The sequence below is a fragment of the Hordeum vulgare genome, chromosome 5H (assembly GCF_904849725.1).
Source record: "Hordeum vulgare subsp. vulgare chromosome 5H, MorexV3_pseudomolecules_assembly, whole genome shotgun sequence".
NCBI lineage: Eukaryota > Viridiplantae > Streptophyta > Magnoliopsida > Poales > Poaceae > Hordeum > Hordeum vulgare.
The window spans coordinates 535,943,131-536,015,219 of NC_058522.1; the positions used below are offsets into that span (position 1 = coordinate 535,943,131).

General features: G+C 42.4%; 1 protein-coding gene, 3 non-coding genes and 1 pseudogene across 4 annotated transcripts; 2 read left to right on the forward strand and 3 right to left on the reverse strand.

Moving 5' to 3' along the window:
* Window positions 1-16,504: 16,504 nt before the first annotated feature.
* On the forward strand, window positions 16,505-16,702 carry LOC123400460. Its single transcript, XR_006610731.1, has one exon. It is a non-coding gene; the product is annotated as a U2 spliceosomal RNA (small nuclear RNA).
* A 14,012-nt stretch (window positions 16,703-30,714) lies between these two features.
* On the forward strand, window positions 30,715-36,387 carry LOC123397177 (annotated as a pseudogene).
* A 19-nt stretch (window positions 36,388-36,406) lies between these two features.
* Window positions 36,407-36,480, reverse strand: TRNAT-AGU. The gene has a single exon. It is a non-coding gene; the product is annotated as a tRNA-Thr (tRNA).
* Window positions 36,481-41,796: 5,316 nt separating this feature from the next.
* Window positions 41,797-41,870, reverse strand: TRNAT-AGU. Its single transcript has one exon. It is a non-coding gene; the product is annotated as a tRNA-Thr (tRNA).
* Window positions 41,871-42,216: 346 nt separating this feature from the next.
* LOC123452451 (NADH-ubiquinone oxidoreductase subunit 8-like) lies at window positions 42,217-45,495 on the reverse strand. Its single transcript, XM_045129099.1, has 8 exons — window positions 45,368-45,495; window positions 45,131-45,212; window positions 44,584-44,637; window positions 44,380-44,471; window positions 44,182-44,295; window positions 42,874-42,941; window positions 42,638-42,749; window positions 42,217-42,555 (listed from the first exon to the last, which is right to left on the reverse strand). The coding sequence occupies exons 1-8, from the start codon at window positions 45,419-45,421 to the stop codon at window positions 42,460-42,462; spliced, it is 672 nt and encodes a 223-aa protein (XP_044985034.1). The 5' UTR covers window positions 45,422-45,495; the 3' UTR covers window positions 42,217-42,459.
* Window positions 45,496-72,089: the final 26,594 nt, after the last annotated feature.

The following is a 72,089-nucleotide window of genomic DNA, read 5'->3' on the forward strand; positions in this document are numbered from 1 at the left end:
GTGAGGTGTTGAATCTTTCACGTAGAGCTTTATATCGTCTTTCGTTGATTCCCGTTGATCCGTAGCTCCGTTTGCAAAGTTCTTTATATGGTTTTGCACCGTTATTACGAGATGCATCTGTTCATATCATTCCTATGCATGTCCAGATAAGTTAGTGCAAAGTTCTGCCCAGGAACTTGTTGTAGTTTATTGTGCTTGTGCTAGCGATGGAATTAGTAGTGCATGCTCAACTTTCATCTCATGCATCATGTGATTGTTGCATTTTGAGGTGCTGCTGCTCATTGGCTGTTATTATTGTGTTGGGTAGCACCGGGAGCGGAGAACGAATACGTGGAGTCAGGAGAGTACGTGCAGGACAATCCAGAACCATTCCAAGCTGAGGATATCACACGCAAGATGACATGACCTTGATCCCATATCTAGACTTGTTATGTTAGTTTCGATTCCACGTCATTTTGCTCGCTGCCTACCACTGAAAATATATTGCCTCTTCATATGCCATGAGCCTAAACACCTTACTCTTTCCTAGCAAACTTGCATGGCTAGGTAGGCTTGCTCAGCTACTAATGTTAGCGTTGTTAGTTGCAGGTGATTTAAACTCATGTGATGACATGAGATTGATATCATTATATTAATTTCTGTTATTTAATTAATGTATCCATACACTTGGTAAATGACGGGAGGCCTAGCCTTTTGCCGGGTGTCTTGTTCCGTTATTGCCGCCTTAGTTACCGGTTACCAGTGTTTGATTCCATAATGATCGCTCCTAACACGTTCGGGGTTGTTATGGGGACCCCCTTGATAAATCGCGTAGTGTTAAGGCTTGTCCGGCAGGACCCAACATTGGTGTTAATTTGCTAATCACTTAATAATAAACTGCATAGGGAATAGCTACCCCGAGGATTCTAATCAACAACCCGGGCCAGTGCTCCTCATGAGTGTTGGTCCAAACTGGTCTGCCTGCGGGGCCACCACAAGGAAACTTGAGGTTTGGCACCTGTAGCTAGTTCCATCCGGCGTGTCCTGAGACTGAGATACGCGGCTCTTATCGGGGTCGTCGACACATCGGGAGGTCCTGCTAGTCTTGTCTTGCCTTAGCGGTATATCTTGCGTATAGGAATCCCGGTGAAGCTTTGGTTCCCCCCAGAGTCGAGGTTTTCCTCTAAGGAATCCGACGAGATCACGAGATTCGTGATAGAGGATGCCTTTGCGGCCTGTGTTCGTTTGTGATGGACTAGTTGGAGCACCCCTGCAGGGTTTAATCTTTCGGAAAGCCGTGCCCGCGGTTATGTGGCAACTTGGAATATTTTGTTAACATCCGCTATTAGAGAACTTAAACATAAACTAATAAAAATGCCAACTGTGTGCGTAACCGTGACTGTCCCTTCGAAGACCTCTCTTTGACCGGGGACACGGTGGGGTTATGAATGCCGTAGGTAGGTGTTCAGGATCACTTTCTGATCAAGCATTCTCGATCGTTAGCGTAGACCACTATCACTTCCTTCTCGCGTAAGCTAGCCACTTATTCAATCTTAGGATGCAGCAGCCTGAAACACTTCACCCCTTCCTTACCCAATAACATGACTAGTTCTGGCACCAAGGTCTTAGATTGCTGAGTCCCCGTGGCTCACGGATTCCTCCGAAACTTCCAGCAGGTACAGGTACCCCAGAGACCGACGATCCCGAGGGCACCCAGCTGGCGTGGCAGTACGACGAGGAGACAGATCGCCTTTACGTGAACTATCCCGAGGACTGAGCCGTGGTCGTGATCGTGGGCCTGCAGCAGGTAGCATAGCATTTTCCTTGTTTTGTAGTCCGTACCGGATCTACCTTGTTTGTATCTGCGTTGTACTCTGTATTATTAATAAGAAGACAGTTGAATCCCAGATTGTCGACTGTAATTATTATTATGTGCTATGTTTACTTGCTTGCGAAACACATAGATGCGCTTCTTTCCTATTTGGGGGCCTCGACCCCCAGATCGGAAAGGACCGCATCTTAGTCGTTACAGTTACTTTGTTCGTCATGAACTCAATACACTAGATGCATGCTGGATAGCGGTCGATGTGTGGAGTAATAGTAGTAGATGCAGAAAGTATCGCTCTAGTTGTCTCGGACGTGATGCCTATATGTATGATCATTGCCTTAGATATCATCATGACTTTGCGCGGTTCTATCAATTGCTCGACAGTAATTTGTTCACCCACCGTAATACTTGCTATTTTGAAAGAAGCCTCTGGTGAACACTATGGCCCCCGGGTCTACTCCACACCATATTTTCAGCCTTACACTTTTTACTTCGTTGCACTTTCCGCCTTCAGATCTCATTTTGCAAACAATCTTGAAGGGATTGATAACCCCTTTATAGCGTTGGGTGCAAGCTCTTTTGTGTTTGTGCAGGTACTCCGGACTTGACGAGATTCTCCTACTGGATTGATACCTTGGTTCTCAAACTGAGGGAAATACTTACTGCTCCTGTGCTGCATCACCCTTTCCTCTTCAAGGAAAAAACCAACGCAAGCTCAAGAGACGACAGAAGGATCTCTGGCACCATTGCCAGGGAAGTACTTTTGTTGACGTAGCACTGCATCACCCTTTCCTCTTCAAGGGAAAAACCAACGCAAGCAAGTCTCTGTCAACGTGTCAAATTTTGGCGCTGTTGTTTGAGAAGTAGCACGGCCCAATGGGTCTCATGGGCTATGGGAAGAGATAAACCAGCCCCTAGTGGGCTTGAATAAGTTCCCACTAAGGCCCACAAGGTTTGAGAAGGAAAAAACACAAGGTGGAAAGAGTTTCCAAGTGGGAAGGTGGAATCCTACTCCAAGTAAGATTGGAGTAGGACTCCTCCACCTCCAATTTCAGCCAAACCTTGAGGGTTTGAGGCTGCCTCCTTGATACGTCTCCAACGTATCTATAATTTTTTATGGTTCCATGCTATTATCTTGTCAAACTTTGGATGTTTTGTATGCCTTTTATATCTTTCTTGGGACTAACTTATTAACTCAGTGCCAAGTGCCAGTTCCTGTTTTTTTCGTGTTTTTGACCCTTTTCAGAGGAGTATTTTAAACGGTGTCCAAACGGAAAAAACTTCCGAAAAGATTTTTTCCGGAACAGAAGATACGCACCAGACTTGAGAACCAAGGCAGGGGCCAGCAGGGGACCCCACAAGCCCCCTAGGCGCAGCCAGGGGCACGCGCCTAGCAGGCTTGTGGGCCCCCTGTGGCTCGTCTGCCCTACCTCTTCCGCCTATAAATTCAGAAAAATTCCAAAACTGACCAGGAGATCCATGAAAATACTTTTCCGCTGCCGCAAGCTTCTGTCTCCGCAAGATCCCATCTGGGGCACATTCTGGTGCCCTGCCATAGGGGGGATTCAGATACGGATGACTTCTTCATCAACACCATGACCTCTCCGATGATGCGTGAGTAGTTCACCATAGACCTTCGGGTCCATAGCTAGTAGCTAGATGGCTTCTTCTCTCTCTTGGATCTTCAATACAAAGTTCTCCATGATCTTCATGGAGATCTATCCGATGTAATCTTCTTTTGCGGTGTGTTTGTCGAGATCCGATGAATTGTGGATTTATGATCAGATTATCTAAGAATCTTATTTGAGTTTATTCTGATCTCTTATATGCATGATTTCATACCCTTGTAATTCTCTTCGAGCTGTGGGTTTTGTTTGGCCAACTTGATCTATGATTCTTGCAATGGGAGAAGTGCTTGGTTTTGGGTTCATACCGTGCGGTGACCTCACCCAGTGACAGAAGGGGTAGCAAGGCACGCATCGTGTTGTTGCCATCAAGGGTAAAAAATGGGTTTTCATCATTGGTTTGAGTTTATCCCTCTACATCATGTCATCTTTCTTAAGGCGTTACTTTGTTCGTCATGAACTCAATACACTAGATGCATGATGGATAGTGGTCGATGTGTGGAGTAATAGTAGTAGATGCAGAAAGTATCGGTCTACTTGTCTCGGACGTGATGCCTATATGTATGATCATTGCCTTAGATATTGTCATGACTTTGCGCGGTTCTATCAATTGCTCGACAATAATTTGTTCATCCACCGTATTCTTTGCTATTTTTAGAGAAGCGTCAAGTGAACACTATGGCCCCCGGTTCTACGTCACACCATATTTTCAGCCTTACAATCTTACTTCGTTGCACTTTTCGCCTTCAGATCTCACTTTGCAATCAATCTTGAAGGGATTGACAACCCCTTTATAGCGTTGGGTGCAAGCTCTTTTGTGTTTGCGCAGGTACTCTGGACTTGGCGCGATTCTCCTACTGGATTGATACCTTGGTTCTCAAGCTGAGGGAAATACTTACTGCTCCTGTGCTGCACCACTGATATGTCTCAAACGTAGCTATAATTTTTGATGGTTTCACGCTTTTATCTTGTCATCATTGGATGTTTTATGTATCTTTATATCTTTTTTGGGACTAACTTATTAATTCAGTGCCAACTGCCAGTTCTTGTTTTTTCTGTGTTTTTGAATCTTTTCAGATCTGATTTTGGAACGGAGTCCAAATGGAATAAAAACCCTGAAATGATTTTTTCCCGAAAGGAAGAAGATCAGGGGGCCTCTGGGCCAAGCCAGGTGGGCTCCAGGGAGCCCACAAGCTCCCACTCCGCCACCAGGGGGAGGCAGCGGGGTCAGGGCTTGTGGCCTCCCTGGCCGCCCCCTGACCTAGATCCTTGGCCTATATATTCCCAAAAATTCAGAAAAAAATCAGGGGAGCCTCGAAAATACTTTTCCGCCGTCGCAAGCTTCAGTTTACGCGAGATCTCATCTGGAGACCCTTCCCGGCGCCCTGCCGGAGGGGACTTTGGAGTTGGAGGGCTTCTTCATCATCATCATCGCCCCTCCAATGACTTGTGAGTAGTTCACTTTAGACCTACGGGTCCGTAGTTAGTATCTAGATTGCTTCTTCTCTCTCTTGGATCTTCAATACAAAGTTCTCCATGATCTTCATGGAGATCTATCCGATGTAATCTTCTTTGGCGGTGTGTTTGTCGAGATCCGATGAATTGTGGATTTGTGATCAGATTATCTATGATATATATTTGAGTCTTTGCTGATTTCTTATATGCATGATTTGATATCCTTGTAAGTCTCTCCGAGTCTTGGGTTTTGTTTGGCCAACTAGATCTATGATTCTTGCAATGGGAGAAGTGCTTGGTTTTGGGTTCTACCATGTGGTGACCTTTCCCAGTGACAGTAGGGGCAGCAAGGCACACATCAAGGAGTTGCCATCAAGGGTAACAAGATGGGGTTTTCATCATTGGTTTGAGATTATCCCTGTACATCATGTCATCTTGCTTAAGGCGTTACTCTGTTCTTATGGACTTAATGCACTAGATGCATGCTGGATAGCGGTCGACGTGTGGAGTAATAGTAGTAGATGCAGAAAGTATCGGCCTACTTGTTTTGGACGTGATGCCTATAGATATAATCATTGCCATAGATATCGTCACGACTTTGCGCGGTTCTATCAATTGCTCGACAGTAATTTGTTCACCCACCGTCTACTTGCTTTCATGAGAGAAGCCACTAGTAAACACTACGACCCCCGGGTCTATTCACATCCATCGTTTACACCTCCGCTTTTACTTTGCTTTGGTACTTTGTTGCTTTCAGTTCTCACTTGGCAGACAATCTATAAGGGATTGACAACCCCTTCATAGCGTTGGGAGCAAGCTTTTGTTTTTGTGCAGGATCTTGAGATACTCCTCCACTGGATTGATACCTTGGTTCTCAAACTGAGGGAAATACTTACCACCGCTGTGCTACATCACCCTTTTCGCTTCGAGGGAACACCAACGCAAGGCTCCATAGCCGTAGTAGAAGGATTCCTGGTGCCGTCGACACGACTATTCCTGTCGCCGTTGCCGGGGAAGCACAGCTGACATCAACCACCCTTTCCTCTTCTAGGGAAAAACCAACGCAAGCTCAAGAGGCCACAGAAGGATTTCTGTCGCCGTAGCAGAAGAATTTCTGGCGCCGTTGCCGGGGAGGAGGATCAAGTCAAGAATAGTCTCCCGTCAACGTGTCAATTTCTGGCACCGAGGATTATTCTAGGTGAAGCTCATCCAAGTAAGTGTCGCAAACTCACCCTTTCATTTACTTTTTTGCCTCTCGTTTTCCTCTCCCCCACTTCTAAAAAACAAAAAATTACAAAAATATTTGCCTTTTTCTTTCGCTTGCTTTCTGTTGCTTGTGTGCTATGTGCCTTCAATATGCTTGCATCTTCGCTTGCTGAAAATCTACTGATATGGATCCTCATCCACTGGCTAATCTCTTTAAGAGATCCAATTATGTTGAACCAATTGCTAGTGAGTTGAGTGCACTTGACTTTCTCTATGGAGTTTTGCTTGACATGTGTGAATCTGAAAAACGTGATAAAGAAATTTATGAAATGATTCACGAGGGCTCCTTGAATTAAAAGCATGATTGCAATGATTTCGTTATAAATTCTATTAATGACAATCATGCTAAAAATATGCAAAATCCTAAGCTTGGGGATGCTAGTTTTTCTATGTCCACTACTTGTTGCAATAATCATGATTGGGGTGAGGATCTTTCTTATGATCTTGAAATTTTGTTTAAGCCTCATGATGAATATGATATTTGCAATAATATTGAAAGTGGGTTTGGAGAAATCATGACTTTAGTTGATGATAATCCCACTATTTTTGAAGAGCGTCAACTTTGCATGCATGTGGATCATTAAAAGAATATACTTTGTGATAGCTATATTGTTGAATTTGATTATGATCCCACATGTAATTATTATGAGAGAGCAAAAATATTGTGGTAGAAACTTTCATGTTACCAAATCACCTCTCGTTATGTTGAGATTGCTATTGTCTCTTTCTTCTTCCTTGCATATGGTAGCTATTGGGTGTCTTGATAATTTGTTTTCCTATAAAATGCCTATGCATAGGAAGTATGTTAGACTTAGATATGTTTGTCACATGTTTCATGATGCTCTCTTCATGTCCGATTGCTATCTTTTATGTGAGCATCATTGAATTATCAATGCCTAGCTAAGGGCGTTAAACAATAGTGCTTGTTGGGAGGCAACCCAATGAATTTATCTTTTTCTTTCTGTTTTGTTGCGTCCACACTATCATAATTCTGTTATGATTGTGTCTTTTGTGTTTCTTTTTGTGTTTGAGCCAAGCAAAACCTTTATGACTAGTCTTGGTAATAGTTGTTTGATCCTGCTGGAAAAAGACATAAACTTTTCGCTCACGAGATTATTTTTCATTTTTATTCAGAAAGTGCTTTGGAATTGATTCGTTTTGCTTCTGGTTGATATGCCTTTTGCCCAGGCAGTCGCAATTTTTCAGAATTTTTGAGGTACCAGAAGTATATGAAGTATACAGATTGCTACAGACTGGTCTCTTTTTGACACATTCTGTTTTTGTTGAGTTGGTTGCTTGTTTTGATGAAACTATGGATAGTGTCGGGGGGGGGGGTACTAGCCATGGAAAAGTGAGAATACAATAATCTAACACCAATATGAATAGTAATCAAGTTTGCTACAGTACCTAAAGAGGTGGTAGTTTGTTTTCTTGTGCTAATGATATCGCGAGTTTCTGTTTAAGTTTTGTGTTGTGAAATTTTCAAGTTTGGGGTGATGTTCTGATGGACAAATGGATAAAGAGTGGAAAGAGCTCAAGCTTGGGGATGTCCAAGGCATCCCAAGCCAAATTCAAGGACACCAAAAAGCCTAAGCTTGGGGATGCCCCGGGAAGGCATCCCCTCTTTTGTCTTCAATCCATCGATAACATCACTTGGAGCTATATTTTTATTCACCACATGATATGTGGTTTGCTTGGAGCGTCTTGTATCATAGGATTCTTTTATTTTTGTTGTGTCACAATCATCCTTGCTGCAGACCTTTTGAGAGAGACATGCACTCATCATGAATTTGCTAGAATGCTCATTGTGCTTCACTTATATCTTTTGAGCTAGATAATTTTTTGCTCTATGTGCTTCACTTAGATCTTTTAGAGCACGGCGGTGCATGACTTGGTAGTTGGTTTGTGCTATGAAATTAGTCCCACAGGTGATAGGTACCCAAAGAGGATACAAAAAACTTCCATCTTCATGTGCATTGATTAGAAAGAGAAGTTTGATTCCTCTCAATTAGTTTTGAGACGTGGATTCGGTAATATTAAGAGTTATGTTAGTAGGGTGTTGTGAATCTAGAAATACTTGTGTTGAAGTTAGTGATTCCCGTAACATGCACATATGGTGAACCGCTATGTTAGGAAGTCGGAGCATAATTGATCTATTGATTGTCATCCTTTGTGTTGCGGTCGGGATCGCGCAATGGTTAACACCTACCAACCCTTCCCCTAGGAGTATGCGTTTAGCACTTTGTTTCGATTACTAATAAAAACTTTCGCAACAAGTATGTGAGTTATTCATGACTAATGTGAGTCCATGGTATACATGCACTTTCACCTTCCGCCATTGCTAACCTCTCTAGTACCGCACAAGTTTCGCCGGTGCACAAACCCACCATATGCCTTCCTCAAAACAGCCACCATACCTACCTACTATGGCATTTTCATAGCCATTCCGAGATAATATTGCCATGCAACTCCCACCGTTCCGTCTCATGACTTGTGCCGTCACTCTCATGTTTCCATTGCATGATCGTAAGATAGCTAGCGAGATGTTTCAACGTCATACGCCAAGCTAGATCATTGCACATCCCGGTACACCGCCGGAGGCATTTCCTATAGAGTCATCATCATTCTAAGCTTTGAGCTGTGAGTAAATAAAAGTGTGATGATCGTCATTATTAGAGCATTGCCCCATGTGAGGAAAAAAAGAGGCCAAAGAGCCCAAATAAAAAAAGAGAAGAGAGAAAAAAAGAGGCCAAAGAGCGCAAATAAAAAAAAGAGAAAAAGAGAGAAGGGACAATGCTACTATCTTTTTCCACACTTGTGCTTCATAATAGCACCATGTTCTTTATGATTGAGAGCCTCTTGTTTTGTCACCACCATATGCTAGTGGGAATTTTCATTATATAACTTGGCTTGTATATTCCAAGGATGGGCTTCCTCAAATTGCCCTAGGTGTTCGTGAGCAAGCAAATTGGATGCACACCCACTAGTTCTCCTTTTGAGCTTTCACATACTTATAGCTCTAGTGCATCCTTTGTATGGCAATCCCTACTCATTCACATTGATATCTATTAATGGGCATCTCCATAGCCCTTTAATATGCCGAGTCAATGTGACCATCTCCTCCTTTTTGTCTCACAACCACCACCACACTCTATTCCACCTGTAGTACTATATCCATGGCTCACGCTCATGTATTGCGTGATAGTTGAAAAAGGTTTGAGAAAGTAAGAGTGCGAAAACAATTACTTGGCCAATACTAGGGTTGTGCATGATTTAAGTTAGTTGTGTGGGGATGATGGAGCATAGCCAGACTATATGATTTTGTAGGGATAACTTTCTTTGGCCTTGTTATTTCGAAAGTTCATGATTACCTTGCTAGTTTGCTTGAAGTATTATTGTTTTCATGTCAATAGCAAACTATTGTTTGGAATCTTACGGATCTGAACATTCATGTCACAAAGGACAACTATGCTAGGTAGCATTCCACATCAAAAATTCAGTCTTTATCACTTCCCTACTCGAGGACGAGCAGGAGTTAAGCTTGGGGATGCTTGATACGTCTCCAACGTATCTATAATTTTTGATGGTTCCATGTTATTATCTTGTCAAACTTTGGATGTTTTGTATGCCTTTTATATCTTTTTGGCACTAACTTATTAACTCAGTGCCAAGTGCCAGTTCCTGTTTTTTCCGTGTTTTTGACCCTTTTCAGAGGAGGATTTTAAACGGTGTCCAAACGGAATAAAACTTCCGAAAAGATTTTTTCTGGAACAGAAGATACGCACCAGACTTGAGAACCAAGGCAGGGGCCAGCAGGGGACCCCGCAAGCCCCCTAGGCGCGCCAGGGGGGCCCGCGCATAGCAGGCTTGTGGCCCCCCTGTGGCTCGTCTGCCCTACCTCTTCCGCCTATAAATTCAGAAAAATTCCAAAACTGACCAGGAGATCCATGAAAATACTTTTCCGCCGCCGCAAGCTTATGTCTCCGCAAGATCCCATCTGGGGCACGTTCTGGTGCCCTGCCGGAGGGGGATTCAGATACAGAGGGCTTCTTCATCAACACCATGACCTCTCTGATGATGCGTGAGTAGTTCACCATAGACCTTCGGGTCCATAGCTAGTAGCTTGATGGCTTCTTCTTTCTCTTGGATCTTTAATACAAAGTTCTCCATGATCTTCATGGAGATCTATCCGATGTAATCTTCTTTTGCGGTGTGTTTGTCGAGATCCGATGAATTGTGGATTTATGATCAGATTATCTATGAATCTTATTTGAGTTTCTTCTGATCTCTTATATGCATGATTTCATATCCTTGTAATTCTCTTTGAGTAGTGGGTTTTGTTTGGCCAACTTGATCTATGATTCTTGCAATGGGAGAAGTGCTTGGTTTTGGGTTCAAACCGTGCGGTGAACTCACCCAGTGACAGAAGGGGTAGCGAGGCACGCATCATGTTGTTGCCATCAAGGGTAAAAAGATGGGGTTTTCATCATTGGTTTGAGTTTATCCCTCTACATCATGTCATCTTGCTTAAGGCGTTACTCTGTTCGTCATGAACTCAATACACTAGATGCATGTTGGATAGCGGTCGATGTGTGGAGTAATAGTAGTAGATGCAGAAAGTATCGGTCTACTTGTCTCGGAAGTGATGCCTATATGTATGATAATTGCCTTAGATATCGTCATGACTTTGCGCGGTTCTATCAATTGCTCGATAGTAATTTGTTCACCCACCGTATTATTTTCTATTTTGAGAGAAGCATCTAGTGAACACTATGGCCCTCGGGTCTACTTCACACCATATTTTCAGCCTTACAATCTTACTTCGTTGCACTTTCCGCCTTCAGATCTCACTTTGCAATCAATCTTGAAGGGATTGACAACCCCTTTATAGCGTTGGGTGCAAGCTCTTTTGTGTTTGCGCAGGTACTCTGGACTTGGCATGATTCTCCTACTGGATTAATACCTTGGTTCTCAAACTGAGGGAAATACTTACTCCTCATGTGCTGCACCACCCTTTCCTCTTCAAGGGAAAAACCAACGCAAGCTCAAGAGGCCATAGAAGGATTTCTGTCGCCGTATCATTCCTCCCCTCCCTCCCTCCTATATATATACTAGAGGTATTGAGGGTTCTTGAGACACAACTTTGCCACGTGCTGCTCGACCCTATACCACGCAGTTTTTCCTCTAGATCGTATTTCTGCGGAGCTTAGGCGAAGCCCTGTCGGAGTAGATCATCACCACCACCGGCGCGTGATGTCTACTACGCAACCTTCTCCTTGTAGACGTTGTTGGGCCTCCAAGCGCAGAGGTTTGTAGGACAGTAGCAATTTTCCCTCAAGTGGGTGACCTAAGGTTTATCAATCTGCGGGAGGCGTAGGATGAAGATGGTCTCGCTCAAGCAACCCTGCAACCAAATAACAAAGAGTCTCTTGTGTCCCCAACACACCCAATACAATGGTAAGTTGTATAGGTGCACTAGTTCAGCGAAGAGGTGGTGATACAAGTGCAATATGGATGGTAGATATAGGTTTTTGTAATCTGAAATTACAAAAACAGCAAGGTAACAAATAACATAAGTGAGCACGAACGGTATTGCAATGCGTGGAAACAAGGCCTAGGGTTCATACTTTCACTAGTGAAGTTCTCTCAACAATGATAACATAATTGGATCATATAACTAGCCCTCAACATGCAACAAAGAGTCACTCCAAAGTCACTAATAGCAGGGAACAAACGAAGAGATTATTGTCGGGTATGAAACCACCACAAAGTTATTCTTTCTGATCGATCTATTCAAGAGTACGTAGTAAAATAACACGAAGCTATTCTTTCCGTTGGATCCATCATAGAGTTCGTACTAGAATAACACCTTAAGATACATATCAACCAAGACCCTAATGTCACCTAGATACTCCATTGTCACCTCAAGTATCCGTGGGCATGATTATACGATATGCATCACATAATCTCAGAATCATCTATTCAACCTACACATAGAACTTCAAAGAGTGCCCCAAAGTTTCTACCAGAGAGTCAAAACGTGTGCCAACCCCTATGCATATGTTCCCAATGTCACGAACCCGCAAGTTGATCACCAAAACATACATCAAGTACTCACATGAATCCCCGTGTGCCAACCCATATGCATAGGTTCCCAATTGTCACAAACCCGCAAGTTGATCACAACAGATAGACACGTGCAAGACATACATCAAGTGTTCTCAAAGACTCAATCCGATAAGATAACTCCAAAGGGGAAACTCAATTCATTACAAGAGGGAGAGGGGGAAGAACATCATAAGATCCAACTATAGTAGCAAAGCCCATGGTACATCGAGATAGAGACATCTCAAGAACACAAGAGAGAGAGAGATCAAACACATAGCTACTCGTACATACCCTCAGCTCCGAGGGAGAACTACTCCCTCCTCGTCATGGAGATCGCCGGGATGATGAAGATGGCCACCGGAGATGGATTCCCCCTCCGGCAGGGTGCCGGAACGGGCTCTAGATTGGTTTTTGGTGGCTACAGAGGCTTGCGGCAGCGGAACTCCCGATCTAGGTTTCTTTTTTGGGGCTTTCTGAATTTATAGGAATTTATGGCGGTGGAATTACGTCGGTTGGGCCCACGAGGAGGTCACAAGCCTGCCCTCGCCACCTGGGGTGTGGTGTCGGCATGAGGGCTTGTGACTCCCTCGTGGCTCTTCTGGCCTTCTTTCAAAGCTTCGGGGGTCTCTTTTGGTCCAAAAAAAATCATCGTAAAGTTTCATTCCATTTGGACTCCGTCTGAAAATGGGCCAAAAACACGGAAAAAACAGAAATTGGCACTTGGCACTGAGTTAATAGGTTAGTCCCAAAAAACATATAAAATAGCATATTCATGCATATAAAACATCCAAAGTTGACAAGATAATAGCATGGAACCATAAAAAATTATAGATACGTTGGAGACGTATCAGCGCGCCGTCACGCTGCCGGAGAACTCTTCTACCTCTCTGCCCCCTCTTGCTGGATCAAGAAGGTGGAGATCGTTATCGAGATGTACGTGTGCTGAGCACGGAGGTGCCGTCCGTTCGGCACTAGATCGGGAAGGATCGTGATGAAGTTCGCGGGACGGATCATGATGAAGTTCGCGGGACGGATCGTGATGAAGTTTGCGGGACAGATCGTGTTGAAGTTCGCGGGACGGATCGTGATGAAGTTTGCGGGACAGATCGTGTTGAAGTTCTACGTATTCAGTAACTGTACCTGATTGCTTGAGCCGGTTAAACCGTCGCAACAAATTTTGGAATTCTTCCCTACCAAACTAGGAACAAGTCGTTGTTGCAAAATAACCCCACTCCTGATAGTGCAGGTGAGCCTGCGATGACTGCAACCAAGACAGTGCACCGTCGGTGATGTACATAGCAGCGCAACTAACCCATGTATCTGGCTGAGAGTGCACACGCGGAAGTATGCCTCACATTTGAGCCGTCAAACATGAGGGTTTGCCCCATCAAACAAAGAGAAATCAAAATGGGGCGGGGCGGTAGCCGATGGTACCCATGATCCGAAAAATAGGACTGCTCTCGAGGGTGAGGGAACTCGGACGTACCAGTAGCCCGATGCAACCGTGGGGGTACAGATCTCCCCAAATGATTTCCTCGTGGGTCTTGATGAACGCCGTGGCCAGCGGGCCTGTGACTCGAGTCACCCTTGATCGGCGCGTCATTGACGGGAGAGCGGAGCGTGTCCACCGCTTGGGGCAGAAGTGGGGGGAGATCAACCAAGCGGAGGAGCGGGGGCGGAGGCATCTCCTTGGCTCGAACCTTCGGTGCCGTCTTCGTGACCTTGCCGATCTTCACCCGCAAGGTACCCACCTCCGATCGAAAATCCTTCACGGACTGCTCGATCGAGGGTCGCCAACCTTGCAGCTCGAGGATGACCGGGTGGATGTCGTTGATCTTGGCGGTGAGAGCCACGATCGCCGTGGTGAGATCGGCCAACGCCTTGGCGTGCGCTTCCATTTCGACCGCCTTGCCCCGACGTGTGTGGATAATCGATGGAAATCGACCGACCAGTGTTGGGGGACAAAAAAATTGGGGGTGGATATGGTGAATCTCATGGCTCTGAATACCAATTGTTATGGTCCAACTTCCTCTTCACTCGAATTTAACTCAGATACAAGGATTACACCAGGGATTTAGGGTTCACAGGGGAGAATTAGGGATCGAGGGAAGAGAGAGCCGCCGTCGTTTGGTTCCTAGCTACTGTGTGCCTCGCGCAGGAGGAGGCGACCGCTACTTAACCCTGCCGGTGGTATCCCACACCTGGACCGGGTAGCGGCTGTTGGGCTGCACTTGGCGTCGCGACCTTTCCTCGGTTGAGTCGGGTGGCGCCACTGGGCCGCATGTGGTGCGTGCAGTCGGGGGCCCAGTGGCAGGGGCGTAAGAGTGTTTGTGTTGATGGGCGTTCACCCTTACACCATGTGTGTCAACTTGCAATGAAAGTCCATCATCTTTCTCAATGAGCGTTCTTTGAAAAGAAAATGCTCAGTAGGAACTAACAAGAAAAAAACAACCTCACGAGGGAACAACATGTTTTCAAATGGAATCTTCTCGCCCACCCTTACACCATCTGTTGCACATGTTCTCTTTTCGGACATTCTTAAAATGACCCCAATTTTTGCAACCACGTGGGAATGCGATGATAGCCATCCAATCATGATTTAAATGTCATATGCAAGTTGCAACACGTCTGGCCATTTATCGCATTTTTTATGAAGAAAACTTCAAAAAGTGCAAAACTTGAAGAAAAATTAAATAATTTGGCATGGTGCCTTGAATTGGTCATACAAGGTAATGAGTATAATTGGGGTCATTAAAGGGATTTTGAGAAACAAGCGGACCCTTCTCACCTATCCGAACACCATTCGTTGAACATGATCTAGTTTTGTACATGCTTAAAAATAACCGATGAACTAATATTTATTTTGGAGATTTCAGAAATTGTTCACTCTTTAAAGAAAAATGTCGAAAATGTTTCCATTAACAAGTTTTGTTCTCTAAATTCCGAAAATATGTGTTTTCAGAAAATGTTCAGGATCTAAAAAAATGTATCAAAATAGAACGTATTTGAAAGAAGAGTTTTGAAAAGTTTGTTAGAGTTGTTCAAACAAATGTTGGATTTTCAGACATTATTTTTGTTGTAAAAATTTCTTTATGATTTCCAAGAGAAGATAAAGAGATCTAATACCTACTCAGATTCTGGGTAGTAGTTCTTTACGGGCGCTCTCAGATATTGGCGGCAAAGCTTGTCAAGTCGATTGGATAGCAATTGTCTTTTGTAGCCTAGAGGTTCAGAGTTCGAATCCGTTGCATTTTATCCATTTTTACTCATTAGATCGCCGCCGTACTGTATTGGTGCGGTCGGTACTGCAGAAATCTTCATGGGCCGGCCCGGTCAGGGTGCACGTACACATTAATTTTAGGGAGCGTTATACGTACAAATTAAAAATACCTTGTAAAAATTCTATATTACCTTTTATACGTATTGCGTGGAGGTTGTATCCAAGCAGGACTCATTCAGAAGATGGCTGCAACAACACGATAAAACGAGCAAGTCAGGTTGATTTCGATGCTTTTACGTACACAATCACCTTCCCTACTTCATTCTTGTCACATACTAACTTTAAGGATTTGGAAGTGTGAGGTACTACTATGAACGAGTAAAATGTGCATTGACGATTTCTTTTTATACTGAACTGAACCTAGCAAAGTTTCCAATTTCTGCTGAAAAGTCGTTTTTAGTTGAACAGCTCACATGCTCTCCTACAGCTTGTAAATCTACTTGAACAAAATTTATTATTCCTACTAGTTTCATGTATTTTGCCCTGGTGCTGTTTATATATGCCAACCTTGTATTGCTGCCAGAGAAGAAAAAAAGAGCTAAACATGGTAACTGTACCTGTTGTCACCACAGCTGATCCTCACAGAGATAATGTCGAGTAACTTCGTGAGTATGCTAATGGTACGCTCTCCATTCATACGTTTTCTATCCCTTTAAGTTTCTTGTATCTTGTCCAAGACACACGCAGTGCTGGAGCGCGGCCGCTTATCAGTTGGGAGAGTAGGGAGGAGGAACGCCGGCTCGTCACTACATGTCACAGACAGCGGGCGAGACGGAAGGGCCATGGTGTTTTTGTGGGGCCTGTTGAAGCCCAACCGAACGAGAGGCGGATTGGCTGGTCGCCCGAGCGCAGCAGAGGTTCCCTGATGTTCCGTTTCGTTCCGTTTAGTACCACCTCACTTGCAGAGGGGGAAGAGGCGGCCGAGGTAGCTATAAGAGGAGGGGGATGGCAACGTTAAAACTCATACCTTTCTCGGCCTTTTGGCTAAGATCAAGTGTAGTATCTGTTCTTATCAGTTTAATATCTGATATGTGGGTCATGTGCTCACAACGATATTAAATTTATTTTTTATGAGGGAGGATTCATCACAATGGCTTGCCATTGGGGTCCTCATGTGTCGCTTGGGCTTTGCACTACAGCCCACAGTCAGGCGCACCCCAACCAAATGTAAGTTCAAGCATTCTTGTTCTCTGAAAATGCATATAATCTTTCTTGGACATAGCTCTTTGGTTCCTCTTTAAGTCTTATTCTGAACAATCTGTTACTTGATTGAGCACGGAGTTGGATGCGGGTCATGGGATCCCTCAGATTAGATTTGATGTCCTGCTTCTGAGGCTTTTAATACCTGTAATTAAGCGGCTGGGCATACGCAATAAGTGGCCCCTGAACGCACGCCCTGGACATATGCTTCCTCCTGCGGGAGAACAGTTCCTCTCCCTGTGTCTTCTCCATTCAGATTTGTGGCGCGAATGCTTCCATCGAGAGACAAGTAGCTTCAAAAATGGCGCACCTAAGACGACATATTGAGTATGGAGGGATTTCGGATGCAATCTGGCGGCATGGATCGGGTAGTACCACAGGTTCGGGAGGCGTTTGGGGTGCTGCTGCTTCGAGTAATCAGACGAGCATGAATCCTCCTGTGATGAATATTGGAGATGAGGTGGTAAAATGAACACCTTGATACATGTTCGCAGTTTTTAGCTTTCTTTTTTCTCATGTTTGTTGTAGTTTTGATGTGTACTGGTCGTCTGATGCATGATTTGGCTGGTTTTTAACACACCATGGGGGATTGCTGATGAATGTGTAGGATAAATGTGAGAGAACGTAGTTAGAAGCAGGGTTGGTTGCTATTCGATACATTTTACTTTGCTGCTGGAAGCTTAGATTGTACTGTCATGGGCTGTGTTCAGAATATGCCATGATATGTTTAGCACCGTATATGTCGAGATACATTCAGATATGGTCTGTGTTCAGATATTTTCAACTTGTGCCCATTGTTTTGGCTCTACGATTTCATGTGTGCAATGTTGACGCTAAAAAATATGTTTCATTGTAGGATGAAATTGTGGAGGACATTGAAGGGGGCACATATATTCCATTTGCTGATGATGCAACAACTACTCGACCAGATGCGCCATATGTTGGATTCGTCTTCGACACCATCGAGGAAGCACAAATGGTGTATAATAGCTATGCTAAGAAGCTGGGTTTTGGCACTAGGATATGTTACACTAGGAGGACTCAGAAGAAGGGGTGTAACCACATAATCAGGAGAGAGTTCGAGTGTTTTCATGCAGGAGGGGAAAACACCCAAGATGGAGGAAAACAAGTTGTGTGTGATCCTGAGTGGTATAAAGCAGTAGAAGAAAATGTCACTGCATCAAGGAAGGAACCAGATTTTGGCAATAAAAAGCTTGTACCACAGCGGAAGAGAAACAGGGTGAATAGGCATGGATGCAGAGCACGGCTGGCAGTGGTGTTGAGGGATGGAAAATGGGAAGTAACTGTTTTTGAGGAGCAACATACACACCCAATGATGAGTAGGGGGGAATGGACAAGGTTTTACAGATCTCATAGGAAGGTACCGTATGAGGACTACATGTTTCTGAAGACATTGCATAATCGGAACATAACAACAACGTTGATCACGGCAACACTTGGAGACTTGCATGGGGAACTTGGCAACCTTCCGTACACTGCCAGAGATGTTGCAAACATTAGAACTAAGTTGAGAAATGAGGTGTCTTTGAATGATATGGCGAAAACGATGGAGTATTTTCAGAAGCTTCACGCAGAGAATCCACGTTTCTTTTATGTGAAGCTGGAAGATGAGAATAAAGTAGCGAGGGCACTATTCTGGGTTGATGGAAGGACCCGGGAGGCATACAAAAAAATTCAAAGATTGTGTGTTCTTTGACACTACGTTTTGTACGAACAGGTATGATATGTCGTTTGCACCAATCGTTGGAAGAAACAACCACATGCAAACCATAATGTTGGGATGAGCGTTGCTTCCAGATGAAAAAATTGAGACATTCAAGTGGGTTTTTGAGAAGTGGATGGATGCAATGGGGCATGACCCCCCACGGTGTATAATGACAGATCAAGACCAAGCCATGTCAAAAGCTATTAGTATGGTTTTTCCTGGTATAGTACACAGATGTTGTAAGTGGCACGTGCTGAAGATAGCGAAGGAAAAACTGGGTATGTTGTTCAGGACAAGAGCAAATTTTGAGGAAGAATTCTATTACTGTGTGTATGGGACCGACAGTGCAGAAGAATTTGAGGAAGCATGGCAGCGGATGGTGTTGAAGCATGAGCTTGTTGAGCACCCACATCTGATTAACATGTGGGAGTGCACGCACACTTGGGCACCGGCATACTTTGAAAGAAACTTCTTTCCCTTCACAAGCACGACTGGCAGGTCAGAAGGCTTGAACTCGTTCTCCAAGAAGCTTGTGCACCCTCATGACTCGGTGTGGCAGTTTGTGAAGCAATACGAGTACATCCAGGAAACTAGGCTTGACCGGGAGGACAATGCTGGTTTCCTTGGCGAGGCTACAGTTGCTCCGCTGTGGTCAAGGTATGAAACGTACTAGTATACTAAATGTGGAAAAAATGTTGATATAATCTGCAACATGTGGAGGAAATGTTTGCTTCTTATATGTTGTTATCATGCTTCTGTATTCCAGTTGAAAACTTATGTATTTTTTCCGCTAGGTACAAGATAGAGGAGCAAGCATCAAAGTTTTATACCAGGACTGCCTTTCGAAAGTTTAAGGAAATGATGGAGGAGACGACATTGATGATTAATCCGGTTGAAGGTAATCGGTTTAAGTTTGAGCTACGACGTTGCGATCCTGATTCAAGTAAAATACGTGTGGTTGTTATCGACCCAGTTGACAGGTCGTATGAGTGCTCATGCAACAGATTCCACATGAATGGGATCTTGTGTCATCACATTCTAAAGGTAATGGTGCATACTAATGCGCAAGAAATACCTGAGCAATACATGATGTATAGATGGTCTGAGGAAGCAACAATTAGACCTGCAAGAAGCAGAAATGTTGGTTCAGAGGTTCCGGGAACAAATACTCTCAGGTACAATGACCTGTGCAGCCAGATGTGTACCCTTGCTTCAGATGCATGTTTTGGTCCGCAGACGTACAAGATTGTTGCTGGTGGAGTGGTTGAGCTAAGCAAGCTGGTCTGGAAGTGGAGGTTGTCGGGTGGTTTGCCAAACCTAGACCCACCAGCACGTGCTGATGTGGAAGTAGTAGGAAGCAGCAATGTGAAGAATCCGCCAAAATCTGCCAAAAAAGGTAGACCAAAAGATAAAGAGAAAAGGAGGAAACCACTGGTGGAGCTGAGGCAGGAGAAGGCGCAACAAAAAGGAAAGAAGAAGGGTGTGTGTTCTTATTGTAAGGAGGATTGGCACGACAAGAGGAATTGCCCGTATCTAGCGCTTGAGAGACAAAGACAGAAGGTTGAAGCTGAAAAACTTAGGCAACAGACGGAGTTGACACTTTAAATAAATTTTTTCCGAAGGTTACCGCGTACTGTGATGTGGTGTAATAAGTTACTGAGATTGAATAAAATAATTTAGACATTTATGGGTTGTAAGCGATATGGATTTCATTGTGGTTAAGTCTAAGTTTTGTTTGGTGGAAACTATGATGAAGTTGAATTTACTTTGGCAATGCAAAATAATATGTAGACTTCTGCTTCACAATTTTTGTGAATATAGTTCTGGTATTTGAAGTTGTGAAAGTTTGTTAACGACACGCTGGAAGCATAACGATTTCATGAAGCAGACTTCAGGTAGGGTGGCTGCAGAATTCATGTAAATATATATGTTTCAGGTGAGTGAAGTTTGCAAGAAGCAACCACAATCATGTTTTATATACTGTGATTTTGATTGAGGTTAAATTAGGGTTTTGTTTTGGTGTAAACTATGATGAATGTGAATTTTTGATTGACAATGCATAGTAATATGTAGCATTCCGCTTCACAAATTTTTTGAAGATTGTTCTGGTAATTCATGCAAGTATATATGTTTCAGGTGAGTGATGTTTGCAAGAAGCAAGCACAAATTATAGTGGAAACAAACAGTAGTATGATATAGGAGCATAACGATATTACATGCACCATGTACTATTTGTGCATAGTAAAAAGTAACGAACACTTTATTTTCAATGTTGGTAGTACGTAGACTTTATTTTCAATGTTGGTAGTACGTAGACGACAAACAGCATCATGAAGCGCAAAAATGTGCTCTCAAACTTGCAGCTTGAAAACTCATGATTGAGTACAAAATAGTACTAGATAAAGGACACAAAATATCAGCACCAGTTGGTAACAAAGTTGAATTGTGTAATAAAACAACTAGCTGGAAGTAAAAAAGAAACTTCGAAGCACATAGTTTGCACAAGCGCGATCGTTTATTCTGTTGAATGCTCGTAGGCGTGATTCTCTACGACGAATATTATTTGTTTGATCGCGACTAAGACGGTTCCTCAGTTGGTCTTCAGTACCCAGGTTGGATCTTGATTGTTCAGTTGCGAAGTTATGATTAGTTCGGTGATAATCACCCGATGGTCGTATGTATCCTGCGGTAGAAGTCGGGTGAGTGGTTAGAACAATGAAGCATGCACTTTTTTAGACGGGTGCACTGTAAAAAGGCAGAATTGGTTGCACGCCAAACGCAAATATGATTGATGAAAACTTATAACAGTGATGATAAAAGCATTGAATTAACACGTGAGTAGTTGCTTGGTTTAGGAGGGTAATACCTTGGAAAAGTTGGCCATGTTCTTCCCATCCCATTGCTTCATGAAGAGCATTGTGAATATTCTACAATCGAAGCTGGCAAAAATATAGAAGAGAGCATCATACGTAGTGTGAATTTTCTTCATCACCGACTTGAGGTGAAAAGATTGTATAAACTTACTGCGTTTTCCGTTGGGGGCAATCAGGGGGGTTGAAGCACGTGAACTTCATGAAATCCAACTTTGTGAATGCTTTGGCATGCGCGGCTAGTGTCACAAAATTGGTAACCTAAAAATAAAGGGATGCAAAATGTAATCGACGCATCACCAAAAAAACATCACACAGTAAATAGTTACTGTTAGTTTAGGAGAGTGCTCACCACATTGTTTGACAACTCGTACACTTCATCATTTTTCAGCTTCTTGTGTGAATCGAATATGTTGATCTGTTTGTAAAGAAGGTTGATGCAGCATAGTATCCAATGTTGTTTGTGGGGAATGGCGAAGTAAAGCTGCAAAATATTATGGGCATGAAGGGTATGAATTTGTTTTCAGGTGCTCATAGATTGTAAATTTAAAGGATGTCTTGTGCGTCTGTACATGATACGTTGCAAATTGGAAGTTTGAAAATTTTTGATATAAAGTGATGAGCACAGTGTTTTATGGCGTGAGAAGTGTACCAAATCCTTTGACTTGAGCGAGCCATCTTGGTAGGCATTGTTGAATTCACGAAGGCAGTTGGTTGCAACGAATTTATCCTCGTGCACGCTTAGTTTTGCCTGATGAAAGTTATGAAATACAATGTAAAGAATATTAAAATAACTGAAGATGGAAACCGAAGAGATATGTTGCGAAGGTTGTTACCGTCAAGGACTGTGAGAAGGCGTATTTGGTAGGAAGGGCAGAGTTGCATGCTTCCATTGTTTGTTGAAGGTTGAATTGGCGAATGTAGAGCTCCATTGTATGGGTGTCAACCCATCCACGTGGCTTGAGTGCGTCACGGAAGTGTTCATATGATATATGATACCCACCGTAATCGATGAAAGGTGGCCTAATACAAGGGTGATTGGGAACAAACGTAATTAGATGAAGCATTTTTTGTAAGTATAAACACATTACTAGGCAACCAAGGAAGCATGAGTTGCTTGCAGGTGAATCATAAACTTAATAAAAGGTGCGAGGGCACGGATGTGATAGAATAAAAAAGTTGTGAGATGTAACCTTTTATTAGTTTTTTTTGGGAGGGCTTAAACATCTGGCAGTGATGTACTTGTTGTACAGTTCTATCGAAGAGCTTGTAACCTTGATTTTCTTCAGCCTTGTGTCCTCAGTTTTTCGAAGACAAGCTCTCTTCTTCCTATTCTTATTCTCCTGAGTTCGTGTGCCAATGGTGTGAAGGACATCTCCTGTGGTGGGTTGACCCCCCCTCGATGGATGATAGGTTGTACAATTATTTTATTGTTAATGGCGTAGACTGAATTTTGTAGTAGGAGTGTGAGTGAGTTGGAAAAGGTGGAACCGTACCTCATTGACATTATGGCTCATGTTTGGTCCTTCGGATGTGTTATCCTAAGTAGACGCATGTAAATTGTTGGACACGTGTCTTCACGTTTAAATGGAAGCTGCGAAAGGGGTTAGTGGATGCATTTTTGAAAAAGTGTAAAAAGGTGCACCTGTGTGAGTTGTGTGGGGGATGTTGGTGTTGGTGCATGTACTGGGGATGATTCGTGACTTATGTGTGCCAGGTTTGCATCCAATGTTGCCATGGTTGTAGGTCCTGCACGAGCAGAGATACGTGCAAGTGATGTTATTGAAAAAAATAAGTGAAACCGAAATGAGATTGTAATATGGTATGTGATGCACTTACCTGCAGTTGTGGTTTGTACTACAGCTATAGAAGCGTCTGCAATTTCGCCTTCATGTGTTGATGGAGGTGGTTCGGCGAAAGCTTGGGTCCAAGTCTGACCGGGGGGTAGTTGACTGAAACTCGGATCTTCGTAAGAATCAAGGACCCTCCGCAATGTTTCTTCATCGCTGGTGGAATGCTTCGTGATAGGAGGCAATGTAACAGCGTCTACATCTTGGTCTTGATGTGATGAGGGAGGTGGTTGGGTGCAAACTTGGTTCGCACCAGGAGCGGATGTTGAAGCTACATCCTGATTATTCTGAGATGTTTTTGTAACACTTTTCTCCACCTCATCGGCATATGCAGTTGCTTCCTTCCAAAACCTGGTGTCGGGAGTTTCTTTCGGACCAGGTGGTTGAGGTTGTTCGGTATGTGTGTCCTGGAGTACCCTATGAGGTGAAGAATAATTTGTTGGATCTGGAGCATAATCTTTTGTGGCCGCTAAGACATCTTGTGCAAACTCGTCCATGCGCTTGGCGTGCAGTTTAGAAAGTCTCGATGTAGCTTTTGATATATCCTGTGCCCATTTTGCTTTGTGTCTTTCAGTAATTTGAAGTAAGAAGGCCGGTAGTTCCTGAACGAAAGCATGGAGCATGTGAAATGGTGAATGATTTGAGAACATGATTGTGCGTGTAAAATAATTCTGGAAGCATGTATATTACATCATGAAGACATTTTTTATTATGGTGGAAGCATGGGTTTGATGTATAGAATTTACTCTGGAAGCATGTATATTATAGCATGAAGACATTTACTTTGGAAGCTTTTACTCTGGAATCATTTATATTACAGCATGAAGATATTTTTTATTATGGTGGAAGCATGGGTTTGATGTATAGAATTTACTCTGGAAGCAAGTATATTACAGCATGAAGACATTTACTCTGGAAGCCGTTACTCTGGAAGCATGCATATTACAGCATAACGACATTTTTTTATTATGGTGGAAGCATGGGTTTGATGTATAGAATTTACTCTGGAAGCAAGTATATTACAGCATGAAGACATTTACTCTGGAAGCTTTTACTCTGGAAGCATGTATATTACAGCATGAAGACATTTTTTATTATGGTGGAAGCATGGGTTTGATGTATAGAATTTTTTGTCCTGTTCATGTTCTTCAAGTTAGAGGGAAGCACGTAAATTACACAATGGCAACCTTAAGAAAAGATGGTAGAAACATGCATTGGAGTATAGAACTAGTAGGTTATCAGAAACTAATTTGATATCGTTGTACCTCCGGATGCTTGATAGGAAATTTAGGGGCCTCGTGATGCATGTCCTGATTTTCTTCAGTCTACATAAAAATTTAGAATACCCGATGAGTAAAAGCTATACAAAAAAGCTCTATTACAAATAAGCACAACACCAGTGGGTACCTGTGATGGATGGTTGGTACAATTGTTTTCTGTTTGTTGTATATATGGCTGTGTAGCAGGTTGATCATCGTAGTTTGACAGTTGGATGGCATATGGTGTGCTTTCGGGTGCACGGGACTACAAAAAAAATATAGCATTTTAACACACTTGAAGATTACAAATTCTTATATGGAGATGTACATGCAGAAATGGGGAGCGTCATATTGGAAAAGATTGGCATCTATCTTAATGAAGTAGTATCGCATTGGAATAGAAGGCAACAAATTTTGTATGGCCTTACCGGCCGCGCACCATAAATATGTGCGTTGAGGGTCAATCTTCTTTTATCATGTAGCATGACAAATTTGAAGTCCTCATCTGTTACGTGGGATGCTCTAGGGAGTGAGTAATTTATGTGATGCGTCGAAATAGATGATTCAGGAAAGTCCAGATGGTCCATGTATATAATCTGAAAATAAAATGGTAGGATCAAAAAATGTGAATAAAATAAATAATAACTATATAAAAGATGAGGTATAAAAAGTGCGTAGGCTAGTGTGTATACCGCAACCAAGGGTAGGCAGCTGCCAACCCATGTATTTTTTGAAAGCTCCATCTAATAGTGCTTTCTTCTTGTTCTTTTGGAATTATCGATCTCAGTCATGACATCTTTCAGAATTTGATCTCCCCATGCGTACTCGCAAACCTCAGATGCAACTTCAAGGCTGCCTAAATAATCCAAAGGCACCATGTTTCCAGTTCCTGGTGTCAAATGAGTAGCCAATGCTACTAGGAAGAAGGTCCTAAAAAAGGTCTCGTCATCTAGACCAGCTTACTTTTTTAGAATAGTTGCAGCATAGTGAATGGGCGCCCGTCTACCATGATCATAATCTGTCTTGTAGAATTCTCGGTGAGGGGATTCTTCGTGCTTGCTTATGACAACAACATGCCTAGTACCATGAGGAAGTCCGAGGACCTTTTCAACCATTTCTGGAGTGAATAGAATGCTGATATTGTTTCGTGGGTTCCGAAATTCACCAAGCTTCGGGTCAATCCTGTCAATGATCCATTCTAGGAGTCCCTCGGGGGCTAAGAATTTGCTAACATCCAGGAGATTGCCCCATTTTTTTTGGTACGAATGAGGTTTTTCCTTGCTGGGACGAGACCTAAGACAATATCATGTAACCGGCCAGCTGCATATCGACTCTGGAGCATGAGCGACTCTTTATCTTTTTTTAGTCATTGTTGATTGTCACCTGAGAAAAAGAGTGATGTGATGGGTTAGCAATTTTTGTATGATGTATTAGGCACGGCAGCAAAATGCAGTACAAAAAACTAAATGCATTGTTTATGGTCAGGAGCACAAAAAATGGGTACACGATGAATACGGCGCATGACACAGGCATTAGTAAGTTGCTTTCATTGAGTGGATGCTTTTTCTGGCGGCATTGTTATGGAAGCATTTTTATAAACGATCGAATCAGAAAGTGGCCACTCCAGAAGCATCTATGTGTGATGCATTTTAAGATGCAACATGGTTCAATTTTGCTCTTTAATGGAAGCAAGGAATTTTTTTAAAAGAGTAGATAACAAATTTGCCACCAAGTGTGTGTACATGTGACACAGGAAGCATATTGGGATGTATTTGAGATATACATTTGCATAGATAGGAAACACGGGTGCCACATATGAAAATATTCAAAACAAATGCTAGTCCACGAATGAACATATGAAACATTTAGTCTATTGGATGAATTAGACATCAAATTTCGTTGGAAAATATGAGAAAAATTCCAAATTTGGGACAATGCACAAAAATACAGATTACCTACGAACTGGGATGGGGAGCTCCAGCAAGTGGCGACCGATGTAATGCGGCAGATTCAATCGACGGGACGTACGCCTTGGCGATGTTGCGGATGGGATGCCTGATCCGCTCGCCTCCGGCGGGGTGTTAGATCCGATGGGGGTGAGTTGGTGGTGCGTGGCGGGTCGAGCACGGGGGTGGGCTGGATGTGAGAGTAGGCTTCGGTGGACGGTGAGGGTTGCGTCGATGGCCGGTGGGGGCAGCGGGGTCGGTGGGCTGTAGGGGCAACGGCGGTGGCTGGTGGCGGTGGAGGAGATGCCGCTGCATGCGACGAAGGCGGGGTGGCAAACACAGGAGGGGGCAGAGCACGGCTCGGGGTTGTGGCTGCGAGGACGCTCCGGCGGACGGTCCGGTGGAGGGTGAGGGTGGCGTTCGTGGCCGGTGGGGGCAGCGGGGTCGGTGCCTGTAGTGGCAGCGGCGTTGGTTGGTGGCGGTGGACGGGATGCCGCTGCAGTCGACAATGACGAGGTGGGGAAACAGGGGAGGGGACAGACACGGGCGGTTGTGGGGCGTTAATTGGAGTGGATTACGCGCGGGATTTAGGGGATACGGTCAGGGGCGGATCGAGGGGGGTGCTAGCAGGGGTCTGACCCCCCCCCCCCCAACTGTTCGCCCCCCAACAATTATCAGTAGATAATACTAGGCATAATTAGCCATTTAGCCTATTGTAATAATTACAGGCCCAATACACAGAGAATGACAGATGCCCGTGTAGACTAGTCCAGCCTATCGATCGGTACTAGTCCAGCCTCCAGGTCGCTGCTCCCTGACTGCCAGCCCTCCCTTCTGCCGCGTAGAACCTGGCGCAGAACGTCTACTCGTCTAGGGCACAGGTCCAGCCTCCACTCCAGGTCGCTGCTCCTGGCCGCCAGCCCTCCCTTCTGCCGCCAAGTCGCCAAGTCGCTCGCTGCTCGCCGCAACGCCACCAACCCGCCCTTTTGTTCTGCCGCAACCCCGACATCGCCCTCGTCCAAACTCGCTGGAAATTCGGTCAGTCAGCGTCAGCCCGCGTCAGCCCGCGTCAAGTTTTTCTCTATGTTCAAAAGAATAGAACATGCAGATTTTCTCTATGTTCTAAACGTTCCAGAATAAATCATGGTTCTAAACGTTCCAATGCTCCCTGGCCCGCGTGCACTATGTTCTAATACTACTGTTTGTCTCGATAAGCTGGATCTAAGGCTTATTTTGTACTGTTTGTTGTGCAGTTAATACTACTGCTGAATCAACCTGACTGTTGTTGCTGCACTATGTTCTAATACTACTGCTGCCGCTGCTAGTCGCTCGTCTAGGCAACGTCTAGGGCACAGGCGAAGGACATAATATATTAGATATTTATTCATTATGATGGTCGTCGACTCTTTGCCCCCCCCCCCCCATGTTGGAATCCTGGCTCCGTCCCTGGATACGGTTTTAGTTTCTAAATCGCAGATGAATCTGGAGCGTCGGGATTCTTCTGGATCGACGGGAGTAGATGGGTGTGACGATGGCATCGTTCCAGACTATGGATACTAAGTGTTTTCCTTTATGTTATTGACATGTTGTTGATTTTCTTGCTGTGTGGAGTCAAGCTGGCTTACTCTGTTTATTTGGAACTAGTTTCAGCTGATGATGGGGAAAATTAAGTTACCACCATTCTGAACTTGCTGGCTTGTTGCGGCTTATGATGGAGCAAAGCTAAGATTAAGAACATTGATGTATTAACTCTCATCCTTTTTTAGTGGTTAATTGCCACCTACACAAATAAGTAAAAGAATATCAGCATTTGTTTTTTTAAGCGCTTCCATTGTGCATGTGATGCGTTGAGCCAAGCCACGACTGAGTAGTGACTAGTGGCTATGCCTGCCGATCTTCGCATAAACTTGTTCTCCTTTTTTGTAGGTGCATGAGTACAGAACTAATGTGTCAGTGATGTTGAGGAACAGAGATCTGCATCATTTGCATTGAACGTAGATCATGTATTGTACTCCCTCCGTTTCTAAATATAAGACATTTTAGATATTGCACTATGTACTACATACGGATGTACATATATATATTTTAGAGTATAGATTCACTCATTTTGCTTCGTATGTAGTCTTCTACTGAAATTTTTAAAAAGTCTTATATTTTGGAACGGAGGGAGTACCTGGTTATACATTTTACATGTGCATGCCTAGGAATAGTGTACATACTGTACATCCTTTTCCCTGACCAATCTTCTAGAGTCGGGAACAGAGCAAGTGCTCTGAAGAAATAACCATCGATACCCACTGCAGCCGTTGATGGGCCATTCAAGCTTCACAGACATAACGAAAACTCACCGAAAAGGATTTCTTGGGGAAATGGAACGGACTTCTACTATACAACCACTGAAAAGCGAATAGGGCGATTTGGTGACGGGGCTCCATGGAGCCTTTTATTTTTAAAAAGTTCAAATTCAAACTTCCTGATTTAAAAAAGTCTAAAAGAATTGTATAGTTGCATATTTTTCAGTTTTTTTTGAAACCGTACATTCACAATTAAAATTTCTAATTTATTTTGGTACATTCAGAATTGAAATGTGATCTATTCAAAAAAGAATGTATCCCATTCTATTCAGTCAGTTCTTAGAATGGAGCCCTCCCACCACATACATTTCCCTATATGTGAGTGGTTCTGTACTTCTCTGACACATTTTCATTTTTTATATAGCTAACCACATTTTTCATTTTTGACATAGCTAACCACTCGACCAACATCGGATCAGTGGCCGACTCCTCACAGTGACGCTAAGGAGTCCGAGTGCGTCAAACATGCCCTAGTCGCGCCAAGTAGCAACGGAAAGTGTGCATCCGTGGCCGACCGTCGCGGCCAATCAACGACTAGATCTACATACTACCAACTACACTACTTGTCCTCCTCGTCGGAGATGTTGATGAAATTCGTGTCGGAGCTGCCGACCTCGTGGTCATTGACGGTCAGCATACATCCGACTCCACGTTGGACACCATCTCGGTGAAGAGCTCCTCGATCTCCGTCCTCCGCTGGTCGAGGAAGTGGTTGCTGGCCTCCACCTCTGCCCCTGACAGGATGGAGTTGAGGATGGCATGTTGTTCCATCGCCTCCTCCGCATGGGCCACCTCGTACTCCGCCAGCGCCTCTGGCATGCCAAAGCCTGAAGACGCCGGATCCGCCTCCTCCTCCTCCTCCATGGTTGTGTCCTTCTCCTCCTCCTTTGGCTCCGGCTCCTCGTCCTTCATGGTCGTGTCCTCCTCCTCCTCCTCCAACTTCGGCTCCTCCTCCTTTGGCTGCGACGAATCTAGAGACAGGTTGGCTATGGTTCGAGACTTGCACCTAGCCCAGATATCCTCCAACAGTTGCAGCCATCGATCCATAGTAAACATTGCGTAAGTAGTGATTCGGGCCTAGCCATGGATAGCAGCGGATGGATAGGAAGTGGCGGCGGCGGAGGGGAGGAAGGGGGAAGAAATGAGGGCAGACTAAGGTTGGGTTGTCGCCGTCCGGCTTGAAAATCCGGACTCTGTTCCTTGGACGGCACGCCGGAGCGGAGCCACGCAACACCATCCATGTGTCCTCCCCACAAACTGAGGAGGCATCCATCAGACTACTGGTTTATGTGTTTGACCGTTTTAGGTTTTTTTTTACGGACGCGTCCAGGTATCCTCATATCTGCCCAACGTATGAGACGGGTTGAGAAATGTCGGTCAGTCCGAACCTTTGAGCCGGATTTGTCAGGTCCAGTTAGGTGGTATTTTTGTATCCGAGCAGTGACCGGTAGCCTGTCCAAAAGTTTGAGAAGTTCTCCGATGATAGATGCTCGAACCAACTAAAAGTTCCTGGATCGGATCCACGACTCACGAAGCAAGAAAGTTGGAACAGCCGAACGCGGCCAGTGGATCTGTACATCATCCATCCGGCCCCAGCCAACGAAGGAGCTGACGCCAACGAGAGTGTCTGTTATCCGCACAAGTTTCCATCGTCGACATCTGGTTCCGGTGCATTCTCTCTCGCCCTTGTATTTCGCTTTCCAACTTGAAACCCACTCAGTTTTGCATGTACATATATGCGCGCACACACGCGCGCGCACACACCGCCAGTTCTTGGCTTCTTGCATGCCGCCGTTGATCGCCATGACCCGGCGGTGGGTGTGGACGTGGGCAGCAGCCGTCGCCACGGCTGTGCTAGTCGTCATCGTCGCTGCTGCTGCTGTGGTGGTCGAGGAGAAGCTGATGGTGGACATGACTATCGTCCCGGGCGCCGCGTCGACGGGAGCAGGCAAGTCCACAACCCCTTAAACATATCCTCTTTTCTCCGGCCGGCGGCATATTTGTCTATGGTGTGCATTTGCATTATGGAGCACCAATGGTGGCGGCGAGGCATCTGTGTCCCATGCAGTGTGCCTTGACGGGAGCCCGCCGGCGTACCACGTCCACCGGGGCTCCGGCGCCGGCACTGGCGGCTGGTTGCTCCATTTCGAGGGTGGCGGGTGGTGCAACGACGCGCGGTCGTGCGCTGAGAGAGCCCGTACGTCACTAGGTTCCAGCAGCCTCATGAACAAGCTCCAGGCGTTCACCGGATTGCTCAGCAACGATCCCGCCATGAACCCGGGTACCTCAGCTCATTCCCTGAATTGTTTGTCATTCAGCAACAAAAGAAAACGAACACACACTTCAGAATTCTTCAGTTTCGTGCGCGCACCAAACAGTCACAATAATCCGGTAGGTAGCACTACCAACAGCCAAGCTAGCTAGGTCCATGGTGAATTCAAGCCAATGGTCCTGCAAGGATTGATGATTATTAGCCTAGATCTGCACCAGGTTTTTCAGGCCCCTTGCAAAAAATATTGGTTTGAAAATTAAAGGTCGCATATTAGGCATGCACCCACATGTCTTGTGTCACATAATCAGGATACAGCCCGCATGGTAAGTGGGCAAACATTAAAACTGTCCACACGTGTGGACACAACTACTTCGTACCACACGTCCAACAACTACTATTCATCTCCATTCCGCACCGCACGTGTGTGAAGCAAATCTGTCTACACGTTCTGGCGCAGCTATTTTAGTTATCCACGGAAGGATGACAACTTTAGTTACCGGGATGTCAAATGTAGTTATAAAAGCATGTCAACTTCTCTATTTTGGTAAACTATAGTTGTAATGTTTAATTAACGGTAGTTGTTGCGTGTAATTAAACCATAGTTGTCATGTATAATTAACTACTTGTCCTATGTGATCAAACAATAGTTGTCGTGTGTGATTAACTAGTTGCCCCGTGGTTCAAGCATAGTTACTATGTATGATTAATCATAGTTGTCATGTGTGTTTACCTAGTTGTCACGTACTGCAGTTGTCATCTAGCAACAAACCATAGTTGCCATGTGTGTTTATCTGGTTGCCACTTACGCACAACTGTAGTTGTCATCTAGCAACGTACGAGCTTTGTGTACGCCAAGAGCAGTTCACCCACATGCGCAGGAGTAGATGTTGACTGTATGTGCAAATATTGATTCGCCCACACGGGGCAAGTGGCAACCGCGCGTTGTGGGTTGTGTAGCCGAACTCTTCAACACCCACACACACAATGATGCCTACATGATGCACAAAAGTCATCAAACATTGTCTAAGATTCGTGTAAAACAGAATCAACGTGAATCAATGCGTGTGGACGAAGTACAAACATGCCACATGTGTGGCCGTTATCATTTGGAAAAATTATATGTTTGTAAACCCTTTTCATTATTATTAGGGAATTCTTGACACGGCATTTGCCAACAATTCGAGCAGATTTTTACAACTGGAATCGGGTGAAAATGCGATACTGTGACGGCGGCTCGTTCGCGGGCGATTCAGAGTTCAGTAATGGTGTAAGTATGCACGAATTGTTTCGCGTAATACATTCATTCAACACAAGTTTGCTGCTCAGTGCTTGGTGTCTGCCTCTACATATGCAGTCTTCAGTCATCTTCATGAGAGGCCAGAGGATATGGGATGCAGTCATCATCGATCTCTTCAAAAAAGGCCTTGCGAAAGCCGAAAAGGTCCATCAGATCTCATCAGTGATAACTTATATATGTACTTCTGCATATTTTTCCTGTAATAATGTGCTTTTAAAGCTTCACTCAAGAGAAAAAATCATTCTACTAGAAGATATGTATTTGGACATCATTTAATTCAGCCATCCATGGTTTTGAGCAAAGTTCTGAATCCTTCAGGTGCTGCTCTCAGGCTGCTCAGCAGGAGGTCTAGCTACATTCTTCCACTGCGACGACCTCGAGGAGCGTCTCCAAGGTGTTGCCACGGTGAAATGCATGAGCGATGCAGGGTTTTTCCTTGATGTGTAAGTTGGAGCAAATCAAGCAAGAGAAAAACAATTCTCGAATGTTGATATTTGTTGTCAAGCGTGCTGAAAGGGTCTGGCCCTTTTGCAGGGACGACATTTCCGGCCACAGCACCGTCAGGTCTTTCTTTAGCGGTGTAGTTGCTTTGCAGGTTTTTTCACTAGTGAAATCCCTCTTCCCACACTGAATTGGGAATATCTTAGATGTTTTGAAGCTTTTAAAAATACATATATGTTTTCAATTTTTGAACTTCCATCTAGGGAGCTCGGAAGAATTTGAACAAAAACTGTTCGGATTCGACGGTAAATTCTTATCAGGTGAGGACTCTTTGGGTTCCTGCACTCTTCCTTGCTAGAACCGAACCACATTTTTACACCGCGCTTGTGCTAAACCATGCATAACTCCCGACCCTTTGTGCGCAGTGCTTTTTCCCGCAATATGCGCTTCAGAGCATCAGAGCCCCCTATTTCATCTTGAATTCAGCTTACGACGTATATCAGGTCAAATAAGAGATGATACCACTTGATATTTTTGACAGCATCTGGTCACTAGTAACCACATGTTTAACTTTTTTTTTAACAGTTCTATCAAAATTTTGTGCCTCCTTCATCTGATCCTAGAGGTCAATGGAACCGGTGCAAGGCAGCCCATAGCGCATGCAGCTCATCCCAAATTGCAACTCTCCAAGGTTACATTTTTGTGCTTTATAGAGATCTGTGACGTATACATTAAACCAACAGGTTCAAGATTCTTGGTTAAATTATTGCCTTAAGGAAATTCAACAAGTTATTGTCCTCCTCGGATTATTTAGATTCATATTGCTTATATGGTGCAGTCCCCTGCATATATATTTCTTAAAAGAAGATCCTAAATTCAAGTTGCTGCCTTGAGGACATCTCTGAACTTGTCTCCAGGCCTGAGAAGTGCGATGTGAACGGCTCTGAAACCGTTCGAAGGCGCATCGAAGGTGGGGATGTTCATCAATTCTTGCTTTTCACATTGCCAGAGCGAGTCGCAGGACACATGGTTTGCAGAGAATTCCCCAAGACTACATAACAAGGTAGTACTACTAATAATTATCTAGTCCTGTAAGAATAAGTTGTACTTACTTATGTGGGCTTCTACCACTGGAAAATTCTTTTACTTATTTAGGGCTTCTACCACTGGAAAATTCTTTTACTTATTTAGGGCTTCTACCACTGGAGAATTGTTTGCACTAACATGTTTTTGTTTCAGACAATTGCTAAGCTGGTTGGTGATTGGTACTTTGGAAGGACTGCCATCCAGGAAATTGACTGCCCCTATCCTTGTGACTCGACTTGTCACCATTTTAATTAGGTTAGGCCACTGAGTTTTGGGGTTTATGTATTTGTGAGTGGCTAGAAATTCTATGCAAAATCCACAGATGTGCGTTGTGTTAAAACTTGCATGATCAAATGTCTTATGCACAAAGGCACACTGCTAAACGCGTGAGCTTTAACGGATCAAGACTTGCCAACGCTGATGGGTGCGTACAGTCAGCAAGTTTCCACTCCTTGGCTTGCTTCTCCGTAGTCGAGCTTATGCTCTGTGTAGAAGGCCACCTATATAAAGGGTTATTATCTAGTTATATCCTAATTTATTCGACAAAATTTCAACAGTCCAAAACTATTGGATACCACCTGACTTTATCTTTGGTGTATATATACAGGAGAAGGAAAGAAAAACAAAAACAAAGACTTTGTCTTTGGTTGGTGTATATATATGAAAAGAAAAGCGAAAAATAATGATGCTTAAGACTTTGTCTTTGGTTGGTGTATATATATGAAAAGAAAAGCGAAAAATAATGATGCTTTCATTGAGAGTTGAACTTATGCTCTGTGTAGAAGGCCACCTATATAAAGGGTTATTATCTAGTTATATCCTAATTTATTCGACAAAATTTCAACAGTCCAAAACTATTGGATACCACCTGACTTTATCTTTGGTGTATATATACAGGAGAAGGAAACAAAAACAAAAACAAAGACTTTGTCTTTGGTTGGTGTATATATATGAAAAGAAAAGCGAAAAATAATGATGCTTAAGACTTTGTCTTTGGTTGGTGTATATATATGAAAAGAAAAGCGAAAAATAATGATGCTTAAGACTTTGTCTTTGGTTGGTGTATATATATGAAAAGAAAAGCGAAAAATAATGATGCTTTCATTGAGAGTTGAACTTATGCTCTGTGTAGAAGGCCACCTATATAAAGGGTTATTATCTAGTTATATCCTAATTTATTCGACAAAATTTCAACAGTCCAAAACTATTGGATACCACCTGACTTTATCTTTGGTGTATATATACAGGAGAAGGAAAGAAAAACAAAAACAAAAACAAAGACTTTGTCTTTGGTTGGTGTATATATATGAAAAGAAAAGCGAAAAATAATGATGCTTAAGACTTTGTCTTTGGTTGGTGTATATATATGAAAAGAAAAGCGAAAAATAATGATGCTTTCATTGAGAGTTGAACTTATGCTCTGTGTAGAAGGCCACCTATATAAAGGGTTATTATCTAGTTATATCCTAATTTATTCGACAAAATTTCAACAGTCCAAAACTATTGGATACCACCTGACTTTATCTTTGGTGTATATATACAGGAGAAGGAAAGAAAAACAAAAACAAAGACTTTGTCTTTGGTTGGTGTATATATATGAAAAGAAAAGCGAAAAATAATGATGCTTAAGACTTTGTCTTTGGTTGGTGTATATATATGAAAAGAAAAGCGAAAAATAATGATGCTTTCATTGAGAGTTGAACTTATGCTCTGTGTAGAAGGCCACCTATATAAAGGGTTATTATCTAGTTATATCCTAATTTATTCGACAAAATTTCAACAGTCCAAAACTATTGGATACCACCTGACTTTATCTTTGGTGTATATATACAGGAGAAGGAAAGAAAAACAAAAACAAAAACAAAGACTTTGTCTTTGGTTGGTGTATATATATGAAAAGAAAAGCGAAAAATAATGATGCTTAAGACTTTGTCTTTGGTTGGTGTATATATATGAAAAGAAAAGCGAAAAATAATGATGCTTTCATTGAGAGTTGAACTTATGCTCTGTGTAGAAGGCCACCTATATAAAGGGTTATTATCTAGTTATATCCTAATTTATTCGACAAAATTTCAACAGTCCAAAACTATTGGATACCACCTGACTTTATCTTTGGTGTATATATACAGGAGAAGGAAAGAAAAACAAAAACAAAAACAAAGACTTTGTCTTTGGTTGGTGTATATATATGAAAAGAAAAGCGAAAAATAATGATGCTTAAGACTTTGTCTTTGGTTGGTGTATATATATGAAAAGAAAAGCGAAGAATAATGATGCTTTCATTAAGAGTTGAACTTATGCTCTGTGTAGAAGGCCACCTATATAAAGGGTTATTATCTAGTTATATCCTAATTTATTCGACAAAATTTCAACAGTCCAAAACTATTGGATACCACCTGACTTTATCTTTGGTGTATATATACAGGAGAAGGAAAGAAAAACAAAAACAAAGACTTTGTCTTTGGTTGGTGTATATATATGAAAAGAAAAGCGAAAAATAATGATGCTTAAGACTTTGTCTTTGGTTGGTGTATATATATGAAAAGAAAAGCGAAAAATAATGATGCTTTCATTGAGAGTTGAACTCAAGACCTCCCGCTTACTAAACGGGTGCTCTAACCAACTGAGCTATGAAAGCTTTTGTTTTGAAATTAAATACATAAGGTGACTAGGTATAGAACACAGTACTCGGAAGTATGGGATAAAATATGGTTGTGGCTCCTGAAAGTTGAGCTAACTCGCGAGTGCCGGGTAAAACCAGTTGCTCAGAAGCACCGCAGTAGATAAAGCATCTCTTAACTGAGAATGTGCAGAAAGAAATTAAATCACATCACGGATGTACCGGAAAGGAAATCTGACCTATATTGTGACCATATTATAAAGATGTAAGCTGAGAGGGCTTGAAAATGCCAGATAAAAAGTTTTACTCGAAGGTGTCACGGAATTGACGGATAAATGTCTCAAATGCATAGGCTCGGTAGCACCGGGATAGAAAGGTCTGGCAGTTCCAACGCAAAAAAAGGTCGGATTTAAACTCTATGAAGTAGTAACCCTAAGTGATCGGTAGTGCCAGAAAAAGTAATCGAAAGTACTGGAGCTTAGAGATACTAGTAATTGAGGTGGCTCGAGTGGATTTTGAGATCTTTGGGTTCAGGATATTTCACAAAGTGTCGTACCAAAGTAATGTGGCTTGTGCTCCTCTTGATAGTACAGTTGCCCCACAATCAATGTGAATTTTTGATTCGTCAAAAGCCTATGCCCTTCGTTTCTTTTTTACTTTGCATATTAGCTTTGCCTTGAAAGTTTGACCAACTTACAAAATTATCAACATCTATAATACCAAATAAGTACAATACAAAAATATACTCCTAAATCGATCTAATTATACTTATTTGCTATTGTGAATTTCGATATATTTTCTACAAAATTAGCTAAACTTTAGAAAAAATAAGCTAAGAAAAAACTAATATGCGAAGTAAAAAAGAAACGGAGGGTGTAGATCCTAAGAGCTTGAGATAGACAACATCATCAAAAGTTGAAGGTAGGGGTCGCCATTGATGTTTCACTCATGGTCAAGTAACTTTTAGTGAAATAAACTCAAACATCACCCCTTTCATTGGTTATGTCGTAAATCACCAAAACAAATTAGGTGTATCTAATAGACGCACTTTCCCTTACTCTGATGACCACATGAGTCGAAGCGTGTCCTTGGTTCGGCCCTCCAACGGAGGGATGGCAAGAGAGGAGGGAGAATATATCTCAACCTAGTACCCTCAAATGAAGAGAGGGTGTACCTCTCTCAAACAAGTGCCCCGTGGATGGGATGTGGTACCTCTCTATTTATATATAGGAAAAGGTTCAAAATATTTACACCCTTTGCTACTAAGCAAGTTATGGTAGTGCCCTTGGCCCTCTTCGCATCCCGAAGGATGAAGGGTTAAACAATTACAAGAATATCACATGGCACCTAGTGTATTTCTTCAGGGCATAAGGAAACTTAGTGCAACATCATTTTGCCCATGACTTCCATATATGAGGGATTTTAAAGTAGAATACAAGTTTTCCATTGAGATTCTCTTCTCTCTCCCCCCCCCCCACTCTCATATGTAGGAGGTTCTTGGACTTTTGGAGCTATTATGGTCCTCATTGATGAATTCTTTTTGGCCTCGAGTTGGGCATTAATACCATGATATAATCATGGAGTTGGATTTTTGAACTCGTGAGCCCATGAGTTCGGGCCTGGGATGTTCTCCTTATTTATGTGCTAAGTTGACTCTAGGTGTTGGAAACTCGGCCTTGAAATGATGAGGTGACCCATGACATCACATATTCAACCTCGCGCTAATGTTTCAATGATACGTTTCATTTGTAACCATGATAATATCCTTATTTTTGGTGAAGGACTTCAAGTACATCCTATGCTCCAAGGTATGGATCAGATATGTTAAAGTACTTACTAACTTAATGTTCCATGTCAATTCATAGTGGGGCATGAATACCATCTGCCGTCAAAAAATCAGAACAGACACAATCAAATAGGCTTCGATTGTAGAACACTCCACTCAAACCGGGGTAGAATTTCGAGACAAGATGTCATGGATACCGCACTAACGGCAACATCCCCGCGGAGGAGACGGTGTTACTACACAAAGTGGCAATGGCACCAAAGAGCCTCTTTTCTTGGCTTGCTTCCCCACGGTCGAGATGGCACCCCCAGTCATAGGCAACATGTCAGGTGGAAGACGTGGAGAGACGGGAAGAATCATAAGTGAATCAGGAAAAGAGAGAAAGCCACCTTATACGAGGGCCATCCAATAAAAACAAGTCTAGGTTTGACCTATCTTATTTGCGAAATTTGAACGGCCCAAGACTACGGGAGACCCGACTCAACCAATTTGGCATCAAGCAGGGTGCAACTGGGGCATTGACATGTGGGCCGTACGTCAGACGATCCCTTCCTCGAGAGATCAATGGAAAGACATATATGTTCCATGGTAAGTGGCACGTGGGGCTAGAACCACAAAACAACTCCTAAAACACTTTTGTACTTATTTTGCCACAACTGTGAAACCATAAAAGCATAGTCGATGTGAATGAAATTATTACTTGTACAAACAGCAAACATATGGGTGAAGTTCAGGGAAAAAAAGATTACCAAAACAGTATACCTTTGGCACACATGCATAAGAAAAGGAAAATGAAAAATAAATACAAACATAAGGAAACAAAGAATAGTTTCTTTGAGATACCACACTAACGGAAAATCCCCGACGGAGGAGATGATGTTACTACACAAAGTGGCAATGGCAACAATTCGCCTCTTTTCTTGGCTTGCTTCCCTGCTGTCGAGATGGCACCACTAGACATAGGCAACATGTCAGGTGAACATCGTGGAGAGACGAAAAGATTCAGAAGTGAGTCACAAAAATAGAGAAAGCCACCTTATACGAGGGCCATCCACTAATAACAAGTCTAGTTGTGACCTACCTTATTTATGACATTTGAACGACCCAAGACTACGGAAGACCCGACTCAACCAATGTTGCATCAAGCACGGTGCACCTAGGGCATTGCCATGTGGGCCTAAACCTGGGTACGGGCAGCCCGGCCCGGTGACCCGGCCCGAGCCAGGCCCAAAAACCTGGGCCGGGTTCGGGCTTGGAAACTAGGCCTGGATAGCAGTTCGAGTGATGCTCGGGCTTAGGAAAATCGGCATTTTGCACGGAGGCCCGGCCCGAAATTTATATTTTCAGTCCATTCGGGCCAGGCTCGGCCTGCATATTGGTTTTTTTGGCTGGGCCGGGCCGGGTTCGGGCTTGAGATTTCTAGTTCGGGCTTTCTAAAGCCCGACCCAAAACCCGGCCCAGTCTGGGATATGCCCAGGTTTATGTGGGCCATTCGTCACATGATCCCTTCCTTGGGAGATCAACGAAAACACATGTATTTACCATGGTAAGTGGCAGGTGGGGCTAGAACCACAAAACAACTCCTGAAACACTTTCGTACTTTTTTGTCACGACCGTTGAAACCATAAAAGCATAGTCGATGTGAATGAAATTATTAGGTGTAAAAATTATTAGATGTACAAACTGCAAACATATTGATGAAGTTCAGGCCAAAAAGATTACCAAAACAGTATACCTTTGGCACACATGCATAAGAAAAGAAAAAAGGAACGAAAAATACAAACATAAGGAAACAAAGAATGCTTTCATTGAGATACCGCACTAACGGCAACATCCCCGACGGAGGAGATGATGTTACTACACAAAGTGGCAATGGCAACAACTAGCCTCTTTTCTTGGCTTGCTTCCCTGCTGTTGAGATGGCACCACCAGACATAGGCAACATGGCAAGTAAAAGTCGTGGAGAGACGAGAAGAATCAGAAGTGAGTCACGGAAATAGAAAAATCCACCTTATACAAGGGCCATTCACTACTATCAAGTCTAGTTGTGACCTAGCTTATTTACTAAATTTGAACGGCCCAAGACTATGGGAGACCCGACTCAACCAATCTGACATCAAGCAGGGTACAGGTAGGGCATTGACATGTGGGCCATTCGTCAGACGATCCCTTCCTTGGGAGATCAAAAGAAACACATATATGTACCATGGTAAGTGGCACGTGGGGCTAGAACCACAAAACAACTCCTAAGACACTTTTGTACTCTTTTTGTCACAACCGTTGAAACCATAAAAGCATAATCGATGTGAATGAAATTATTACTTATACAAACTGCAAACATATCGGTGAAGTTTAGGCCAAAAAGATTAGCAAAAGAGTATACCTTTGGCACACATGCATAAGCAAAAGAAAAAAGAAACAAAAAATACAAACATAAGGAAACAAAGAATGCTTTCATTGAGATACCACACTAACGGCAACATCCCCGACGGAGGAGATGATGTTACTACACAAAGTGGCAATGGGAGCAACTAGCCTCTTTTCTTGGCTTGCTTCCCTCCTATCGAGATGGCACCACCAGACATAGGCAACACATCATGAAAGTCGTGGAGAGACGAGAAGAATCAGAAGTGAGTCACGGAAATAGCGAAAGCCACCTTATACTAGGGCCATCCACTACCAACAAGTCTAGTTGTGACCTACCTTATTTACGAAATTTGAATAGCCCAAGACTACGAGAGACCCGACTCAACCAATCTGGCATCAAGCACGGTGCAACTAGGGCATTGATATGTGGGCCATATGTCAGACGATCCCTTCCTCGGAAGATCAACGAAAACACATATATGTACCATGGTAAGTGGCACGTGGGGCTAGAACCACAAAATAACCCCTAAATACTTTTGTACTTTTTTTTGCCACAACCGTGAAACCATAAAAGCATAGTTGATGTGAATGAAATTATTACTTGTACAAACTGCAAACATATGGGAGAAGTCCAGACCAAAAAGATTATCAAAATAGTATACCTTTGTCACACTATCATAAGAAAAAAAATACAAACATAAGGTAGAAAAGAGTACGGGAGACTACGAAATTTGAGCGGCCCAAGACTACGAGAGACCCGACTCAACCAATCTGGCATCAAGCAGGGTGCAGCTACAACATTGATATGTGGGCTATATGTCAGACGATCCCTTCCTCGAAAGATCAACGGAACATATATATGTACCGTGAAAAGTGGCACGTGGGGCTAGAACCACAAAACAACCCCTAAACACTTTTGTACTTTTTTCCTGCCACAACCATGAAACCATAAAAGGTTAGTCGATGTAAATAAAATTATTACTTGTATAAACTGCAAACATATGGGTAAAGTTCAGACCAAAAAGATTACGAAAACATTATACCTTTGGCACACTGTCATAAGAAAAAATAAATAACGGAAACAGTATACCTTTTGCACACTGTCATAAGAAGAAAAAATAACGAAAACAGTATACCTTTGGCACACTGTCATAAGAAAAATAAAATAAAAACGAAAAGAGTGCTTTCATTGAGAGTTGAACTCAAGACCTCCCGCTTACTAAACGGGTGCTCTAACCAACTGAGCTATGAAAGCTTTTGTTGTTTAAATTATATTACCTGATAAGAAAGCCCATGTATACTTTTTGTATCCCTTTTGCAGATTTTTATTTCGTGACTAATCCACATAATAGTTGGTTATGGCTGCGCTGCCAAGTTATGCAGCACGCCCTCTGAAGCAGACACTCTCCCTAGTTTTCCTGCACGGTTCTCCAAGTTGGTAAGAAAGCAGTACAGTACTGTATTACTAATACTTTACCGCACACGTCTTCGCACTTACAAAAGGGCAGGGCAGGCACACAAAACGGACACAAGTCCAGTCCAGTTCATAGCCGTGGTTGGTTCATCGTTCATATCAAACACAACGTACTAACAAGAAAATGGAAACTCCCCGACCAGAATATTTCATTCGGAACATAATCAGAGTCGAAAACAGTTTAATATTCGCAAAAATATGCCGTACACCTTTACCCTGGAGCATAAAGAAACAGATGGAGCCCAGGCATACAAACATGGCACCAGGCTTTCAGAGGTTATGATACAATCATACAGGTTTGCTTATTTATCGGCTAGCTGAGCAAAATAGCAGAAACAGCAGATCCAATTTTATGGCGACAAGGACGAAATCAACGGTAAAGGGCCTCAGACTTCAAGTTCTCAGCAATCTCCGTCTCCCAGCGATCGCCGTTCTCGAGCAGTTTCTCCTTGTCGTACAGCAGCTCCTGCACCATATACCCGAAAATGTGTGTGTTAAGACTCCCAGGAGACTTGTGGAGATAACATAATACGAATCAACTAGTTTACCTCGTGAGTTTCAGTAGAGAACTCAAAGTTAGGGCCTTCGACAATAGCATCGACAGGGCAAGCTTCCTGGCAGAACCCACAGTAGATGCATTTGGTCATGTCAATATCGTATCTGCAAACACAGAATACAATATGAATCGTCAGAATGGAGCTTCTCACAGATTATGAGCAGTATGTCAAAGTGTCATACTTTATAGTTAACACAACTCATAGAAAATAAACAGCCATTAAATTACCTTGTGGTTCGGCGACTACCATCTTCACGTTCTTCTGCCTCGATAGTAATTGCCTGGGCTGGGCATATCTGATCACATGTGATGACGCCATGTGAGCAAAATCATACTTATGCATAAATAACTACCACTTGAACTAGTATTAGAAACATCCAATATTGAAGCATCTTAAGCTGATCACACAGTTTTGCACTACTACACATGAGAATTTTCAATAAGTTTTGAAACTAATCAAAGGCCAAGACTTCAATAACTTGGATTAGTGTTACATGGTACAGCAAGCTACTTCCAGAAATTATCAATGTTCAACAAAGTTTATGATAAATCTAGCATGGTACTAGTGGACACAAGGGGGGCTCACAAATTTTAGCTTTGTATGTTCAGTTGCAAAACAATAAATCTAGATATGATGCTTCTTTAAGAATGTCTCAAATCCCATATGTGCACTAGTTCCATACAACATACCATATTCACCAAAATTTGAGCTGCAATTTGTTTTGAAGGAACAATAAGACGAAGAGCTGCAATGTTTTTGTTGCCAGTGATTCAGAACTCAAAGTTCTAACTTCTAAACAACGCCTGCAATCTTACGGACTCAAGAGGTTGCACTATCAAGGTTTCAACCTTGGGAGTTGTGAACTCTTTTAGGATCAGTTCCCACTCGGTAGCCAGAAATTTCCTAGGCAGTTTTCTTTTGTCCGGTACCCTCCCAGAATGACAGACGTCTGTTTGATTCACATCCATAATTACTGCCAGCAATTGTATTTCAAATTGTAAGTTAGGAACTAAATGTTTCCAGGCTGCGATTTGTTCTCCTTGTACCCACTGGGAGAAGTGATCAATGCTGGGATTTGAAAACCTACGTGCAATGGGCGACCTATTTGAAATACTCACAAAACATCAATCTCGATACTCCACGCACGCTAAGAACGACAAGGTCTACTACCAAGTACCAACAAGAACAAAATCATCATGCATTGCGTATAGCTCCATGCGAGTAAGCGATCAAACTTCTCTTAAACTGTAATCAGTTTCGGTATGATAGACTTCAAAGGGAACCAATTGTGCAAAGTAAATAATAGAAAATATAAGATGACCCTAAGAACTCATAATTTAATATGGAAAACATGGCACAACTGTTATAACATTCCATCGAGTAGTATTACTGGTGCAAACATCAATTTTTCATGTAAGCATGGCCTGCTATTACCACGGAACATTTAGAACTCAATTTCATTCGGTAGAAGATAAATTCATATGGTTTGCTAACTAATCCACTACTTTTGCAAGATTTAAGAGAACACAACTTACAGCTTCACATAGTTTACAGGCAATGCACCGCTCTTCCCCAGTATCATAACGTCTGAGAGCATGCTCCCCTCGGAAACGGGGGCTCAAAGGGCCCTTCTCAAACGGATAGTTAATCTACAAGGAGTCAAGATAAGAGAACGGCCAACAGAAGCAAGCACGACAATAAGACTAATAGCACATGTGAAATTCGCCACTTACTGTAACTTTCCTCTCAAAGAAGTACTTGAGTGTCAGCATCAGACCACGGACCATTTCAGTCAAGAACAATGTATTGATGCTCCTTTCAAACACTGAAGAAAGACCATTAGAAATGAGAGGCGAGCCAGTATCCCAACAGCCATAAGGAAAATAGCCAAGGATCATACAATTGTATACACACATAAGAAACATATAGATACTCACCAGCATTCCAATCTTTCGCAAGTTCTTTTGCGAGCTGTTCTTTCTCCTCATCCTCTGGTCATTAAAGAGCACAATGCTTTCAGAGCACAGTAGCATCACATTCATTTAAATTTGATACGCAACTATGCACACACAAATATATCATGTAATTAGTGTTCGAAATAATAAGGCCATTTAGAATTTGATACTACAGTCCATCAGCAGCAGCAAATGACTTTTAAGTTCTAATACAGAATAGGTCGTCCTAAACTAGCTGAGGCAGCGCCGCACAATTTTTTAGCATTTCATATTGGGCATCAGACATTAGTATGCAACTAATCGATAACCAAGGATCTATTCCAAGGAGTTTCAAGTACAACCCTAATTCCCCGCTCACACAATACTGTATTTGTATGCACCACAAGACATAAAAGATCAATCACTTCGAAGTTCGAACACACGGAATGCCTGGAAATGATAAGATAGAACCTACGTAGCCCGAACCACATTTCAGCAGTAATTACAATACCGAACAGCGCAATAAGAAGGGGTGTGAAAGGGTGGAGACCTTTGAACCTCTTGGGCACCCCCGCGTCCATGTAGGTCCGGAGGTGGCCCTGCATCGCCGTCGCGGACGGGCCGAGATGCGCCTGAAACACCAGCAACCACGGAATCAGACGCACGTTGCAACAAACAGGAGAGCGGAGCGGCATGGCTCGATCTGGAAGCCGGAGGGCGGACGGCGTAGATCTAGTAGGGCGACGGCAGGCAGGGGAGGTGGGGGAGGGGTGGAAGGTCCGCTCACCGTCTGCCTGGCGCGGAGGGCCAGCGCTGCCTGCCGGGCTAGGAGCGCCGCCATGGTCGCGTCGTCGGCGACGAGGAGACGGTGGGTTCGGATCGAAAGTGGGGTTGAGGTGGGCTGTGCACTGTCGTGTCTTGTTAGTGGCTGGGGGGTGTCCGGGTGTTGAGAAAGAGGAACTTGCAAGTGGGCTGGGCTGGGCTGGGCTGGGCTGGGAAGTGCAGCACTGCTTAGACAGGGCCTTCTGTGTGGTTCAACGCAGGCAGGTGTACATTGGCCGCTTTGCCTAAAAAAAAGTACATTGGCCTGATACAATCACAATTCACAAGTTATTGTTGATTCTGATTGCAAGGAGGTTGTTGCGAATAGAGTAAAATATACTCTGGGTTATTAAACTTGTTTCTCATGGTCACTTTGATCATTGTATTCATAGGTAGACTCATAAATGATAATTGTACTTGATTGGACGGCCTCATTTGGTCATTGGATACGTTTTTCACTCGTATTTCATACGCATTTTTGCCCTCGTGGCGCTTTTTGACCGGTCCACCTGTCCAAGTAGGAGGCAGGTGTTAGTTTGGCAACTACATGAGGATTTTGTTTGCAAAACTGCCACATTACTTCACCCCCCTTTTCTCTCCGCCTCGTGCCTAAATTCCCAATCTCCACCGCTACGACGAACCCTAGCTCTCTCACTCTCTCAGTCTCCACTCTCCGCCCTCCGCCGCACACTCCACGGCGCCATCTGCCGTCCTCGGTTGTCGTCATTGGACGGCGTTTCTTCCGCACCATGTCTTCGAGTTGTTCTCGCTTTGCTCAACATCGCCACACCCCCTTGATCCCCCAGATTGGTTGTCCGAACTGTGGGAGGACGATGAAGCGCTACATATCCGGCACCGATGACCATGATGGTTGGGTGTTCTACAGATGCAACAACCATGGTATAAGTGCTCTTTTCCCTTACATGTATGCAATGATGGACGATCAGATGCATTTCTTCTCACTCCTTTATTTAAAATTTGATGGCGTGGTTGCCAATTTTGGCATTAGGAGCATGAGTATGTGGTTTATCTTGTGGATCATAACATTCTGAGAGGAAATGATGTCGTTGATGCTATAGGTTGGAGTGAGGACGGGAGGGAGGAGCTGGAGCATGGTCATGAAGGTGCTGATGTAGAACAGTGGGCAAGAGGACCAATTGCAGAGTTTGGGATGTGCAATAAAATGCAAGATTCTCAGAGCTTGGGGCACGGTTAGTGTTGTTTCTGAAGATTGTAGCGGTTGTAAGTGTTGTTCTTTGTGAGCTCCTTGTTGTGTTAATTCTGAAATGATGTAGTAAGGTTAAGGTGATGAAGTGATGCAAGGCATCTGCCTTTGTGTAATGGTTATGTAGTTGGAACATCCTTATGTACTTGGATCGTGCTTATGTACATGGATCATGTACTATGTTGGAAATAATGTATTGTGTACTTGGATCACTCGATGACTTGTTCTCCATGTTCTTGAATTAATGTGAAGTAAACTGGGCATAAAAGATTGCATCTTTGTACATTATCATTGCCATAGTGAACTTGAAGCAGTGGAAGCATCATAATCTTGTACCACTCGAAGGATCATACACAATCATGGAATTCATTGGATAACAACATAAAATAGTGTAAGCATAAGCTTGTGAACATTAGGTTTTGCATAATGGTTTCGCTCCAATCTTAAAGGGTGATGTAGCACAGTGACGACAAGTATTTCCCTCAGTTATGAAACTAAGGTATCAATCGAGTAGGAAGATCCACAAGACTCTATAAGCAGCACCTGCACACAAATAGAAAATCCTCACAACCAAACGCGTGGAGGGGTTGTCAATCCCTCGTGGGTAAGGTAAGGATAGATTGATAAATGCAAATAAGAGTGATATCAAATAGAATGTTGCAAGGTATTTTTTGGCTTTTTTGATAATATAGATATGAAAATAAAAGAGCAAATAAAATAGAAACACAAATAGCAAAGTAGAGATTGCAAATAGATGATGTGAAGTAGACCCGGGGGCTGTAGGTTTCACTAGTGGCTTCTCTCGAGAAATAGCAAACGGTGGGTAGACAAATTATTGTTGGGCGATTGATAGAAGAGCAAATAATTATGATGATATTCAAGACAATGATCATGTATATAGGCATCACGTGCAAGACAAGTAGACCGACTTCTGACTGCATCTACTTCTATTACTCCACACATCGACCACTATCGAGCATGCATCTAGTGTATTGAGTTCATGGAGAAATGGGGTAATGCCTTAAGAACGATGACATGATGTAAAGATCTATTCTTGTAGGAATGGTGTTTTGTCCTTGATAGCAACGATGCATGCGTGTCATGTCTCTTTCTGTCACTCAGATTGAGCACCGCAAGATCGAACCCATCACAAAGCACCTATTCCCATTGCAAGATAAAAGATCAAGTTGGCCACACAAAAACCAAATATCAGAGAAAAATACGAGGCTATAATAATCAAGCATAAATATGTTCTCATAGATCTGATCATAAACTCACAATTCATCGGATCCCAACAAAAACACCGCAAAAGAAAGAGTTACATCATATGTATCTCCAACACACCATTGTATTGAGAAACAAAACGAGAGAGAAAGTCATCTAGCTACTGCCTATGGACCCATAGGTCTGATATGAACTACTCACGCATCGAGGAGCACCAGTGAGGATGGTGAACCCCTCTGTGATCGTGTTCCTCTCCGGAACGGGATTTAGATTGGATTTCGTGGCTTGTGGAACTTGCGGCGCCTGAAACAATTTTTCGTCGACTCCCCTAGGGTTTTTTGAATATTGGGGTATTTATAGAGCTCAGAGGCGGTGGAGGAGGTGCCCGAGGGTTCCACTAGATAATAGGTCGCGCTAGGGGCCGTGGGCGCGCCCTGGTGTCTAGTGGCCCCCCTGGGCCTCGTCTGCTACTCATTCTTGGCTCCCAAGTTTCCTTCTGGTCCAAAAAAATCTCCGTAAAGTTTCATGGCATTTAAACTTCATATCGTATTGATTTTCTGCGAAGAACAAAAACAACAAGTGACACATAGGCACTATGTCAATAGGTCAGTCCCGAAAAATGATATAAAGATGCTATAAAATGACCATAAAACATCCAAGAATGATAATATAACATCATGGAATAATAAAAAAGTATAGATACGTTGGAGACGTATAAGCATCCCAAACTTAATTCATGCTTGTCCTCTAGTAGGTAAATGATAAAAGCATAATTTTTGATGTGGAATGCTGCCTCAAATGTTCATCACATTCTTTTTCTTTCAGCATGGACATGTAGACTTATAGATGATGCAAAGCAATAGTCTATAGTTTGACATGAAAATTTCAACACTCAAGCATATCAATAAGCAACTAAGTCTTTCAAAATATCAATGCTAAAGAATGTCATCCCTAGCCCATCATGCTCTATTATTGATCCATTCATGCAACACACTCAAATATTAACTACATCCAATGTTCAAGTATGATAATGGTGTTCCTTAGCTGGTGCTTTATAAGAGAAGATGGAGAATCGAATTAAAAAAAATGCATAAAATAAATAAATAGGCCCTTCGCAGAGGGAAGGAGGGATTTGTAGAGGTGCTAGAGCTAAAAGTGAAAAACTTAGAGATAATTTTTTTAGGGTGATATGTTTTTCATGTCAACGAAAACGACCAAGAGTTTCCAATATCCTCCATGCTAAACAAATTATAGGCGGTTTCCAAATATAACATAAAACTTATTCCTTTTTCCACCATTATTTCACATTCCATGGCTAGTTGTATCCACGGGTACCGTCCATACCAACACTTTCCAAGGAATTTGTTATTTGACAACATATTTTTTTTTCATTTTGGGACTGGGCATCCTTATTACCACCATACTCTCGTGCAATGACAAGTGAACGAACACTCATATTGATAATAGCCTATTTAACATGGAAGATACCGGCCACCCCTCACTGCTTCATGAGCGGTATGGGCACACAAATCAAAAATTTATTTTGAACATTAGAGTTGGCACTTGCAAATTTACTTGGAACGACGTTGAAATACCGCATATAGGTAGGTATGATGGACTCATTTGGCACAACTTTGGGTTTAGGATTTGGATGCACAAGCAGTATTCCCGCTTAGTACAAGTGAAAGATAGCAAATAGATTGAGAAGCGCCCAACCAAGGAACGAAAATCATCATAAGTGAATATTAAACATAACTAACACCGAACAATGCAACACAAGTAGGATGTAACTTCATAGCATAATTATTGACTTCATGTGCATACATAGGGAATCACAAACCTTAACACCAATATTCCTACTAGAGTATAATTACTCATCAACATAACTCACATATCACTATCTTCATATCGCAAAACTATTGCAAAGAATCGAGCTTAACATCCAATTATCTTCATGAAAGTTTTTATTGTATCACTCCTAGATATTTATCACTTTGGAACTAATTTTAATTTAAAGAAAGTTGCCATTGCAAATAACAAGCTCTCAAACAAATATAAGTGAAGAACGAGAGCGCAAGTTTCTTTAAAATTTTCAACTCTCAAAATAATATAAGTGAAGCAAGAGAGGATTTCTTCAAAATTTCTGCTACTCTCAAAATAATCTAAGTGAAGCATGAGAGCAAATTTGTTCAAAATAACAGCACCACCGTGCTAAAAAAGATATAAGTGAAGTAATTGAGCAATTCCATGGCTCAAAAAAATTAAGTGAAGCATAAAGAGCGATTCTAACAAATCATAGCATAATTTAGATCTCTCCAATGGGTGTGCCCAGCATGGTTTATTATGACAAACTAACCAGCAAAGAAAGCAAAGAAACAAATGATACAAGACGCTCCAAGCAAAACTCATGATATGTGACGAATAAAAATATAGCTCCAAGTAAAATTATCGATGGTTGTTAGAAGAAAGATGGGATGCCTTCTGGGGCATCCCCAAGCTTAGTTGCTTGATACTACTTAGATAATGCATTGGGGTGCCATGGGGCATCCTCAAGCTTAGAATTTTATCACTCCTTATTCCTTCATCCATGATGACCTCACTCAAAACTTGAAAACTTCAATCACATAAAACTCAACAAATTTTTGTGAGATCCGTTAGTATAAGAAAACCAACTTTACTTTAGTTACAGTTGAAAACCTATTCCATTTGTTTGCATTATACCTACTGTATTCTAACTTTACCATGGCTTATACCCCTCGATACAAACCATATAATCTTCAAAACAAGCACATAACACAAAGAAAACAGATTTTTTCAAAAATAGAACAGTCTCTAAAGAATTGAATTTTACCCATACTTCCGTAACCTAAGAACTTCTGGAAAATTATGACAACGTAGGGAATTTGTATATCAATCTTGTGTAAAAATATTCAGACGCTTTTGACGTTTGTACGATTTTTAGGATTTTTTCTACTAGACGCAAAAGTTTCTGTTGAAATTTCAACAGGATTAAAGCAACTAACACCCCACATGATCCCAAAGGCTTTACTTGACACATACACTAAATAGAACACAAAAAACAAAGTATAACACTAGCATAATTGTGCAAACACTCAAGAACATAAAACAAAAGTGAAAAATAAATTTTATTCATTGGGTTGCCTCCCAATAAGCACTATCGTTTTACGCCCCTAGCTAGGCATATAACATAGATTTTAAGTATAGTCATCTTTAGTTTTTGCTATTTTTGTAAGAGCTTTCTCAAAGCCAGGTGGCTCTTTACGTTTCCCAATATTCTCAAGAGAAGAGACCATCTTAAGATCCAAGATATCCAAACGCTTATTACACAAGGTAATCGAAGTATTCATGCGATTGATGCTTCCACTAACATGTTTGAGAGGTTCATAAGATTTTTGCAATTCAACAAAAATTTCCTGTAGATCCCCCAATTTGTCTAATATTTGAGCTCCTTCTTGTGTAAAAGTAAATCCCTTTTTGAATGGCGGAACCCCCAATATCCCCTCTGTTATTTCATAATCAACATTAGCATGAATCTCAACATAATTTCCTTTAACGGCAAAATCTAGAAGTGTTGTGTGATGCATGTTCAATCCTATATAAAAATTACGAAGCAAATCTTCGCACCTCCTTTTAAATTACAAACAATATAAGATTCCATCAACCTATACCAAGCATGTTTAAAATGTTCTCCTTGTTTCTGTTTGAAGCACAAGAATTCAAAATCTGGTGACAAAGGAGGAGTGGTAATGCAAGACATAATGATCATGTAAACAAGAGATCCGGCAAGAAAACGCCAAACGGAAAGAAGGAAAATAAAAAGGAATTTTTTGTGAAGTGGGGGAGAGTAAAACGAGAGGCAAATGGCAAATAATGTAATTGCAAGGAGATGAGATTTGTCTGTAGGAACCTCATAGATCTTGACTTGATCTTCCTCGGTAACGGCACGAGAAATCTTGACTCCTCGCTGATTGCGTTTTTTCCCTCCAAGCTTAAAGGGTGATGTACCATAGTGACGACAAGTATTTTCCTCACTTATGAAACCATGGTATCAATCTAGTAGTAAGATCTACAAGACTATGTAAGCTGCACCTGCAAACAAATAGCAAATCCTCGCAACCCAATGTGTGGAGGGGTTGCCAATCCCTCGTGGGTAACGTAAGGATAGATTGATAGATGCAAATAAGAGTGATAGCAAATAGAATGCAACAAGGTATTTTTGGGCTTTTTTGATAATATAGATCTGAAAATAAAATAGAAATGCAATAGCAAAGTAGAGATTGCAAATAGATGATGTGAAGTAGACCCGGGGGTCATAGGTTTCACTAGTGGCTTATCTCATAAAACAGAATACGGTGGGTAGACAAATTATTGTTGGTCAATTGATAGAAGAGCAAATAATTATGACGATATTCAAGACAATGATCATGTATATAGGCATAACGTCCAGGATAAGTAGACCGACTTCTGCCTGCATCTACTTCTATTACTCCACACATCAACCGCTATCGAGCTTGCATCTAGTGTATTGAGTTCATGGAGAAACAGAGTAATGCCTTAAGAAAGATGACATAATGTAGACAAAGATCTATTCATGTAGGAATAGGCCCCATCGTTTTGTCTTTGATAACAACGATACATGCGTGTCATGTCTCTTTCTATCACTGAAATTGAGCGCCGCAAGATCGAACTCGTCACAAAGCACCTCTTCCCATTGCAAGATAAAGATCAAGTTGGACAAAAACCAAATATCGGATAAGAAATGCGAGGCTACAATAAGCAAGCAAGAATATGTTCTCGTAGATCTGATAGTAAACTCACAATTCATCGGATCCCAACAAACACACCGCAAAAGAAAGAGTTACATCATATAGATCTCCAAGATACCATTGTATTGAGAAACAAAACGAGAGAGAAAGCCATCTAACTACTGCCTATGGACCTGTAGGTCTGACATGAACTACTCACACATCATCGAAGGAGCACCAATGAGGATGGTGAACCCCTCCATGATCGTATTCCTCTCCGGAACGGGCTTTAGACTGAATTTCGTGGCTTCTGGAACTTGCGACGGCTAAAACGATTTTTTTGTCGACTCCCCTAGGGTTTTCTAAATATTGGGGTATTTATAGAGCTGAGATGCGGTGGAGGAGGTGCCTGAAGGCCCCAAAAGATACCAGGCCACGCCAGGGGCCCTAGGCGCGCCCTGGTGTCTAGTGCCCCCCTAGGCCTCGTTTGCTGCTCATTCTTGGCTCCCAAGTTTCCTTCTGGTTCAAAAAAATCTCCGTAAAGTTTCGTGGCATTTGGACTTCATATGATATTGATTTTATGTGAAGGAAAAAAATAGCAAGTGGCACTAGGCAATATGACACTAGGTTAGTCCCAAAAAATGATATAAAGTGGCTATAAAATGACCATAGTGGCACTAGGCACTATGTCAATAGGTTGTCATTCTTGGATGTATTATAATCATTTTATAGCAATTTTATATCATTTTTGGGACTAACCTATTGATTTCGTGCCTAGTGCTAGTTGTTAATTTTTATTGTTTTTTTCTTTGTATATTCATATCAGATGAGGTCCAATTGCCACGAAACTTTACGAAGATTTTTATTGGACCACAAGGAAACTTAGGGGCCAAGAATGAGCAGCAGCCAAGGCCCGGGGGCCACTAGACACCACGGCGCACCAGAGGCCCCTAATGCGGCCTGGTATCTAGTGGGGCCCTTTGTAAACTTCTCCATCGCCCGTGAGTGACACGTCCAAAACGTATCTATAATTTTTGATGGTTTCATGCTACTTTTATGCTTTTGATAATTGTTTTTATATTAAGTTTATGATTTATTTGTACTAACCTACTAATAGTTGCAAAAATTCACAATGTTCTTGTAATACACTTTGATGTGTAGGAACTATCAAAAATAGAACATGAAACCTTGTTGGAGTGGGACTCTGACTTTCCTGAAATCTGCCCCCCCCCCTACAGATTTTAGAGATGGTCTGTTTTCGCCTCGAATATGACATCAAATGGAAAAAAATAATAGATGTTAAAGTTGTGGGGAATTTTATGCTGATAATTCTATACATAAAATCGGCTCATTTGGAGTTCAAACGCTCCAGGAAAGCCCGTTTTACTGGAGGACAAATATCTGATTACAGGATTACGGGAATCAGTGACGTGATTGAGTCCAACTCTTACCATATTAGATTGATTCGGACAAGCCACGACTTGGGGACCTCATTAGGGCTTAGAGGGATTCCTATGAAGGTTCTAGAGGTGCCCAAGAGCCCTTGGATCAAAGGGGCATCCATCGGGCAGCCGCCTTGGGGTGGAGAACCACCTCCATACCAGCACCATCTCCAAGGAAGAAGGGGGGCCAAGGGCCGCCGCCGCCGTGGCCGCCGTCGGCCACCGTCTCCTCTCCGGGCTGCACCTCTCCATCAACCTCTTGCTCACCATGGCCATGTGTGAGTAGTCTCCGTCGGGGCTGAGGTCTTCTACATGTAGCTATGTGGTCATCTCTCTCTCCCATGATGTGATCTTGATTGTGATCATAGGCTATGTTAATCTAGGGTTATCACATGATGTTTCCTCTTCTTCTATATATTGGATTGATGTACTTACTTGATCTTATCTAGTATAATCCCCGAGACCATGGTGACAGCGGTCTATTGGACATGGATTAGAAGAATATGTTCATGAGTGATTTCCTATTTTGTGAATTGATTGAAGATTGAGAGTCTCTTGGTGCTTGTCTTTGACAATCCTTGAGATATGTTGTGGTGATTGTGGTACTCTCTTTGGATGGCCGCGTTGACATTGGGAATCCATAGATGAGAACTACGAACTCCGAGGTGTGCTTTTGAACCCTTACATAATTCTCCTCCTCTCTTGATCACAAAGGAATGACCTCCAAGTACATCTCCATTGCATGTTCTAGTGGAAATATCATGTGATTAGATTATGTTAATGTTGTTGGGAGTTGCCACGAGTGAAAGTATGAAGCCTAGGCCATGTTTTCCACCATTGGACACCGTTTACTTTGAGTTTTGTTTCATGTTTGCTTGCTGCCATTTTTATTTCAGATTTACAATACCTTGTTTTACCATCCATATCACTTGCCTTTTAACATCTCTTCGCCGAACTAGTGCACCTATACAACAGACAATTGTATTAGGTGTGTTGGGGACACAAGAGACTTCTTGTATCTTAATTGCAGGGTTGCTTGAGAGAGACCATCTTCAAGCTCTACTTCCCTGAGTTCGATAAACCTTAGGTCATCCACTTGAGGGAAATTGTTGTTGTCCTACAAACCTCTGCGCTTGGAGGCCCAACATAGTCCACAAGAATAGAAGCGTGCGTAGACATCAGTGAGCTCTACAAATACCCCAATATTCAGTAAACCCTAGAGGAGTCGACGAAAAATCGTTGTGGCCGCCACAAGTTCCAGAGCCACGAATACCAATCATGATCCCATTTCGGAGAGGAACACGATCACGGAGGGGTTCACCATCCTCATTGGTGCTCCTCCGATGATGCGTGAGTAGTTCATATCAAACATACGGGTCCGTAGTCAGTAGCTAGATGGCTTTCTCTCTCGTTTTGTTTCTTAATGCAATGGTCTCTTGGAGGTCCATATGATGTAACTCTTTCCTTTGCGGTGTGTTTGTCGGGATCCGATGAATTGTGAGTTTATGATCAGATCTATGAAAACATATTCATGCATAATTATTATAGCCTCGTATTTCTTCTCCGATATTTGATTTTGTCTGGCCAACTTGATCTTTTATCTTGCAATGGGAAGAGGTGCTTTGTGATGGGTTCGATCTTGCGGGTCTCAATCTCGGTGACAGAAAGTGACATGACACACATGTATCATTGCTATCGAGGATAAAATGATTGGGGTCTATTCCTACATGAATAGATCTTGTCTACAATATGTCGTCTTTCTTAAGACATTACTCTGTTTCTCCATGAACTCGATACACTAGATGCATGTTGGATAGTGGTCGATGTGTGGAGCAATAGAAGTAGATGCATGCAGAAGTCGGTCTACTTATCTTGGACGTGATGCCTATATACATGAATATCGTCATAATTAATTGCTTTTCTGTGAATTGCCCAACAGTTATTTGTCTACCCACCACTTGCTATTTTCTCGAGAGAAGCCACTAGTGAAACCTACGACCGCCGGGACTACTTCACATCATCTATTTGTAATCTCTACTTTGCTATTTTCTTTTCTACTTTATTTGCTCTTTTGTTTTCACATCTATATTATCAAAAAAAATACCTTGATGCGTTCTATTTGTTATCACTCTTATTTGCATCTATCAATCTATCCTTACTTTTCCCACGAGGGATTCAAAACCCCTCTATGAGTTGGGTTGCGAGGATTTGCTATTTGTGTGCACGTGCTGCTTACATAGTCTTGTGGATCTTCCTACTGGATTGATACTTTGGTTTTTTAACTGAGGGAAATACTTGTTGTCGCCGTGCTACATCAGCCTTTAAGCTTGGAGGGAGAACCAACGCACCTGGGAGGACCATCAACCCTGTTTGTCTGAGCTATGATCTTTCTTGTTTCAGCCTGAGCTTCCTTGTTCAACTCCCTCTCTCCCGCCTTTTTTTCTCACTCCTTTCTTGTGCAAGCAATATCCTTGCTTCTGCCTCTTGAGCCTTCTTCTTAGCAAGATCTTCTTTACTTTTTGCACTTGCTTCAAGCTTTTTAAGTTGTGCTTGTTGTCTAGCTTCCATCAGTGCTCTCTTTGTGTCTCGAGCTTCTGAATTTCTCTACGTCTTCATGGCCCTTAACTGTTGAGCTAGTTGTCCCTACATTATAGAGGTAGAGTGTGCCTCTCTTGATCCACCTTGGTCTTGTGTTAACCTGGCCTAAGCAGCAGCTAGAAATGTGAACTCGGGGATTGGCATTTGTGTCCTATCCCTTGTAGTTGGCCTCTGCATTTTAGTTGGAATTCAGAATAATTCAGTTAGTCATTGAGTTAATTGTAGTAAAGTACAATATGGTCAATTATAATAAAGTTAGTCACTGAATCAGTTACTTACTGAAGCATTGCATCCACTAGCCTGTTTAATCTGGTCGATGGACACATAGTAGGTTCATTATGACCATTTTGAGGTTGTTTTGCATGTTGATTTGTTGTTGAACCTCCATCTTGTTCATGTCGAGCTTGATCTGCATGTTCATCGTGAGTTGTACCATTTCATTTTTATGCTTGTTTATCTTGAGCTTGTTCTACATGTTCATGTTGATCTTGCTCTGCATTTTGATCTCCAGTTGTACCATCTCCTTGTTTTTCTTGTTGATCTTGAGCTTGTTCTGCTTGTTCATGTTGATCTTGCTCTGCATTTTGATCTCCGGTTGTACCATCTCCTTGTTTTGCATGTTGATCTTGAGCTTGTTTTGCGTGTTCATGTTGATCTTGTTGTGCATTCTGATCTCTAGGTATACCATTTTGAGCTTGCTCTAAATTAACTTGGGCATTTGGTTACCATGCCATGCTTCAAATATTTTCACCCATTTATGTTGTGGTCATGCTCACCACATTAGCTACAATGCATAATTACCACATGCCTTGACATCTTCTTGCCACCATTTGTGTCATTAAGTTCATAAGGAACTTTCCTTCTACTTTTGCAAGGCCTACCAACTTGTTTCAGGTATAGAGGTGGCTCTATTGGTGGCCCATTCATCTTTTGAATGATGTTTACTTGTTAAAAACGTCACAAATGTTATTAAGAAGAATGTCACATTTAGGCAAGTCACTTTGAAAAGCCCTAACCCAAGTATTAGGGCTATGTTTTAACAACCACACATATGCTTCTCGACTGATAGTCCTCATCTCTTCCATGTTTTCTTCAAACTTAGTTGCAGTTGTGCTTCTAGCAATCTTCCACACCTGGTTCTTTTGCACATCACCCTTGAAACTTTCTTGGAAATTTTTCCACATGTGTCTAACACATAATCTATGCTTAACTTCTTGGAACTCCTCATTGACTGCATTTATCAGGCCCTACAAGCCACAAAGCTAACCAATAATCAGCAAAAACTATAAGAAAGCAAGATGTTTGTTCTGCTCATCAAGAATCGCCAAAAAAAGTTTGCATTAACAAGACTAATACCTTTTCCTTATGTGACATGTGTGTCCAGGGATATGTGTTATAAATCCTTTGATCCCTTTTTAGTGTCTCCAAAAACTATGATCAATTGGTTGTATCTTCAACTTCTACAATAACAATTGCTAGAGGAAATACACACTCATTTGGATCTATACCCACAGTTGAATCCGTCCTCTATATCTTGTCTTGATGTGGCAACCATTGACGAAGATTATAGGCGTGCATCCTTCTAAGAATCACATCTTGCATGCATCAAGAGATAAGTAACATTTCTCAAACCTTGAGTTCTCATCAAGGGTCACAAAATAAAGTGCTTCCAAGGTTGCTTCTTCTGATTTCATTCCATAGTCCCATAACACTCTATACTTAGCTTCTTCATCTCCATGTATTTTCTTCATAGCTAACCTTCTATCACTATGCATTTGTGTCCTCATAGGGGTCATGTTCCACTCTTTCTGCACAATCCTTGAAAAGTTTCTAAGATTCATGCCCTGACCAGCCCTAAAATGCTCTAAGTACTTCTTTGACAAAAACTTTGAAGTGAATGCCTTAACCTTCTATTTTTTGATACAAGAATGCTCTGCAGTAAACTTCTTGACCATAAAGCCTTAGTTCTTGAATCATGAGATGCCCACAAGTATTGGCCGCATCCTTGATGTCTACTATGCAACTTTATTCTTGTAGACTCTACTAGGTCTCCGAGCATAGAGTTTTGTAAGACAATAACAATTTCCCTCAAGTGGATGACCTGAGGTTTATCAATCTGTGGGAGGTGTAGGATGAAGATGGTCTCTCTCAAACAACCCTGCAATCAAATACGTGAAATCTCTTGTGTTCCCAACACACCCAATACAATGGTAAATTGTATAGGTGCACTAGTTCAGCAAAGAGATGATGATACAAGTGCAATATGGATACTAGATATAGGTTTTGGTAATTTAAAAATATAAAAAACAGCAAGGTAGCAAGTGGTAAACAGCGAGAAAAATGTTATATAAATGCTTGGACATAAGGACTAGGGTTCATACTTTCACTAGTGCAATTCTCAACAATGCTAACATAATAGAATCATATGACCATCCCTCAACGTGCAACAAAGAATCACTCCAAAGTTCATAAGTAGCGGAGAACATAAGATGAAATTGTTGTAGGTAGTAGAACCACCTCAAAGTTACCCTTTCCGATCAATCTATTGAGCTATTCCTATAGGTGTCACAAACAACCCTAGAGTTCGTAGTAAAGTAACACCTATGATACATATCAATCAACCCTAATGTCACCTAAATACTCCAATGTCACCTTAAGTATCAGTGGATTAATTATTCTACATGCATGAAACAATTTAAGATTCATCATATTCAATCCAACACAAATAACTTCAAAGAGTACCACAAGATTTATATCGGAGAAAGTAGGACAAGAACGTGTATCAACCCCTATGCATATATTACCACATTGTCATCACGGGAATCCGCAAGTTACGTACCAAAACATATATCAAGTGAATTAATAGAACACTCCATTTTCACCACGAGTATCCACATGCAAGACATACATAAAGTGATCTCAAATCCAATATTCAGTCCGACATTACAAAATCTCAAAGGGAAAGATTCAATTCATCACATCAAGATAGCAAGGGACAAACACCATACGATCTAACTATATTAACAAAGCATGTGATACATCAAGATCATGATATCTAAAGAACATGTGATACAAAGTATGTGCATGTCATACTTTCAGCAAAGTTTAAGTATGACATGCACATACTCAATTATCATACAGTCTTCTATGATTGATAATACTCAAAGCATAGAACAAACAACATCCATTGAACACATAGAAAGATATGGGCTTAATGTTTTGCCTCCCAAAGCACTTATCATAAAGATAGTTGTCAACAATAATGAATCATGATCAAATATATTTGACTCGGTATATATGCCTGGAACTTTCCCCACCACATGATGCTTGCCAACTAATAGATTGAGGTTGGAATAGGAAGTTGACTCAACATGAAAAGTTAATGACATAAAAATAAATAGATTGTCCCTTCGTAGAGGGAAGTGGGGATTTGCAGAGGTGCTAGAGCTCATTGATTGGAATCCTAATTTCCACCCTCTTTTAATATTATACTATCTAATTGCCTTCATGATCATCTCTATAGTCTCTAAGGCTTGACATACATGAAACTTGGGACAATGCAAGTCCTCCTTTCTAAAAGTCTTGAATCTAATTTTTTTTGCTCACTACAGGAATCAGCTTCTTTGCCGTCTGCCATAGCAAAGAAATAGCAGAAGGCATCCGCGCCGTCCATTTGACCTAGCCAGATCCACAGTCTATTGGGGCCCAACTGGGCTCTTTGTTGTCTGCCTTTAGGCTCTTTGCCGTCTGCTGTGCAAAGGATTCCCCCGCGGCCTTGGAGCCTTGCGTTGGTGTTCCCTTGAAGAGGAAAGGGTGATTTAGCACAGCGGCGGCAAGTATTTCCCTCAGTTTGAGAACCAAGGTATCAATCCAGTAGGAGGATCGCGTCAAGTCACAAGTACCTGCACAAACACAAAGAGCTTGCACCCAATGCTATGAAGGGGTTGTCAATCCCTTATAGATTGTTTGCAAAGTGAGAACTGAAAGGAAAAAGTAAACAAAGCAAAGTAAAAGTAAAAGCGGAGACGATAATTGTGAGTAGACCCGGGGGTCGTAGTGTTCACTAGTGGCTTCTCTCATGAAATCAAGTAGACGGTGGGTGAACGAATTACTGTCGAGCAATTGATAGAACCGCGCAAAGTCATGACGTTATCTATGGCAATGATCATACATATAGGCATCACGTCCAAAACAAATAGACCGATACTTTCTGCATCTACTACTATTACTCCACACGTCGGCCGCTATCCAGCATGCATCAAGTGTATTGAGTTCATAAGAACAGAGTAACTCCTTAAGCAAGATGACATGATGTAGATGGACAATCTCAAATCTATGATGAAAGCCCATCTTGTTACCCTTGATGGCAACAACATGATGCGTGCCTTGTTGCCCCTTCTGTCACTGGGAAAGGTCACCGCACGGTATGAACCCAAAACCAAGCACTTCTCCCATTGCAAGAATCATAGATCTAGTTGGTCAAACAAAACCCAAGACTCGGAGGGACTTACAAGGATATCAAATCATGCATATAAGAAATCAGCAAAGACTCAAATATAATTCATAGATAATCTGATCACAAATCCACAATTCATCGGATCTCGACAAACACACCACCAAAGAGGATTACATCGGATAGATCTCCATGAAGATCATGGAGAACTTTGTATTGAAGATCCAAGAGAGAGAAGAAGCCATCTAGCTACTAACTACGGACCCGTAGGTCTGAAGTAGACTACTCACGAGTCATTGGAGAGGCAATGATGTTGATGTAGAAGCCCTCCAGCTCCAAAGTCCCCTCCAGCAGGGCACCGGGAAGGGTCTCCAGATGAGATCTCGCGGAAACGGAAGCTTGCGGCGGCGGAAAAGTGGTTTCATGGATGCCCTTATTTTTTCTAGGATTTTAGAGAATATATAGGCGAAAGAGCTAGGGCAGGGGAGCTCCAGGGGGGCCACAAGCCTGGGCCTCCTGCCTTGGCCCTCAAGTCCCCCGATCTTCTTCTGTTCTGGAAAAATTCATTTCGGGGATTTTATTCCGTTTGGACTCCGTTCCAAAATCAGATCTGAAAAGAGTCAAAAACACAGAAAAAAACAGGAACTGGCACTTGGCACTGAATTAATAAGTTAGTCCCAAAAAATATATAAAAGGTATATAAAACATCCAAAGTTGACAAGATAACAGCATGAAACCATCAAAAATTATAGATACGTTTGAGACGTATCAGCTGGCACACGACAACGAATGGACTGATGGCAAATTCTGTGATTCCAGTAGTGGCTTCCTCATCTGAACCCAGTGCGCATATATCAGCCCCTTCAAACTCATCATCAGTTCCAGGTTTTACCTCCTCTTTTCATTTAATTCCTCCTTTCCTTTGCCCTTGTTAGATGGCTGAGCTTCATGGATTATCTTGTCATTTTCTTCATAGTCCACATTGCCAGAAAAGAAGTCATCATTATCATCAGATATATTATATTCAGAATCAACTATTTATCCAGGTTTAAAGTCTTCATCCTGAGTGTTTGTACTCTCAACATCATTATAGACTCCTCCATTCATTCTCCTTAGCTTCCCTAACCTCTGCCTTTGGACTTCAGCTTGTGCTGGATTTGTATTTCTAGCTCTTATATTTGCCTCTACTTCTGTGGCCACAGTTTCCTCTGCATTTTCATTAACTATTGTACCACGTTCTGCATTTGTAGTACATCCATTAGGCTCACAATGTTTTTCATCATTGTTTTCTAGTCTTGTTATCTCCTAATATAGAAAAACTATGTCGATTGACACTGCCTCATTCTCTGTGACATTTGCAGGAGAAGACCTACCCTTTGTTGGACTTAGAATAGGTGGCAGCTGAGATACTGGGAAATGCAACACATCATCCCTGTTTTCTGAGTTAAGGTTGTCATCATGGTCAAGAAAGATTTGTAAGGAATGATAACCAATTCCTACAAGATCACACATTTTATTTGTGTCATCATCGTCTCTTATCTGCCTCAACCCATTTCTTGTAATATCAAGTAGTGGCGCCAGATAATAAGCCTTGATCCTCCCTGCCATTTCATATCCAATCTCTTCAACCAAATGTTCCACAACAAGATGTGACCAGGTGTCAACATGTAGATCATCATACCAAGTGGACTTCCCACTAACATAAGCCATGTTCCCTCCAGTACCAAGAAAATAGTCACCTACATTGAACTCCACGGAGAAATTCAAGTTGCACGGACCTACATTATGCACGGAAAATGTCCATCCAATTTGATTACCGATATTAATTATTCATAATTAATTCCCAACAGAAACCCTAACAAACCCCTCCCAAAACCCTAATCAACAATCAACCAACCGACGACTACAAGGAAATCGACCATCAAAACATGTTTCGATCAACAATGTGGCCTCATGTTGACATGATCATGCGTCAAATCATCAAAAACGACAACAAATGGGCACCTTTTCATCATAAATAGAGGAAAATAAAGGGAGGCACACACTTACCATACACCAGCGGCTCAGCGCCCTCGCATCGATGAAGGACGGCCATGTTGTCTCCCTCGATACACGCGCCCATGGCCACCGCACCACCTTCGCCTCTGGTCTTTCACCTTGCACGCACCAAATCCCCTGCCTCGACGATGACACCACGTGTGGCCCTTCCTCTCCCTTTACCAACCGATGTGATTAGTGCATATCCAAATGTAAAAAATGATGGACATAAGGGCTTAACAGCAAAAAACCGGCAGCCCAGTGCATTTTGCTCCAACTCAGCGTCTGGAACAGCCAAAAGATGTCATGAGAGAAAAATAAGAGTGGAAATGTAGCCAATGACCAAATGAGGTCGTCCAATCAAGTACAATTACAGTAATGAGTCAATTTGTTGAAACAGTGATCGGAGTGGCCACGAGGAACAAGTTTAGTGACCCAGACTGCATTTTACTCTTGTGAATATAAAGGAGGGAAACTGAGGAAACCATGGTCATATCGTCCATGAGATTCAAGCCTAGGCACTCGAGTTCCAACACTATTCTTTCATGTTTGAAGGAAGAGCTTCGAACATGGAGGCACATAGCCTCGCTAGATACACGTTCAATTTATCTTGTGGACGCCATCTTTGGTTGATTCATTCCCCAACACTTAATTGTATCCCTTTAAACATTGTTGATCAATAAATAAAGAGAGTTGTTTAGCCTAAAAAAGGTACATTTATCTATAGAAAAACTTGACCCCTAAAAAACTAGAGGAGGTACATTAACCCTAAAAGAACTAGAGGAGGTAGAGAGACCCCTCAAAAAAAGGAGGAGGTACATAGAACATCTCCTTAAAAATCAAAAAGAACAAGGAGAATATTATAGGTAATAAAAATTAGGACCTAATTAAGCCCGGGGTGGAATACCTAGGCTCGAGCCCGGTCCGGCCCGACCGTCGAGCCTGGTTTTCAGGCCTAAGTCTGATCCGTCAATGAAAAAGCCCATCGGGCCTCAAGCCTTGGGTGGGGCCCCTTCCCTAAAAAAATAAAAAAGGCAAGCCCCAGCCCAGCGTGTGCTTCCGGCTCGCGGAAAAGACCGGGCCAGGTCAGGTCCGGCAGGGTATCCCATGGGCAGGTCTAACCATCCTCCTAACCATTCAATCACAGGCTGATTTGGATATCAACTTTATTTTATTGAAGCTTCCAATGACCTACAAGAGACGTAAATGGAGTAAATTACGCAAAACAACCACGTTTGGAGGTAGGTTTTTTTGGAAGGTAGGTTAACACATAACCACCACCCATGTTTAAAAGCAAGCAAAACCGCCACAATTAGAGCACATATGTGACACATGGCACTTGTTCGGCGTTTTGCTCAATTTAATAGCATTTCTTACCTACTAGGCTAACGTGTTGCTCAGTTCCATGTGTCACATATGGAACATAGTGTTAGATCATGTCACTACAAATAGACAAGTTCCCCCCCCCCATGGGATCCATCATGGACCGGTTTCCACTATAAAAAGATAATGGAATAGAAAAGAAAAATAGTGTCCAAGTACAAAAGCAAAAAAATAGAAAGCCCGCTAAAAGTTTGTAGAGCGCCGCGACAGAAGGCTAGTAAGCCACACCAGATGACAAATGATTTTTTAAAAAGGGGTATCATATAATCTCCCAACCATATCACTGGACCAAAAGGCCACCCGCAATTTCTCCATCTACTTATCTTCATGGGTCTCCTCCATTGCATCATCCGCGTTCTTTTCCTCTTGGTCGTTTGCTCTGATCATCATCACATCGTCCATGTGTTCCATGCTCCCATTATCATACATCGCCAAAGCCTCAACCTGCAAGGTAGATGCTCCTGTTCAATGCAGCACACCCACCTTATTTCGTAAACCTAGCAAAATATCACATAACAAGCAAGCATAACATATGAACTCGCCAGGAGATAGAAACTGTTGGAAATATGCCCTAGAGGCAATAATAAATTGGTTATTATTATATTTCCTTGTTCATAATAATCGTTTATTATCCATGCTAGAGTTGTATTGATTGGAAACTCAAATACATGTGTGGATACATAGACAACACACTGTCCCTAGTGAGCCTCTAGTTGACTAGTTCGTTGATCAAAGATGGTCAAGGTTTCCTGGCCATAGGCAAGTGTTGTCACTTGATAACGGGATCACATCATTAGGAGAATCATGTGATGGACAAGACCCAAACTATGAACGTAGCATGTTGATCGTGTCATTTTATTGCTATTGTTTTGTGCGTGCAAGTACTTATTCCTATGATCATGAGATCATATAACTCACTCGCACCGGAGGAATTCCTTGTGTGTATCAAACGTCACGACATAACTGGGTGACTATAAAGATGCTCTACAGGTATCTCCGAAGGTGTCCATTGAGTTAGTATGGATCAATACTGGGATTTGTCACTCTGTGTGACGGAGAGGTATCTCGGGGCCCACTCGGTAATACAACATCACACACAAGCCTTGCAAGCAATGTGACTTAGTGTAGGTCACGGGATCTTGTATTACGAACGAGTAAAGAGACTTGCTGGTAAACGAGATTGAAATAGGTATGCGGATACCGACGATCGAATCTTGGGCAAGTAACATACCGAAGGACAAAGGGAATGACATACGGGATTATATGAATCCTTGACACTGAGGTTCAACCGATAACATCTTTGGAGAATATGTAGGATCCAATATGGGCATCCAGGTCCCGCTATTGGATATTGATCGAGGAGTCTCTCGGGTCATATCTACATAGTTCTCGAACCCGCAGGGTCTGCACACTTAAGGTTCGACGATGTTTTAATGCGTATTTGGGTTATATGGTTGGTTACCGAATGTTGTTCGGAGACCCGGATGGGATCACGGACGTCACGAGGGTTTCCTGAATGGTCCGGAAACGAAGATTAATATATAGGTTTGTCTCATTTGGTTACCGGAAGGTTTTCGGGCATTACCGGCATCCTACCGCGAATGACGAATGGGTTCCGGAGTTCTACCGGGAGGGGCCCACCCACCCGGGAAGAAGCCCAAAGGCTTTGTGGGGGCACACCAGCCCTTAGTGGGCTGGTCGGCAAGCCCAAGAGGGGCCTTGCGCACGAGATAAAGAAATCAAAGAAAAAAAAGAAAAAGAAAAGGAGGAGGTGGGAAGGAAGGGAAGGACTCCACAACTAGGTTTGGAGGTGGACTCCTCCACCCTTGATTCGGCCGACCCCTTGGGGCTCCCTTGAGCCTCAAGGCAAGGCCCTCCCCATACCTCCTATATATACTGAGGTATTAGGGCTGATTTGAGACAACTTTGCAACGACAGCCCGACCACATACCTCCACGGTTTTTCCTCTAGATCGTATTTCTGCGGAGCTCGGGCGGAGCCCTGCTGGGATAGATCACCATCAACCTCCGGAGCGCTGTCACGCTGCCGGAGAACTCATCTACCTCTTCGTCTCTCTTGCTGGATCAAGAAGGCCGAGATCATCGTCGAGTTGTACATGTGCCGAACGCGGAGGTGCCGTCCGTTCGGCACTAGATCGGAGCGGATCATGGGACGGATCGCGGGACGGTTCGTGGGATGATTCGCGGGGCGGATCGAGGGACGTGAGGATGTTCTACTACATCAACCGCGTTTCTTAACGCTTCCTGTTGTGCGATCTACAAGGGTATGTAGATCGGAAATCCCCTCTCGTAGATGGACATCACCATGATAGGTCTTCATGCGCGTAGGAAATTTTTTGTTTCCCATGCGACGTTCCCCAACAGTGGTATCAGATCTAGGTTCATGCGTAGATGTTATCTCGATTAGAACACAAAAGTTTTTGTGGGCGGTGATGTGCGATTTGCTGCCCTCCTTGGTCTTTTCTTGATTCCGTGGTATTGTTGGATCGAAGCGGCTCGGACCGACATTACTCGTACGCTTACGAGAGACTGGTTTCATCGCTACGAGCAACCCCGTTGCTCAAAGATGTCTGGCGAGTGTCGGTTTCTCCAATTTTAGTTGAATCGGATTTGACCGAGGAGGTCCTTGGAGAGAGGTTAAATAGCAATTCATACATCTCCGTTGTGGTGTTTGCGTAAGTAAGATGCGATCCTACTAGATACCTATGGCAACCACGTAAACACATGCAACAACAATTAGAGGACGTCTAACTTGTTTTTGCAGGGTATGCTTGTGATGTGATATGGCCAACGACGTGATGTGATATATTGGATGTATGAGATGATCATGTTGTAATAGTTAATATTGACTTGCACGTCGATGCTACGGCAACCGGCGGGAGCCATAGGGTTGTCTTTAAACTAATGTTTGTGTTTGCAGATGCGTTTACTATATTGCTAGGACGTAGCTTTAGTAGTAATAGCATAGCATACACGACAACCTCGATGGCGACACGATGACGGAGATCATGATGATGGGGATCATGGTGTGGCGCCGGTGAAAAGAAGATCATGTCGGTGCTTTGGTGATGGAGATCAAGGAGCACTTGATGATGGTCATATCATGTCACTTATGAATTGCATGTGATGTTAATCCTTTATGCACCTTATCTTGCTTAGAACGACGATAGCATTATGAGGTGATCTCTCACTAAAATTTCAAGCTCAAATTGTGTTCTCCCCGACTGTGCACCGTTGTGACAGTTCGTCGTTTGGAGACACCACGTATTGATCGGGTGTGATAGACTCAACGTTCACATACAACGGGTGCAAAACAGTTGGACGCGCGGAACACTCGGGTTAAACTTGACGAGCCTAGCATGTGCAGACATGGCCTCGGAACACATGAGACCGAAAGGTCGAGCATGAATCGTATAGTTGATATGATTAGCATAGAGATGCTTACCGCTGAAACTATTCTCGACTGACGTGATGATCGGACTTGAGATAGTGGATTTGGATCATGTACCACTCAAATGACTAGAGAGATGTACTCTTTGAGTGGGAGTTTAAAATTAATTTGATTAGTTAAACTCTATTTATCTTGAACATAGTCAAAAGGTCTTTACGAATTATGATGTGGCTTGCGCTATAGCTCTACAGTTTTTTATATGTTCCTAGAGAAATTTAAGTTGAAAGTTGATAGTAGCAACTTTGCGGACTGAGTCTGTAAAACTAAGGATTGTCCTCGTTGCTGCGCAGAAGGCTTATGTCCTTAATGCACCACTCGGTGTGCTGCACCTCGAGCGTCGTCTGTGGATGCTATGAACATCTGACATACACGTTTCTGATGACTACGCGATAGTTCAGTGCAAAATACTTAATGGCTTAGAAGCAAGGCGCCGAAGACGTTTTGAAACGTCACGGAACATAAGAGATGTTCTAAAGAGATGAAATTGTGATTTCATGCTCATGCCCTTGTTAAGAGGTATGAGACCTCCGACAAGATTCTTTGTTCGTGAAGTAAAGGAGAAAAGCTCAATCTTTGAGCGTGTGCTCAGATTGTCTGAGTACGACAATCGCTTGAATCAAGTGGGAGTTGATCTTCCAGATGAGATAGTGATGGTTCTCCAAAGTCACTGCCACCAAGCTGTGAGAGCTTCGTGATGAACTATAATATATCAAGGATAGATACAATGATCCTTGAGCGATTCGCGATGTTTGACACTGCGAAAGTAGAAATCAAGAAGGAGCATCAATAGTTGATGGTTAGTAAAACCACTAAGTTTCAAGAAAGGCAAGGGCTAGAAGGGATACTTCGTGAAATGGCAAAACAGTTGCTGCACTAATGAAGAGACCCAAGATTAAACCCAAACCCGAGACTAAGTGCTTCTGTTATGAGGGGAACGGTCACTGAGGCGGAGCTACCCTAGATGCTTGGTAGATAAGAAGGCTGGCAAAGTCGACAGAAGTATATTTGATATACATGATATTGATGTGTACTTTACTAGTACTCCTAGTAGCACGAGGGTATTGGATACCGGTTTGGTTGCTAAGTGATTAGTAACACGAAATGAAAGCAACGAAATAAATGGAGACTAGCTAAAGGCGAGGTGACGACACGTGTTGGAAGTGTTTCCAAGGTTGATATGATCAAACGTCGCACGCTCCCTCTACCATCAGGATTGGTGTTAAACCTAAATAATTGTTATTTGGTGCTTGCGTTAAGCATGAACATGATTGGGTCGTGTTTATTGCAATATGATTATTCATTTAAAGAGAACAATGGTTATTCTATTTGCTTGAATAATCACCTTCAATGGTTTATTGAATCTCGATCGTAGTGTTACACATGTTCATGATATTGGTGCCAAAAGATACAAGGTAATGATGATAGTACCACTTACTTGTGGCACTGCCGCTTGAGTCATGTTGGTATAAATTGCATGAAGAGGCTCCATGATGATGGATCTTTATACTCACTTGATTTTGAATCACTTGTGACATGCAAATCATACCACATGAGCAAGGCCTGGTTTTCATTGAGATGAAACAAGATAGTAACTTATTGGAAGTAATACATTTTGATGTATGCAGTCCAATGGGTGCTGAGGCACGCAGTGGATATCATTATGTTCTTACTTCAATGACGATTTGAGTAGATACAGGAGTATTTACTTAATGAATCACAAGTCTGAAATATTGAAAAAGTTCAATTCTGTTTCAGAGTGAAGTTCATCGTAACAAGAGGATAAACTGTCTACAATATGATCATAGAGATGAATATCTGAGTTGCGAGTTTTGGTACACAGTTAAGACAATGTGGAAGTTGTTTCACAATTCATGCCACCAAGAACACCATGGTGTGATGGTGTCATAGCCGCGACCTATTTGATATGGTGCATACTATGATGTCTCTTATCGAATTACCACTATCATTTATGGGTTATGCATTAGAGACAACCGCATTCACTTTAAATAGGGCACCGCGTAATTCCGTTGATATGACACAGTATAGACTGAGGTTTAGAGAAATCTAAGCTGTCGTTTCTTGAAAATTTAGGGTTGTGACGCTTATATGAAAAGGTTTCAGTGTGATAAGCTCGAACCCAAAGCGGATAAATGCATCTTGATAGGATATCCAAAACAGTTGGGTGCATCTCTTATCTCAGATCCGGAAGCAAAGTGTTTGTTTCTAGAAAAACGGGTCCTTTCTCGAGGAAAGGTTTCTCTCGAAAGAATTGAGTGGGAGGGTGGTAGAACTTGATGAGGTTATTGAACCATCACTTCAACCAGTGTGTAGCAGGGCGCAGGAAGTTGTTCCTGTGGCGCCTACACCAATTGAAGTGGAAGCTGATGATGGTGATCATTAAGCATTGGATCAAGTTACTACAAACCTCGTAGGTCGACAAGGTCGCATACTACTACAGAGTGGTATGGTAACCCTGTCTTGGAGGTCATGTTGTTGAACAACAATGAACCTACGAGTTATGGAGAGGCAATGGTGGGCCCGGATTCCGACAAATGGCTGGAGGCCATGAAATCCGAGAGAGAATCCATATGTGAGAACAAAGTGTAGACTTTGGAAGAACTACTTGATGGTCGTAGGACTATTAAGTAAAGATGGATCTTTATAAGGAAGACAGACGATGATGGTGAAACGTCACCATTAAGAAAAGCTCGACTTGTCGCAAGGATGTTTTCCGACAAGTTCAAAGAGTTGAGTATGATGAGACTTTCTCACTCATAGCGATGCTAAAGGTCTGTTGAAATTATGTTCGCAGTTGTTGCATTATTTATGGAATATTGCACATAGGATGTCAAAACATTGTTTTCCTCGATGGAAAGGTTGTATGTGATACAATCGGAAAGTTTTGTCGATCCTAAGGATGCTAACAAGTATGCAAGCTCCAGCGATCCTTCTATGGACTGGTGCAAGCATCTCGGTGTTGGAATATATGCTTTGATGAGTTGATCGAAGCTTTTGGGTTTATACAAGGTTTGTGAGAAACTTGTATTTCCAAAGAAGTGAGTGGGAGCACTATAGAATTTCTGATAAGTATATGTGGTTGACATATTGTGGATCAGAAGTAATGTAGAATTTCTGTAAAGCATAAAAGGTTGTTTGAAAGGAGTTTTTCAAAGGAATACCTGGATTGCGCTACTTGAACGTTGAGCATCAAGATCTATGGAGATAGATCGAAATGCTTAATAGAGGTTTCAACAAGATGCATGCCTTGACAAGTTTTTGAAGGAGTTCAAAATAGATCAGCAAAGAAGTAGTTCTTGGTTGTGTTGTAAGGTGTGAATTTGAGTAAGACTCAAAAGCCCGACCACGGCAGAAGAAAGAGAAAGGACGAAGGTCGTCCCCTATGCCTTAGCCGTAGACTCTAAAGTATGCCAAGCTGTGTACCGCACCTGATGTGTGCCTTACCACAAGTCTGTTAAAGAGGTACAAAAGGTGATCCAGGATTGAATCACTAAAACAGCGGTCAAAGTTATCCTTAGTAACTAGTGGACTAAGGAATTTTTCTCGATTATGGAGGTGGTTAAAGAGTTCGTCGTAACGGGTTACGTTCATGCAAGCTTTGACACTAATCCGAATAACTATGAGTAGTAAAACGGATTCGTATAGTAGAGTAGATATTTGGAGTATTTCCGAATAGCACATAGTAGCAGCATCTATAAGATGACATAAAGATTTGTAAAGCACGCACGGATCTGAAGGATTCAGAACCATTGACTAAAACCTCTCTCACGAGCAAGACGTGATCAGACCCCAGAACTATATGGGTGTTGGATTCGTTGAAATCACATGGTGATGTGAACTAGATTATTGACTCTAGTGCAAGTGGGAGACTGCTGGAAATATGCCCTAGAGGCAATAATAAATTGGTTATTATTATATTTCCTTGTTCATAATAATCGTTTATTATCCATGCTAGAATTGTATTGATTGGAAACTCAAATACATGTGTGGATACATAGACAACACACTGTCCCTAGTGAGCCTCTAGTTGACTAGTTCGTTGATCAAAGATGGTCAAGGTTTCCTGGCCA

Excerpts from the sequence above, each read along its gene's own strand:
- LOC123452451 (XM_045129099.1), bottom strand. The coding sequence starts at position 45,421 with ATGGCGGCGCTCCTAGCCCGGCAGGCAGCGCTGGCCCTCCGCGCCAGG. Across the intron at positions 44,638-45,130 it reads GGTGCCCAAGAGGTTCAAAG|AGGATGAGGAGAAAGAACAG; the intron begins GTCTCCACCCTT and ends TTTAATGACCAG. Across the intron at positions 44,472-44,583 it reads TGCGAAAGATTGGAATGCTG|TGTTTGAAAGGAGCATCAAT; the intron begins GTGAGTATCTAT and ends GTCTTTCTTCAG.